General features: G+C 42.3%; 2 protein-coding genes across 3 annotated transcripts; one reads left to right on the top strand and one right to left on the bottom strand.

Annotated features, from left to right (window-relative positions):
* Positions 1 to 31,890: 31,890 nt before the first annotated feature.
* On the top strand, positions 31,891 to 62,250 carry ZNF157 (zinc finger protein 157). 2 transcript variants are annotated; one of them, XM_045538501.1, is made up of 5 exons: positions 31,961 to 32,127; positions 34,495 to 34,680; positions 59,402 to 59,528; positions 59,820 to 59,915; positions 60,792 to 62,250. In XM_045538501.1, exons 1-5 carry the CDS (start codon positions 32,098 to 32,100, stop codon positions 62,015 to 62,017), a joined length of 1,665 nt encoding a protein of 554 aa, XP_045394457.1. In that variant the 5' UTR covers positions 31,961 to 32,097; the 3' UTR covers positions 62,018 to 62,250. The 2 variants fall into 2 exon arrangements, 1 of the variants encoding a protein (XP_045394457.1); XR_006731713.1 differs by lacking the exons at positions 31,961 to 32,127; positions 59,402 to 59,528; positions 59,820 to 59,915; positions 60,792 to 62,250 and adding exons at positions 31,891 to 31,950; positions 44,272 to 44,469.
* A 508-nt stretch (positions 62,251 to 62,758) lies between these two features.
* LOC123628641 (aspartate aminotransferase, mitochondrial-like) lies at positions 62,759 to 65,117 on the bottom strand. Its single transcript, XM_045538500.1, is given in 1 exon segment — positions 62,759 to 65,117. A coding segment is annotated over 1 exon segment (1,350 nt). The 3' UTR covers positions 62,759 to 63,767.
* Between the last annotated feature and the right edge of the window lie 6,972 nt (positions 65,118 to 72,089).

Raw genomic sequence — 72,089 nt, 5'->3', positions numbered from 1 at the left:
GCCCAGGCAACAGATTGACACTCTGAGCTAGTATTACAGGCGTGAGCCACCGTGCCCGGCCGCATATTCTAATTCTTGTAGTTGTACATATCTGTAAATACTTCTGTATGTAACCATATGTACCGACATTGAGCTATGTCGATACTGATGTCTCCAACTCTGATCCCTTACTACATGGATCATTCTGGCTTCCTCCCCTTATCTGTAAACTCCCCCTCCAACAGGGAGAAACCCAGCTCCTGTTATCCACCACCCATTTATGTAATTGTTCCATTCCATCATACAGGTATAACAGTGACAGAGTTGCTTTTAGGATCCCTTTACATTTACAGAAATGAAAAAAAAAAACTGCCTTTGAGCTCCCAGTGGTTTCAGCAGGGCTGAGCAGGGAACGGATCTCCCACACCCCTCTGCCTGGCAGAAGCCGGCAGCGGTGCTGACTCCCCTGCAATGGTGTTCGCCAGATCAAAGTGGGGAGCTGGTCTGTTATGGCTGCCCCAAACAAGCAGCAGTGTTTTGGTTCCCCGGGGGTGGTGCTGGCAGGGCCTAGCGGGCAGCTGATGTGCGTCCCCTGCTCAGAGGAAGCAGGGGCTACTCCACTGCCACTTATGGGTAGCTGAGCCTCCAGCCCCGCTTGGCAGTGTGAGGTCAGCCTCACCTGCACGCCACTTACCCTGCTCCCACCCCATGTCAGTGGGGTCCAGTGGGGGGGGTGCTAGGCCTCCACACCCACTGAGCCTCGGTGAGGCAGAATGGGGAGGTGCGAGGCAGGGCTGGTGTCAGTGGGTCACAGGCCTCAGTGGGGCGGAGCAGGGAGCTCACCCTCCGCATACAGCTGGGAGTAAGGAGAGGGAACGAGGAGGTTCGAAGAGCAGCCGCAGGCAACTCTGCTTCCCCGCCAGTGTCAATGAGACAGAACAAGACAGCTGCAGGGCAGGTCTGGCAGGCAATCAGCTCTCCCAGCCCCTGAGACCAGCAAAGCCGAGAGGGAGGCTGAGCCTTTCAGCCCCGCCCCTCCGCGGTGCAGCGGGGGATGGCGCTGCAGGTCTGCTCTACTGCTCGCCTCCCTGGGGTCAGCGAGGCCCAGTGGGGGAGCTGAGCTTAAGCCCCAAACCAGCTACAGTGAAGCAATTCAAGTCGGTGCTCTGTTTTCACGGAATGTGTCAGTGGGCTCCAGAGGGGAGTTGAAGTTCTTCCTCAGCTGCCTGAAGTGAGGTACCGAGAGGCAGTCTTGCACTGTGGCCAGAGCGGTGGCAGCAGGGCCACGGGGAGCTGAACATCCACTCTCACTATATTTGAGCATTACACCTACATGGGGAAGGTATGCTAGAAAAAAACATTAAATACAATTCAGTGTATCACACATCTACTCAAATTGTCCAGGATACAGTAAAAAAAAATCACCCATCATACCAAGAACCAGGATAATTGCAACTTTAATGGGAAAAGACAATCAACAGATGCCAGCACTGGGATGACTCAGCTGCTGGAAATACCTGACAAGGATTTTAAAAGTGCCATCATAAAAATGCTTCCACGAACAATTACACTCTCAAAATAAATGTAAAAATTGAAGATCTCAGCACAGAAATTGTATGTATAAGAAGAAACAAAGGGAAATTACAGAATTGAAATATATAATAAAGAAAAACTTTAACAAACATTTCTTTTATATTTGATGATTATTATTATTTTTTTGAGACAGAGTCTTGCTCTGTTACCCAGGCTTGAGTGCAGCGGCGTCAGCGCAGCTCACTGCAACCTCAAACTCCTGGGCTCAAGTGATCCTACTGCCTCAGCCTCCCGAGTAGCTGGGCCCACAGGCGTGCACCAAGACACCTGGCTAAGGTTTCTATTTTTAGTAGAGATGGGGTCTTGCTCTTGCTCAGGCTGGAAACATTTCTTTTTTTAAATTAAATTAAAAAGCTCAGCTGGGCCAGGCGTGGTGGCTCAGGCCTGTAATCCTAGCACTCTGGGAGGCCGAGGTGGGAGGATCGCTTGAGGTCAGGAGTTCAAGACCAGCCTGAGCAAGAGGAAGACCCGATCTCTACTAAAAAATAGAAAGAAATTATCTGGACAACTAAAAATATATAGAAAAAAATAGCTGGGCATGGTGGTGCATGCCTGTAGTCCCAGCTACTCAGGAGGCTGAGGCAGTAGGATCGCTTAAGCCCAGGAGTTTGAGGTTGCTGTGAGCTAGGCTGATGCTAGGGCACTCTAACCCTGGCAACAGAGCAAGACTCTGTCTCAAAAAAAAAAAAAAAAAAAAGCTCAGCTTTTTAGAGAGAAAAGAAGAAAGAATTAGTGAACCTGAAGACATATCAATATAAATCACTGAATCTGAACAAAGACCGAGAGCATAGACAGAAATAAAATTAAATGAACAGAGAGCCTCAGGAATCTGTGGGATCATAAAAGATCTAACACTCACATTACTGGAGTCCCAGAAAGAAGGAGAAAGGAGTACGGGGCTGAAAAAGTATTAGGGGAAATAATAGTTGCTAAAAATTTAAAGTATAAATCTACAGATTTATACTTAAATCTAAAGATTTAAGTATAAATCTACAGATTCAAGAAGCAGAGCAAACCCCAAACAGGATAAACCCAAAGAAATCCATACTGAGGTGCATCATAATAAGATTTCTGTAAACTAAATACAAATGAAAAACCTTGAAAGAGGCTAGAGAGGTAAGACACATTACCCACAGAGGAATGACAATTTAAATGACAGAATAACAGAGTAGTCGCCCCTCATCCCATAGAGATGGAAGGGAAATATTGAGAGTGGGTAGTATGTAACAGAGGGAATGGCCTGGAAAACTTCCCCCACTCTTTTGGGAACTGCAGCCTGGCCTGCATCTCTGAGGCAGGTTAAGTCTTTTGTTAAAACTCCCAGGGAGTGCCAACCCCTCAGGTGGGTGACTGGCAGAGTTCACAGGCTTTGTTTTTGGCAGAGATAGGACGATTAGAATAGTTAACCACAGTAATAGCCCAAAGCCCAGAACCCTCCCTTTAAAGGCGCTGTATGTTCGAGAAATTTGGGATTTTTTTTTTTAATTCCCAGGGATGCTTCATGTCAGGCCACACAGCCTGGAACCTGGGAGCCTGCTCTCCTGTGAAGGCCCCAAGATAAGTCACATCCCTGAAAAATGCTGGCCAGGCAGCAGTGTCCAAGAATAGCTTGGTCAGGTGCAAGTATCATCTCTGTTGCAAGCAGTGTCGGCTCCTGGCTCCTGGCCAGGGCACGGGGCAGCGGGGCTCCCAGTGCCTCCCAGCATCTGTTGAGCGCTGGCCTCACAGGTGTGGGGAGGTGGACTGTTTAAAGATGGCCTCTCTCGTGGTGCAGGAAAGAACAAAAGAACCCTGGCTAGCCTCAGATGCCTAAATCCCTTTCACAAAGGAAAGAAGCCTTTCACCTGCAATCAGAGACCAAGATTAAACATCTCTGGGAAGGAATAAGGTGCTTTCTGGGAAGAGCATGGGACAGGGAGTCAGGACATGGCTGCTTCTGACCCCAGCCGTTCTGTGGCCCTGCCAGGATGCCCTTTAACAACCATTAACTCAAGTTCAGTCCAAATGTGACTGTTCACTAAGTTCTTTGTGCAGAGGCCCCACCCTGAGAAGAGCCCCCAGTGCGGCTGCAGAGCCCCCTCTGAAATGGCTGCAGGGCCTCCCTTCCCCTCCCCAGCTCCTCCTCCAGGCCCAAGCATGGGCCCTGCTCACCAAAGCAAGGGAGAAGGAGGTCCCCCAGGGAAGCCACAGGCACAGGGGACTTTAAATTACAGAGCAGCTTTTCTTAGCCCCTCTCAGAACGGCCTAGGCGCCCCAGCTAAATAATTCACCACCTCAGGAAGACCCAGTGGTTCCTGACACAGCTAAAGCAGGTCAGGCATGGGCTTGGTCCTCAAAATTTGGGATTTGGAGAAGAGAAGGTCTACTGTATTTCCTCCTTTGCTGGCAAAGTAGACTCTTTCCTTCCTCCTCAAACCACTTGTCCTCATTCTTCTGATTCAGCCTCAAGGACAAGTGGCCCAGTTTTCTATAACAACAGCAGATTTCTTGTGGTACAACATTTTTCTTTCTTTCTTTTTTTTTTTTGAGACAGAGTCTCGCTTGTCACCTGGGCTAGAGTGCCGTGGCGTCAGCCTACCTCACAGCAGCCTCAAACTCCTGGGCTCAAGCAATCCTCCTGCCTCAGCCTCCCGAGTAGCTGGGACTATAGGCATGCGCCACCATGCCCGGCTAATTTTTTCTGTATATTTTTAGCTGTCCAGATCATTTCCTTCTATTTTTAGTAGAGATGGGGTCTCGCTCTTGCTCAGGCTGGTCTCTAACTCCTGACCTCGAGCGATCCTCCTGCCTCGGCCTCCCAGAGTGCTAGGATTACAGGCATGAACCACCATGCCTGGCCACAACATTTTTCAAGTGCTGGGGGAAAAAAAAAAAGAAATGTCAACCCCAAATTTTATACCTAGAAAAAATATCCTTCAGGTATGACCGGGGAAATAAAAGCATTTGCAGATGAAGGAATATGAGGTGAATTTGTTACTAGCAGACTTATGCTTAAAGTATGTCTAAAGGAAGCTCCCTAAACAGAAAGAAATGATAACATAAAGAGGCTGGGACTTCAGAAAGGAAGAATAATGGAATGGGATAAAAAAGCAGTAAGTAGAATAGACTGTCCTTCTCCTTATACATTTTAAAATTATGTTTGACAGGTTAAACAATAATTACAAGGTCATCTGGTGCAATGCTCAGTGTATGTAAAGGAAATATTTTAAACATTTACATTTAAAAAGTGGGGAAGGTAAAGGAACTTTTTTTTTTTTTTTTTTGAGACAGAGTCTCACTTTGTTGCCCAGGATAGAGTGAGTGCCGTGGCGTCAGCCTAGCTCACAACAACCTCACACTCCTGGGCTTAAGTGATCCTACTGCCTCAGCCTCCTGAGTAGCTGGGACTACAGGCATGCGCCACCATGCCCGGCTAATTTTTTTTGCTATATATATTTTTAGTTGGCCAGATAATTTCTTTCTATTTTTAGTAGAGACGGGGTCTCACTCAGGCTGGTCTCGAACTCCTGACCTCGAGCGATCCACCCGCCTCGGCCTCCCAGAGTGCTAGGATTACAGGCGTGAGCCACCACGCCCGGCCAGGTAAAGGAACTTAAATGGAAGTAAGGTTTCTACACTTCACTCAAAGTGATAAAATTTTGATACCATGGATTTTGATATGTATATATATTGTCATACCTAGAACAGGCACTATAAAAGCTATAAAAAGAGACGTATTTGGCCAGGCGCGGTGGCTCACGCCTGTAATCCTAGCACTCTGGGAGGCCAAGGCCGGTGGATCGTTTGAGCTCAGGGAATTGGAGACCAGCCTCAGCAAGAGCGAGACCCCGTCTCTACTAGAAATAGAAAGAAATTAGCTGAACAATTAAAAATATATAGAAAAAATTAGCCGGGCATAGTGGCACATGCCTGTAATCCTAGCTACTCTGGAGGCTGAGGCAGGAGGATCGCTTGAGCCCAGGAGTTTGAGGTTGCTGTGAGCTAGGCTGACGCCACCGCACTCTAGCCTTGGGCAACCGAGTGAGACTCTGTCTCAAAAAAAAAAAAAAAAAAAAAGAAAGAAAAAAAAAGGGACATAATCAAAAACACTATAAATAAATCAAGATGGACTTATAATATATATTCTTTTCTTTATAAAATGTATTTATTTTTAAATTGGCAAATACATAAAAATTTTATATATATATTTGTGGTGTACAACATGATATTTTGAAATATATGTACACTGTATAGTGGCTAAATTGAACTAATTAATATATACATTATCTCACATACTTATTTTTGTGGTGAGAACACTTAAAATCTACTCTCTTAGTGATTTTCACATATAAAATACATTGTGGAGGTTTTTTGGGTTTTTTTTGTTTTTGTTTTTGTTTTTGAGACAGAGTCTTGCTCTGTTTCCTGGGCTAGAGTGCAGTGGCATCATCATAGCTCGCTGCAACCTGGAACTCCTGGGCTCAAGGGATCCTCCTGCTGTAACAGAAGTAAGGGTCTGAAAAAGGGCAAAAGGCTTTACTAGTTATCTCTTTAAACCCTCTCACCCTTTCTGAGGAATTAAAACCTGCATTCCTGGCTGAAGCCAGTAATGAGAGGGGCATTTTGTTCTTTGTTTTCTAGTATCTTAAACCACAGGAGATGGCGCAACAGAATTATCCGGACAGAGGTCACCAGATTGTCCTCTCCCTCACTGGAGATGTTATAGTTAAACACCCGTAGCCTGAAGCTGAAAACCCCCTTTAAAAACTCTGTATTTCTGCTTAAAGGGGGGATGATGGTTAAGACCAGAGTTTGCCATCCTTCTCATTTGCCAGCAAATTAAGTTTCTCTTTCCTTTTTCTCAAACCACTTATCCTTCATCCTTGGGGACAAGTACCGAACTTTTGGTAACGCTGCCTCAGCCTTTGGAGTAGCTGGGACTACAGGTGCCTCACTACCACGCCCAGCTTATTTTTTGTAGAGACAGGGTCTCACTATTTTGATGAGGCTGGTCTTGAACTCCTGGCCTCAAGTGATCCTCCAGCCTCAGTCTCCCAAAGTGCTAGGATTATAGGTGTGAGCCACCACGCCCAGCCTACAACACATAGTTATTAACCATAGTCACCATATTGCATCTATTTAATATAAATTTTCAAGTAATACACAGGAATGCAGGAAAAAGGAAACAGAGAAATGAAAAGCAGGGCTTAAGTCTACTAATATGGAGACTTAAGCTCTAAAATGTCAACAATTAATTTAAATGTAAATGGTCTAAATAAACTAAAGACAGAGCTTGACAGAGTGGATATAAAAACAGGAGCCAACTATATGGTATCTACAAGAAAAATCACCTCAAATATAATGCCTTAAGTAGGTTGAAGATAAAAGGATGGAAAAATATATATAATGTAAGCATTAATCAAAAAAATCAAAAGCGGCTATATTAATATCAGATAAAAGAGACTTCAGTGTAAAGAAAGTTACTAGAGACATTATATAATGATAAAAGGATCAATCCACCAAGAATACATAGCCATCCTAAAAGCAGTATCTATTTACTCTAACTGGGGGCTTCAACCCTTCCTCTCAGCAATTGATAGAACTACCGGACAGAAAAATTACCAAAGATTCACCAAGAAAAAAGAATAACAGCATCAACAACAGGATCTAATTGACATTTATAAACACTCCATCCAATAACAGCAGAAAACAGATTCTATTCAGTTGCTTATGGGACACTCACCAAGACAGATCATATTCAGGGTCATAAAACAAACCTTAATAAATTTAAATGAATTAAAATCATATAGAGTATTTTCTGTGACCAAAATGGAATCCAACTGGAAATCAATAACAGAATGGCAACAGGAAAACCACCAAACACTTACAAATTAACACATTTTAAAATAATCCATGGGTCAAAGAAGAGATGTCAAGGAAAATTTAAAAATACATAGAACTGGATGAAAATGAAAACACCACGTATCAACATATGTGTGCTCCAACTAAAGCAGAACTGAGGAGGAAAGTTTTAGCACTACATGCTTATGTTAGAAAATAAGAGAGTTCCCAAATCAATAACCTCAATTCCTAGCTAAAGAAACTAGAAATAGAAGAGCAAAATAAACCCAGGGCAAGCAGAAGGAAGGAAATAATAAAGAGCAGAGATCAATAAAATTGAAAACATAAAAACAACAGATAAATCAAACAAAAGCGTGTACTTCTAAAAAATCAATAAAATTGGTAAACTTTGGCAAGCAGACAAACATAAAAAGAGAAAAGATACAAATCACCCATATCAGGAAAGAAGCAGAGATGTCACTGTGGGTCCTATGGCCATTGAAAAATGGTAAGGGAGACTACTCTCAGTGGCTCATGCCTGTAATCCCAGCACTTTGGGAGGCTGAGGTGGGAGGAGCATCACTTGAGGCCAGGAGTTCAAGACCAGTCTGGGCAAAATAGGGAGACCCCTGTCTCAATAAAAAATTTAAAAATTAGATGGGCATGGGGGCATGCACCTGGAATTCCAGCTACTCAGGAGGCTGAGGCAGGAGGCTCCCTTGAGCCTAGGAGTTTGAGGTTGAAGTGAGCTATGATGACGCCACTGCACCCTACCTGGGGAAGCAGGATGAGATGCCGTCCTGTTAAAGCAAGTGTTACAGCGGGTGGTCCCGAGGACAAACCGAGTTGCACATGGAGAGTCAAAGAAACAAGGTTTATTTGTTGGCGGGCTCAGAGGGGTCTCGCCACCAAATTCTGAGCCCTGTGTACCCGATGTTTCCCACTTTTATTAAGTTGGGGTGGTCCGAGGGGTTGGGTCTCACGTGGCTAAGATAATAGGTTAGTTGATGTGTCAGGTAATAGGTTTAGTGTTATGCTGCTGCACCAGTTAATAGATTAGTTGATGGGCCAGGTAATAGGTTAGTATTATGCTGATGCGGGTCTTCCGTGAGGGGTGGGGGTCTCAGGTGGCTGATGCGCCAAGTAATAGATGGGTGTTTTCCTTATCAGTCTCAAAAAAAAAAGATAAGGGAATACTAGGAACTTTATTCTGGGAATACTATGAACTTTACATTCATAAATTTGATAACTTAGAAGAAACAAACCAATTTTTAAATAGTCACAAATTACAAGAACTCAACCAAAATGAAATAGATAATCTGAATAGCCCTATAACTGTTAAATTAAATTGACTTGATAATAAAAAAGATCCTTTAAAAAGAAATCTCTCTGTCCAGATGGTTTCACTGCAGAATTTTACTAACCATTTAAAGAAAAATTAACACCAATTTTATACAATCTTATCCAGAAAATAGAAGAGGGAACACTTTCCAACTCATTTTATGAGGCCAGTATTACTTTGATAGTAAAATCAGACAGAGACATTATAATTAAAGAAAACTAAGGATCAATATCTTTTATGAACTAAGATGCAAAAAATCCTCAATAAAATATTATTAGAATCAAGCAATGTATAAGAGGAATTGTATACCATGATCCAGTGGGATTTATTACAAATATACAAAGGTGGTTCAATATTCAAAAATCTATCAACATAATCCACTATATAAAAAGGCTAAAGAACAAAAAATATCAATGCAGAAAAACCATTTGACAAAATTCAACACCCATTCATGATCAAAGCTCTCAGCAAACTAGTGGAAAACTTCCACATCTTGGAAAAGATAAAAAAAAGAAAACCCTACAGCTAACATCATATTTACTGGTGAAAAAGACTAAATGATTTCTTCCTAAAATTTGGAATCAGATGTCTACTTTTACCACTCTAATTCATCATATTATTAGAAGTTCTAGCCAGCACAGTAATGCAATGAATAGAAGGTATATAGATTTGAATGGAAAAAATTTAACTGTCCCTATCTGCAGAGGACATAATTCTCTATGTAGAAAAAACCAAGGAATCTATAAAATAGCCAAAAAACCCCAAAACTCATAAAAATAATAACTGAGTACATCAAGTTCTCAGGATACATATGAACACAAACATGAACCATATTTCTGTACACTGAAAATGAGGATGTGGAAACTGAAATTAAAAACCCAATACCATTTACAGTCATTCAAAAGGAAATAAAATATCTAGGTATACACTTAATAAAATATATACAGGATCTTTATGATAAAAATTACAAAATACCAATGAAAGAAATCAAAGAAGACCTAAGTAAATGGAGGGATATACCGTCCATGGCTTAGGATGCTCAATATAGCAAAGATGTCAATCCTCCCAAACTGATCTACAGGTTTAATGCAATTAGTGTCAAAATCTCAGCAAGGTTTTTTTGTAGGCACAGCCAAGCTTATTCTAAAATTAACATGGAAATGCAAAAGAACTAGAATGGCTAAACAATTTGGAAAAGAATAACATGAGAAGGTGCACTCTGTTTGATGTTAAAACTTACTATACAGCTACAGTAATTTGGATGATGTGGTATTGCTGGAGGGATAAACATATAAATCAGTGGAACAGAGTAGAGAACCCAGGACTTCCCAATATAATTTTTATTGTCGCTGAATGTGAATCTATAATAATAATAATTATTATTATTTTAGACAGTCTCACTCTGTTGCCTGGGCTAGAGTGCCCTGGTGTCAGCCTAGCTCACAGCAACCTCAAACTCCTGGGCTCAAGCAATCCTTCTGCCTCAGCCTCCCGAGTAGCTGGGACTACAGGCACGTGCCACCATGCCCGGGTAATTTTTTGTATATATTTTTAGTTGTCCAGCTAATTTCTTTCTATATTTAGTAGAGATGGGGTCTCGTTCTTGCTGGTCTTGAACTGTTGACCTGGAGTAATCCGCCCACCTCGGCCTCCCAGAGGATTACAGGCATGAGCCACTGTGCCCAGCCTATAATTATTTTAAAACAAAAAGTTAAACAATAAATATGAAAACAAATAATGAAAGTAATGAAATATAACCTACTGAATAAAATAGGAAACCGTGAGTTCATGCGGACATGAATAAATGAATGAATAAATTGAAAGTCTGATGAAGAATGGGATATTTACATAAAATCAAAGTACCTCTACTATCTACTCATTAATTACAAACGGAAAAACAATACCTTTAAAGGAGAGAAAGCTGGCAGATACTATCTTAATCAAGGAATCAAAGTGAACACTGTCCGTATTAAAATCACGTGCCACTTGATAGGATAAAATGAGGACACAAACTCACCTCTACAATCTTCCTATCCAAGGTGAACCTGAACCTAGCCGTACAGAAACATCACACAAACCCAAACTGAGGGGAATTCTACGAATTAACTGGCTTCTTGTAATCTTTAAAAGTATCAAGGTCATGAAAGTCAATAATAAATGGCTGTGGAAATTTTTCCAGAATAAAGAGACAGGACGACTAAATGCAACAAGTGCTTCTGAATTGGGTCCTTTTGCTAGAAAGGGCATTAATGAGACAAGTGGTAAAACTCGAATGGGGTCTAAGAATTAGACGGTAGCAAGATTTTACATTATTTCCTGATTTTGCTTGCTGTGTTTTGTTACGTAGGAGACTTTAGTCTTGTTCCAGCTGGGAACTTGAAAAATATGTATAGGACGGAATGTGGTTAATGGAAAACTTTGGTTTGTAAAACAATAGTCACAGGAGTCTGGGGAGTCCCCGGAGGTTGTAAACCTAACAGACAGCTGCAGACGCTGGGCATTCCTATCCCCGCTTATAAGGGCGGAACTACCCCCCTCCCTGATCTCTGCGGGATGAGACAGACGCAGGGGTCCCAGAAATTAGTTAACAATTTTATTGCAGTGGCTGTTCTGGCCCAGGTACTCATCCCTCCTCCCACAAAGAAACCCTCTATAAAACCCAAGGCTTTCCCCTCCCTCAAGTGGATGCTTTTTTGGCCTCCACCCATTTGCACCCAGATGCTCAAATAAACGGCATTGCTTTCTGTGTCTCCGCCTCCGCTCGGGACCTAACATTCGGTGCCGAAACCCGAGAGGGCGCACCAGTGGACGCAACCTCCAGGACTCCAGCAGGCAAGGCTTGCAACTCGGGAACTCCTGAATCTCGCCTTTCCTTTGAGTCCCTGGGTCACTGGTTAAGAGGTTACCATAGATGTTTGACTAAACTGAGAGAGGCCAGTCTCCCCGGTAGATTGAGAGTCCCTGGGAGCAGAACGTCCCTTTTCTCTGACGAGGTGGCTGGGAGAAGTCCCGAGCCGTGCAGGGTTCTCTCTCTAACTTGCCTCTGATCCTGGAGTGTAGGCAGAGCGCTCCTGAACCACGCTGAGAGACACCGGACCCGGACTCGGAGCTTCTTTGCTGACCTCCAACATCTACACCCTGAGATAACCTGTTCCTGGTGAGTGGGAGCTCACAAGCTCGTTCTCCTTTCTCGATTCCTCTCATTCCCGTTTAGCTGGAGGCTGTTCCCCAACCTCTCTTGCTCTTGCTCTCACTCTCATTTCTCTACTCATCTGGCGGTAAGCCGTAGGACCCTCGGCCCCTGGGGCCCCCGTTGGACACAGGGACACCTGTTCCGACTTGTCGCTTGCTCTTGCTTGTCACTCCCTGCCATTCCCTCGTTCTAGGGATGCCTAGAATTGAGTGGAATCGGCCTCGTGTGACCCCTGCTCTTTCCAGGAACACGGGAAACCCAGTCTACTCCTCCTAAAACTATCCCTTTTGGAGTGCCTTCTCCAAAGCCTCAAAACACGAGGTCTCACTGATGAAATTCGGCCAAAACGACTTATCTTGTACTGTAATGCAACTTGGCCACAATATAAGTTAGATAATAACTCTCAGTGGCCTGAAAGTGGAACTTTTGACTTTAACATACTACAAGATGTGAATAATTTTTGTCACAGCATTAGCAAATGGTCCGAAACCCCTTATGTCCAAGCCTTCTTTACTCTCCGCTCACGACCCTCTCTCTCTGTCAGAATTGCAATCTGGCACAAATCTTTTACTACACGCCAACTTCCTCCCTCAGCCCCCGAACCACCAGAAACTGCAGATCCTGATCCTCGGATCTCAGCCCTCCCCTATAGAACAACTCCACCACTACCTGAACCCACTCCACGAGCCCTCCCCAGATCCCCCACTATGCGCTCTCGCTCTGCCCGAATCTCGGGGACTGCAGATTCTACCACGTGAGGCTTATACCCATTCACAGAAATGGCTGCAGCGGAAGGCATTGTGCGGGTACGTGTTCGCTTCTCCCTTTCCTAGCTCTCCCAGATAGAGAAAAGACTAGGTTCCTTCTCAACCGACCCTTATGCTTTATTTTATTTATTTATTTATTTATTTTTTTGAGACAGAGTCTCGCTCTGTTGCCCAGGCTAGAGTGAGTGCCGTGGCGTCAGCCTAGCTCACAGCAACCTCAAACTCCTGGGCTCAAGCGATCCTCCTGCCTCAGCCTCCCGAGTAGCTGGGACTACAGGCATGCGCCACCATGCCCGGATAATTTTTTTATATGTATTTTTAGTCGTCCAGCTAATTTCTTTCTATTTTTAGTAGAGACGGGGGGGGGGGGGGGGGGGCGGGGGGTGGTCTCGCTCTTGCTCAGGCTGGGCTCCAACTCCTGAGCTCAAACGATCCTCCCGCCTCGGCCTCCCAGAGTGCTACGATTACAGGCGTGAGCCACCGCGCCCGGCCGATCCTTATGCTTTATCAAAGAATTTGAATATCTAAGTCAATCGTATGATCTTAGCTGGCATGATCTCTACATATTTTTTCCTCTACTTTATCTCCTGAGGAAAAGGAGAGGGTTGGCTCAATGCTCAGGCACATGGCGACGAAATCTGTAGACCCACCCCAGCCCAACTAGTGGGGACAACTGCGATTCCCAGAACCGACACGTGGTGGGATTATCAAACAGGAATCCAAGAGGGGACAGAAAGACAGGCTAAGAGAGATCATACGATCATATGCCTGTTATCGGGCCTGAAAAAGGCTGCCCACAAGGCAGTCAATTATGAAAAACTAAAAGAAATCACAAATCCGGCTGTTTTCCTGTCCAGGCTCATGGAAGCCTTACAAAAATATACAACCCTAGACCCTACTACCCCCGAGGGAATTTTACGTCTCAATATGCATTTTATCTCCCAAGCTGCACCTGACATTAGACACAAACTTAAAAATTTAGAGGATGGTCCTCAAACCCCACGAAGAGATCTGTTACAAACCGCCTTTAAGGTTTTTAATAATAGAGATGAGGAGCAACAACTTCAAAAACAAAAGAAGGACCAGGCCAAATATCAGATGTTGGCAGCTGACATCAACAGACCCCTGGAACGTCCTCAGTGAAACTGGCGAAAGGGGCAAGCGACACCACCAGGCCAGTGTTTTTTTTTTTTTATAACAAAATGCATCTTAATATTTTCAATTATGATGTTGAGAAGTTATTTCTAAAGAACTCAGTAATCAAGTTTTTTTCATGTATGAAGTGATTTATTACCATACAAAAAGAATATATATACACATTGACAAAAGACTATTAGAAAAAATAATGAATTATTAATATTTTCTTTGTACCTCCTAATCTAGACATAGTTTATGCATATCACTATTTTTTATCTTCTTAATCCTGATACTTAATGAAGGCTGTGAATAAGAAAACTATTATCCATCAGAAAGAAATTCCATTCACATCTATGGAATAATCTATTTTAGTGAGCACATTATAATTAATTAAATATAACCAACAGAATTTCTTAAATTTTACCTTTGATTTTCAATTTAGAGATCATCAGGGAAATCACACAAGAAAATTTACATACTTATGCCAATTATTTATTTAAAATGTCATGTTGGAAGTAGAAACAATAAATAGCAATAGGAACATTTATGGATATCAGTGTCCAAAAAGCATCTGAAATCTCTCTCTCTTATATATATATATATATATATATATATATTGTTTTTTTTAATTTGAGACAGAGTCTCACTCTGTTGCCCAGGCTAGAGTGCCGGGGCATCAGCCTAGCTCACAGCAACCTCAGACTCCTGGGCTCAAGTGATCCTCCTGCCTCAGCCTCCCGAGTAGCTGGGACTACAGGCATGTGCCACCATGCCCGGCTAATTTTTCTACATATATTTTTAGTTGTTCATATAATTTCTTTCTATTTTTAGTAGAGATGGGGTCTCGCTCTTGCTCAGGCTAGTCTCGAACTCCTGAGCTCAAACAATCCGCCCGCCTGGCCTCCCAGAGTGCTAGGATTACAGGCGTGAGCCACCACGCCCGGCCAACTTTCTCTCTTGTATTTTAACAGAAGTGTCAGTGAGAATACCTTTAAAAAATTTGGTAGAAAAATCTTACTTATATGTTGGTTAGGCACATGTAAGTAGGAAGGAATCTTATGGTGAGAGAAGAGATAGAGGGTACAAATGTGTGAGCTATAGCCCATCTTCCCACTCAAGTTCATCCCTATTTTGCTCTTTACCTCCTTGACTTCTACTTTGGGTTTAGAACTCACCTCAGTTGTTGCCTTTTCAAGAAAGTCTTTTCCATTGAATCTTTAACTTGCTCAAGTACCTTTACACTGGGATAGAAATATTCACTTATTTAAAGCCTTTACTTAGTTATAATTTTACAGGCATTTTTATAAGTTTTCATAAATGTTTGTCTCATCTAGTACATAATAAACTTCAGGAAAATAGAGACATTGCAATTTTTTTATGGTTGATATTTTAATACATTCTAGCTCCAGGACAGTGCCTGGCACATAGTATGAATGAAATAAATGTCCAGGAAATGAATGAAAAGATCTACTTTCTTTCTTATACAAAAATGTAATTTTGAAATATTACTCTTTTCTAGGCAAAAATGATAAAAAATAACATTCTATGTTAATTGGGCAGAGATCTGGGATGGACTGAGGAGAGTAATAGAGAGGAATAAGAATTGAGACCAAAGATCTATTTGCTGTATATTAGGAATTCTATGTTTTGAATTTTCCTTTCCTTATTTTTATCAAATGTGTATAGGCAGCCATGGAACTAATCACCTTTTTCAACTTTGAATTCTCCAGTGATTCTTGTTTTTTTTTTTTTTTTTTTTTTTTTTTTGAGACAGAGTCTCGCTTTGTTGCCCAGGCTAGAGTGAGTGCCATGGCATCAGCCTAGCTCACAGCAACCTCAGACTCCTGGGCTCAAGTGATCCTCCTGCCTCAGCCTCCCGAGTAGCTGGGACTACAGGCATGTGCCACCATGCCCGGCTAATTTTTCTACATATATTTTTAGTTGTCCATATAATTTCTTTCTATTTTTAGTAGAGATGGGGTCTCGCTCTTGCTCAGGCTAGTCTCGAACTCCTGAGCTCAAACAATCCGCCCGCCTGGCCTCCCAGAGTGCTAGGATTACAGGCGTGAGCCACCACGCCCGGCCAACTTTCTCTCTTGTATTTTAACAGAAGTGTCAGTGAGAATACCTTTAAAAAATTTGGTAGAAAAATCTTACTTATATGTTGGTTAGGCACATGTAAAGTAGGAAGGAATCTTATGGTGAGAGAAGAGATAGAGGGTACAAATGTGTGAGCTATAGCCCATCTTCCCACTCAAGTTCATCCCTATTTTGCTCTTTACCTCCTTGACTTCTACTTTGGGTTTAGAACTCACCTCAGTTGTTGCCTTTTCAAGAAAGTCTTTTCCATTGAATCTTTAACTTGCTCAAGTACCTTTACACTGGGATAGAAATATTCACTTATTTAAAGCCTTTACTTAGTTATAATTTTACAGGCATTTTTATAAGTTTTCATAAATGTTTGTCTCATCTAGTACATAATAAACTTCAGGAAAATAGAGACATTGCAATTTTTTTATGGTTGATATTTTAATACATTCTAGCTCCAGGACAGTGCCTGGCACATAGTATGAATGAAATAAATGTCCAGGAAATGAATGAAAAGATCTACTTTCTTTCTTATACAAAAATGTAATTTTGAAATATTACTCTTTTCTAGGCAAAAATGATAAAAAATAACATTCTATGTTAATTGGGCAGAGATCTGGGATGGACTGAGGAGAGTAATAGAGAGGAATAAGAATTGAGACCAAAGATCTATTTGCTGTATATTAGGAATTCTATGTTTTGAATTTTCCTTTCCTTATTTTTATCAAATGTGTATAGGCAGCCATGGAACTAATCACCTTTTTCAACTTTGAATTCTCCAGTGATTCTTGTTTTTTTTTTTTTTTTTTTTTTGAGACAGAGTCTCGCTTTGTTGCCCAGGCTAGAGTGAGTGCCATGGCATCAGCCTAGCTCACAGCAACCTCAAACTCCTGTGCTCAAGAGATCCTCCTGCCTCAGCCTCCCGAGTAGCTGGGACTACAGGCATGCACCACCATGCCCAGCTGATTTTTTTTTCTATATATATTTTTAGTTGGCCATATAATTTCTTTCTATTTTTAGTAGAGACGGGGTCTTGCTCTTGCTCAGGCTGGTCTCGAACTCCTGACCTCGAGCAATCCACCCGCCTCGGCCTCCCAGAGTGCTAGGATTACAGGCGTGAGCCACCACGCCCGGCCTCTCCAGTGATTCTAAACACAAAAAAACCTAAACATTTTCAACAGTCCTAGTAGCATTTGGAAAAAGTAAGTTGTCATAAGAATTAGCCTTTAAACTTATGTTACTATGGGAAGTCGTGGTAGAATTAGTATTTTTTTTTATTATTATTTCAGCATATTGTGGGGGTACAAAAGTTTAGGTTACATATATTGCCCTTGCCCCCCCCCCCCCGAGTCAGAGCTTCAAATGTGTCCATCCCCTAGACGGTGCGTATCGCACTCATTATGTATATATACACCCATCCCCTCCCTCCCCCCACATCTGCCCGACACCTGATTAATGTTATTCCTAAATGTGCTCTTAGGTGATGATCAGTGAAACCAATTTGATGGTGAGTACATGTGGTGCTTATTTTTCCATTCTTCGGATACTTCACTTAGTAGAATCAGGCCAGTGTTTTAAATGTAAACAAACAGGCCACTGGGCGAGACAATGTCCTAATCCTCAACCAACCCCTGGACCTTGTCCCCTCTGTGGAATGAGGGACCACTGGAAAGTCAACTGCAGCTTAGCCCCTTGAGGCAGAGCCACATCCCTTCTTCCCAACAAATCGGACAGTCCTAATCTCACACTACCGAACCCCTTAGGCCTGTCCGCAGAAGACTGACTGAAGGTACCTGGGACTGACAGCCCCCAAGCCGAGCACCACATCAGATCCCTGGGTCACTCTGTTGGTGGCAGGTAAGCCTATTTTCTTTCTCATATCGACACGGGGGCAACCTTCTTGGCCCTGCCAGAATTCCACGGACATACACATCTCTCCTCACTCTCTCTTGTGGGAGTTGACTGCCTTGTCACCCATCCTTTATTAACCCTCCCTTTGACCTTCCATCTAGGCTCACACATCTTCACTCATTCATTTCTAGTTCTCTCTCGATGTTCAGACCCACTACTAGGAAGAGATATTCTCTCAAAATTACATGCTACTATTTATCTACCTGTTGATCATGAGCCACAGGCAAACACTGCCCTTCTTCTCCTCACAGACTCCCCTCCATCTCCTATACATTTTTCTGAATCTGAGGTCAATCCTAAAGTCTGGGACATTTCAACTGCCTCAATAGCCACTCACACTCCCCTGTCCAAATACATTTAGAAGATCCTTCCCAATTTCCTCACCAAGCCCAATACCCAATTCCTTTACAAGGTCTTCAGGGATTGAAAGCTATCATTACTCGTCTTTCCTCCCAAGGCTTACTTCGCCCTACTAACTCCCCATATGACACCCCTATTCTGCCAGTAAAAAAGCCAGATGGATCATACCACCTAGTCCAAGATCTAAGACTCATTAACCAGGCAGTGAGACCCATCCACCCAGTAGTCCCTAACCCTTACACTATCCTATCTCTTATCCCACCCTCCACCACCCACTATACAGTACTAGATTTAAAAGATGCCTTTTTCACAATCCCACTACATTCTAACTCCTAAGACATCTTTGCATTCACGTGGAGGACAGACCCAGACTCCAAACAGTCACAACAACTTACTTCGACAGAACTTCCCCAGGGATTTAGGGACAGCCCCCACCTCTTTGGACAGGCACTAGCCTCTGACCTAACCCAACTATATCTTTCCCCGTCTGTCCTCTTATAATACGTAGATGATTTATTATTATGCAGTTCCTCTGAGACTATTTCTCACCAACATACTGTACAATTCCTCAATTTCTTGGTGGAGAGAGGCTAAAGAGTATCTCCCAAAAAGGCACAAATTTCTTTACCTCAACTAACCTATCTAGGATTAGCCCTCTCACCTGGAAAGAGAGAAAGACAGTAGATAGAAAACATTACCTTCTTACCTCTTCCCGCCAATAAGAGAGACCACCTCTCTTTTCTGGAATTAGCTGGATATTTCCGTATTTTGGTCCTCGCCTCAACCTTTATACCAAGCAACCAAAGGGGATCTCAATGAGCCATTAGATCCTACATATATATATATATATATATTTTTTTTTTTATTTTTATTTTTTTTTGTTGTTGTTGAGACAGAGTCTCACTCTGTTGCCCGGGCTACAGTGAGTGCCGTGGCGTCAGCCTAGCTCACAGCAACCTCAAACTCCTGGGCTCAAGTGATCCTTCTGCCTCAGCCTCCCGAGTAGCTGGGACTATAGGCATGCGCCACTATGCCCGGCTAATTTTTTTCTGTATATATTTTTAGTTGTCCATATAATTTCTTTCTATTTTTAGTAGAGATGGGGTCTCGCTCTTGCTCAGGCTGGTCTGGAACTCCTGACCTCAAGTGATCCTCCCGCCTTGGCCTCCCCAGAGTGCTAGGATTACAGGCGTGAGCCACCGCGACCAGCCTAGATCCTACTTATAAATATTCGGCCCCTCTTTTTTTTAAATTTATTTATTTTTTTGAGACAGAGTCTCACTTTGTTGCCCAGACTAGAGTGCTGTGGCGTCAGCCTGGCTCACAGCAACCTCAAACTCCTGGGCTCAAGTGAGCCTTCTGCCTCAGCCTCCCGAGTAGCTGGGACTACAGGCATGCGCCACCGTGCCTGGCTAATTTTTTTCTGTATATATTTTTAGCTGTCCATATAATTTCTTTCTATTTTTAGTAGAGATGGGGTCTCACTCTTGCTCAGGCTGGTCTCGAACTCCTGACCTTGAGGGATCCACCAGCCTGTGCCTCCCAGAGTGCTAGGATTATAGGCGTGAGCCACCGCGCCCGTCGGCCCTCTTTTGAAGCCTTAAATGCCCTGACTTCTGCTCCGACACTTACACTTCCCAACCTTACCCAACCTTTCCAACTATATACGATGAAAGACAGGGTGTAGCAGTGGGAATTTTAACACAAAGTAATGGCCCAGACACACAGACAATAGCATATTTGTCCAAACAGCTGGATTTAACTATCAGGGGCTGGCCAGCTTGCCTGAGAGCCTTCTCTGCAGCTGCTCTTCTCACAAAGGAGAGTCAGAAACCCACTTTTGGACAGCCCATCACTGTCTACTCCTCTCATTCCTTTGCCGATCTTCTTTCACACCAGGCCCTACAGACTCTGACATCTTTTAGTGCTCAACAGTTTCATCTGCTTTTCACAGAAACTCCACATATATCCCTGGCCAAAAACCCTCCTTTAAACCTGGCCACTCTCTTACCTATCTCTCACGGTCATTCCATGCATTCTTGCACAGAAAAGCGGGATTATAAAATTCCCCACTTCTCCAACATTTCTCAACAGCCCATACCTCATTCCACTTGCACCTGGTTCATAGATGGCAGTTCCTATCTACATGAGAAACAGAGGAGAGCCGGGCATGCTATAGCATCCCGAGAAAACATTATTGAAAGCTGGCTACTGCCCATAAGGACATCTTCTCAAAAAGCTGAATTGGTGGCACTAATCAGGGCACTAACACTCTCAGAGAATGCCACAATTAACATTTATACAGACTCCAAATACGCCTTTCACATCCTACACTCACATGCCTCTATATGGGAGGAGTGAGGCTTTCTCACTACAAAGGGCTCCCCAATAGTCAAGGCGACTTCCATTCTTAAACTCTTACAAGTGGCTCGCCTACCAAAGGCGGCAGCGGTAATGCAGTGCAAAGGACACCAACAGGGCCATGGCCCCATTACAATTGGCAATAACTTAGCAGATCAAGAGGCAAAAAGAGCAGCCTTGTGAAATCCTCCCACTCCTGCCAACCAAATGATAGCTGTCTCTCATGACTCCATTAACTATTCCCCTGAAGAAAACATTCCCTACTAGAAGCTGGGGCCGCTCAATTTGGCCCCTGGCTACTAAGCCAAGGAAAATACATCCTCCCACAAGAACAAATATACACTATACTCAGAGATATTCATAATCTACTACATGTAGGATTTAAACCTCTACTCCAACTCCTAAAACCTCCCATCCACTGTCCAAACCTGTCTTCTCTTCTACAGGACATAACCCACAAATGCACTATATGTTACTTGGTCTCCCCTCAGGGAGTAGCTAGGCCGCCCTCTCTTCCTGCTCATCAGACACAGGGTTATGCTCCTGGCCAAGACTGGCAGAGCGACTTTACTCACATGCCCCCTGTCAAAAGAACCAGATATCTTCTCATCATAGTTGACACAGTTTCTGGATGGGTAGAGGCATTCTCTGCAACCTCAGAAAAGGCCTCAGAGGTCTCACATGCACTTTTAGAACATATCATTTCCCGATTTGGACTCCCCACCTCAATTCAGTCAGATAATGGGCTGGCCTTTATCTCCCAGGTCACACAACAGGTAATACAAACCCCAGGCATACGCTGGGTCTTTCACATCCCATATAGACCCCAGTCCTCGGGAAAGGTAGAAAAAAATGAATTCTATCCTCAAGGCTCACTTAACTAAACTCACCTCAGAAGCGAGGGATCTGTGGACTTCCCTGTTACCAATAGCCCTCATGGGAATCTGGGCAACGCCAAGGGCCCCCACTTTGCTCAGCCCCTTTGAACTCATGTATGGCCGCCCCTTTACATTAACTCTGTTCCCACACTCAGACCCTCCTGCCCTTGGAAACCATGTACCTACCCTGGGGTTGGTTAGACAGCTACTTAAGAGACTTTGCTAATAAAACTCTACCACAATCACAAAGCTCTACTTCACACAATCTGACCATATAGCCTGGAGATTGGGTTTTATTAAGAACCCCATATCCCAAACCACTCCAACCAAAATGGGGGGGGGCCCGCATCTTGTTCTGTTGACTACACCAACAGCAGCAAAACTCCAAGGCCTCCCAACCTGGATCAACATTTCCCGTCTTAAACCCTACAACAAGGGAGTTATTACCTCCACCTTCTTTTTACAGGTCTACTGTAACGGGACCCACATCCATCTGGCTCACCTGCATACCAGAAGAATCAGTCTCAGATCTCCACAGAGATGAGTAATTCCCCCCAAAATCTACAGCCCTTCCCTTCACTCCATACCCAAATAATAAGAGTTCTGTCCGAGACCCCCACCTCCTTCAAACATCTTCTCTTTCGATTTCTCTGGGATGCATACTTACAGGGGGATTTTGACTACCCTTGGGAGGAGATACATCATGCTCTAGACCCTGATCACCTAATTACTTTCCCCTTAGATTACACTCAACCCTACTACTTCTCTCCCGATGAAGCATAAGATGGCTATCTTAACTTCTATGACACTTTACTTATTCTTCTCTACTCTAATTTCGTCCACCAAAACCATGTGGTATAATAACACATTCTTTCTCACCTCCCAGGGAATAGGCCCAGGGAATATTATAGGCCTACAATTTCTTTTGCTGGGTTTGTTACCAACAACCCATCCTTTCTCGGGATGAACCCTATCTTCAGGCCACTCCAGCTCATATATCCATAGTGTCTCAAACAAAGCCATTTAGGGGAACCCCACAGTTTGTTCCATCCATACCTGGGACCCTTTCGTCTATCAATCCTGACAATTCCTTTTGCTTTTACCCCTCCAGCACCATCCTTCACACTAATCTGCTACCATCCATAATGGCAACAGGTGGCTCTATTCATTGCATGCCCCCTACCTACGTCATTGTCTTCTAGGATCCCGCTTCCCCAATTTACTCATGCCCCAACGGAGGAAAAGCTGTTTGCTACTTTCTTAATCACACATCATCCAAAGGAATATGTAATGCTTCAGATGTCTGCGCAGGCCCAAATGCCATAGACTGTACTATATCCCTTCCCCTGTCCTCTCCTAATCTGTACAATGTTTCCCTCCAAACATACATTTATCGCTGGTGGGACTCACTCATCCAAAATAGCACAGGGGAAGACATACACCACAGCTCCTACCCACGTTGCAACCCCATACACCCTTTAAAATCCCCATTTCGTGTCATGGCTAAATCATTCATCCCTCTTAAGGCACACTACTAAACCTGGCCTACTGTGTCTCCCACCAGGTCTGATGTTCTCGGGAGGGGGGGGCATAGGCAACAAAGGAATTGTTGTCTACACTGTATAAATCCCATAGAAACTAGAGGTATTTGGTCTATCAGGTATGTTTTACTGCCGGATAAAGATGTTTCCATCCTTCTCTCCAAATCAATAACATCTACAATCTCCCCTCTCCAACACCACCAGAAGAGAGCCGTAGGCCTCATACTGGTGGGAGTTATGACACTCTTGAGTCTAGCAGGATTGGCAGGAGGAATTACATACAATGCAAACACAGCCAAAAATATCACTGCCACTGTGGCTGCGGAGGCCCAAGTACAGGAGAGAACTTTAAACTCCTATCAGCTTCCCTTAATTCATTAGCTGCCATGGTGATAGGTAATAGAATAGCACTAGATTATCTGTTAGCCTCAGAAGGAGTAGTTTGTGTGATTGCAAACACCTCATGCTTTTCCTATGTAAACGCCACAGAAGAAAGCACCCAACAGATTCTGGAAAATGCACAGTAGCTAAAAAAGTTCTCTGAAAAGGACATAACAGACTTAATCTGGAACTCCCTCCAATCTGTCCTTCTGAAAATGAACTGGCTCTTACCCTTCTTAGGACCCCTAGTAATGCTTATACTAGCTCTCCTCTTCGATGCTTATCTGTTACAACTTTCTCTACGTTTTCTTTTCTTTTCTTTCTTTCTTTTTTTTTTGAGACAGAGTCTCACTTTGTTGCCCGGGCTAGAGTGAGTGCCGTGGCATCAGCCTAGCTCACAGCAACCTCAAACTCCTGGGCTCAAGCGATCTTTCTGCCTCAGCCGCCCAAGTTGCTGGGACTACAGGCATGCGCCACCATGCCCGGCTAATTTTTTCTCTATATTTTTAGTTGTCCAGCTAATTTTTTTCTATGTTTTTAGTAGAAACGGGGTCTCGCTTTTGGTCCGGCTGGTTTCAAACTCTGGAGCTCAAGGGATCCACCCGCCTCAGCCTTGCAGAGTGCTAGGATTACAGGCATGAGCCACCGCGCCCCGGCCTCTACGTTTCCTTAAGAACAGAATTCAAACCATCTCCCACAAATCAATTGGAGAGATCTTCATGATGGAACAAGCCCTTCTACACCTCCAAATCAATACCCAATCCTGACAACGTCCTTTACCAGCAGGAAGTAGCCAGAAAGACAACGACGCCCGCTTCCCAACCTTTTAATTTTTTACCCATACCTTATCCTTCCTTTTCTTATATGTATATAATAAAAAGGGTGGAATGTTAGCTTTGTTCCCGGTGGTAACTTGAAAAGTATGTATAGGACAGAATGTGGTTAATGGAAAACTTAGGTTTGTAAAACAATAGCCACAGGAGTCTGGAGAGTGGCTCCCCCCCACCGAGGTAGTAAAATGTAACAGACAGCTGCAGAGACTGGCATTCCTATCCCCCTCCCCCTCCTTAAGGACAGAACTACCCGCCTCCCTTATCTCTGCAGGATGAGACGACACAGGGGTCACAGAAATTGGGGTCCGAGAAATTGGTTGTTTAAAAATTTTATTGTAGCGGCTGATCTGGCCCAGGTACTCACCCCCACCCCAAAGAAACCCTCTATAAAACCCAAGGCTTTCTCCTCCCTCAGGGTGGATGCTTTTTTGCCCTCCATCCATTTGCACCCAGATGCTCAAATAAACAGCATTTTGCTACCACCTGAGGCTTTTTGTGCTTTCCTTTCTGCTCTGGACCTAATAGGAGAATGTATTCATTTGTAGGAAATACACATAAAAGTATCCAGGGGTGATCAGGTTAGCAATTTAATTTTGTTTTTCAACCCAGGTATGTGATCAAGCAACTTAATTTTAAATGGTTGAGAAAGAAAACTTCTGTATATGTAAGTTTGCGATTGTTTCAAAATAAAATGTTCTTAAAACATCAAGCAAGGTTATCTGCAGGCAATTCTCTTTCTCTCTCTCTTTAATAGAGACAGGATCTAGCTCTGTTACTCAGACTGGAGTGCAGAGGCATGATCATAGCTCACAGCAACCTCAAACTCCTGGGCTCAAGCGATCCTCCTGCCTCAGCCTCCCAAGCAGCTGGGACTACAGGCACATGCCATCACACTCAGCTAATTTTTCTATTTTGCTCAGGCTAAAAAGCGCTTTTCTTACTCTCTACTCTCACAGTCACTCAACACTTCTGACACCAGATGTGTGTGGGTTTTCCCCACACACCAAGCAAATATCCAGCATACACCAGCTGGGTGGCCTCTAATTCAATTTGATTCTGCCTGGAGGTAGGATCAGAAACCACAGGTTGAGGGCTCAATCCTACAAGATTCCCCCCCCCACCAGGTGCCAATGGCAAGCACAGGTTGTTACCTGTGCTTCTGGCAGACAGGCTATAAATTGGGGTTCCTAAGACTCCCTCCTTGGCTTCAATTAACTTGCTAGAGCAGCTCACAAAACTCAGGAAAACACTTTACTTACATTTACTGGTTTATTATAAAGGATACTACAAAGGATACAGATGAAAAGCTAGATGGAAGAGATGCAGAGGGCAAGGTATGCAGAGTTTTCAGAAACCTCCATGTGTGCAGCCATTTGGAAGCTCCCAGATCCCAGTCCTTTTGGGTTTTTATGGAGGCTCCATTATGTAGGCATGATTGATTAAATCATTGGTCCTTGGTGGTCAACTTAACTTTCAGCTCCTCTCACCACCCGCCAGGAGGCTGGAGGTGGGACTGAATGTTCCAAAGGCCTAATCAAGCCTTGGTCTTTAAGGTGACCAGCCCCCAACAGGAAACTATCTAGCCTCCAGCCACCAGTCATCTCATTAGCATACAAAAGACACTGTTCACACCAGAGATTCCAAGGGTTTTAGAGATGTTTGTCAGGAAATAGACCAAGTATATATTCTATATGATCACACAGCTGGACCACCATCAATGGCATGCTGTCTAGAATTGTGCCATCCGATAAGACAGACCTAGCCACATGGTTACATGAGACTGAGGAACTGAAAATATAAATTTATTCATTTTAATTAATTTAAAATTTAAAGTAGATAGCTCAATTACTGGAAAATTTTTAAAGCGTGTTTGTGTGATGAGACGCAGTAATCACTATAGCTCTGTGAGCCACAGTGAAGCCATCTTGTGTACAGGCTCACTGCTGCGTGATTCATGAGCCCATGGCCTATGAGCTGGGAAAATATACGTGAATAACAGGAAAAAATAAAGTGATTAACTTGTAATTGATTGTTTAAAATCACTAGGTGTGTATAGTTCAATTTTACTATGCTTGAAAAATGTTCCTTGACTTAACTGATGCTATCTGCTTCTGTAAACTCGCTTGCATATAGAATGCAATCAAAACAGGTGGTCTGAGGCAGGTCCCAGGCTCCCTGGTAATGGAATTTATTGCAAAACTGGCTCCACCTTGTGTACTCAGAGTCACATAAGACCCCGATATAAAATAGTATAAAAACCCTTCCACTTTTCCTGTTGAGCGCTACTCTCTGTGCCGCCGCCTTTGGCGGTGCAGAGGGTAGTCGCTGGCCAGCGAATAAAGGCTCCTAATTTGGCTCAATTCAGTCTTTAGGTGGTCATTTCTCACATCTCAGACCATAACAGTTTGAAACGACTTGTGAATGTCAATCTATGTTTTCAGTTGTAAATTTTATAAAATCTAAGTATAAATCAAGTATTCTGATAAAAATTTAGCTTTAAAATTGAGATGTGCTGTCAGTGTAAAATATACATCTGATTTCACGGTCTTATAACAAAGCGAATGCCAAATAGCTCATTAAAATTTTAAAAATTGCACGTCGAAATGATAATGTTTTGGATATATAGTTTAAGGAAAACATATTATTAGAGTTAATTCCACTTGTTTCTTTTTTTTTTATTGTGTCATTTGTCTGCAGCCTTTCATGTTAACTCTCTCCCTCCCTCTTCCGCCTGTATTAGCAATTGAAGGTGCTGTGTTCTGTGTCAGTGATTTAGATCCTCCAGGAGTAAGATGTTTCATTTTTACTGACGTAATTCGCAACAGCAAAATTATTTCTGCCTAGTGACAGAGATGTTCTCATCTCATTGGCTATGGAGACTAAAGCCTGCCTACCACACAGGGCCATTGGCCAACTGAGTTATCAATCTGTCCAAAGCAACCTCAGGCCTTGTCCCGACCCACCTTCATTTCCCTCACTCCCGGCTTCGCTAGCTGTGCCACCTATCTGCGCCCCCCTCAGGCTATGCCCTGCCCTTTCCCTGAATTGGACAATGGGGACTTCTGCTGATTTACAGACCAGGCAGCCTCATATTGACTGGGAAGACCAGAGCCTGATCCTTACACTCAGCCATTGGCTAACTGCGCCTCCTGTCGACAGCCTTTTAGGCTACACTTGGGCTGCCTTACTTCACATAGCAACGGGGGTCAGTTGCTACCTAGTAACAAATTACCTTTACCTACCATAGGCTGAATAGGCTAAAGCCCAACTTCTTGTGCAGTCATTGGTTAACCATTTCAGGTCCCTTCCATGCAGCACATAGCAACAGGGGCTTCACCCTAGTAACAGGCTGCTGCTTCATCTCATTGGCCACCAGAAACCAGATCCCACCTCCCATACACAGTCATTGGCCAGCTGTACCATCTATCTACAACTCCTCAGCCTTGGTCTAGACAAGAGAACTCTGATTCCACCACTGCTCATGTCGTTGGTCCTTGAATTTGGTTATCTGTTACCTAATCCACCATCAATAACTCCCTTGTCAAAATCTAAAATCTAGGCCCCTGTTAACATTTTCACCATCTCTGGACCAACTTCTAACCCCATCGGTATTACTGTAGTCTGACTTCAAATCTAGCACTCCGATAACTCTTCCACCATCAATGGCTATATGGTATAGCTTAGCATTCAGAATTCAGCCTTCGATTAACTAACTAATCCCCCAGCAATGTCCCTCTGATGTGGAACCTGAACCAGTCCTTTTCATTTTTCTGCCATCAATGCATACTAGGACTGATCCCAAACTCGGCCTCTGTGAACTCTTGCAACATTAATGACCTTGATAAAGACCACCAGGGTCACACCCATAGTCCTACAGAAATGAGTTTATTAACCTACTGCAGCAAGGGAGACCACACCCCATACAAATTGTAGTGATGTCACCTAGGGTGTTCAACTTGTTCCAGTCTGCCTGGGACTTTCCTGGCTTTTGCACTGAATGCCCCTTGTCCCAGTCAACCCCTCAGTCAACAGGATCGTTGATCATTGTAGTGTCACCAAAAAAAGGAAAAACTGGGATTACTGTAAGATTTAGGTATGGATTACTATAGGATACAGGACTGGAGTTTAGGTAAAGTTTAAATGAAGCAGTGGGCTTTTTTGGTTTTATTTTTATTTATTTATTCTTTTTAGAGACAGTGTCTCTCTCTGTTGCCCAGGCTGGAGTGCAGTGCTGTAATAGCTCAGTGCAGCCTCAAACTCCTGGGCTCAGGCGATCCTCCCACCTCAGCCTCTGGAGTAGCTAGGACTACAGGCGTGTACCACCATGCCTGGCTAGTTTTTTGTACAGGCAGGGTCTCACTATGTTGCCCAGGCTGGTCTTGAATTCCTGGGCTCAAGCACCTTGAACTCCCTTCCAAATAGCTGGGATTACAGGTGTGACCACCAGGCCCAGCCTGAAGTAGTGTTTTGATAAGCCCAAAGCAAAGCAGCTTGGTATGTGAAAGGATCAACATCAGGTCCAGACTGTGCAGTGGACCCAGGGTCCTTTTTCTTTAGAAACACGAAAGTGAATATAGATGTGAAGTGTTGGCTCCAGACACCTTTTGTCTGAAGCTCTGTATCTTGTTTGGAAATCAAGGACTTTTCTCTGCGTCAAAATGACTTAGATCCTCCAGGCAAGAGTGGGATGTCTTATTTTTACTGATATCATTTCAAACAGGATCCAGATAGTCTATGATTTCAGAGAACAAGTTTTCTCAGCAGGACTAGGACCAGGGTGAAGTGAGTGAGGCATTCACCTCAAGTACAAAATTTAAGGGGGCACTAAAAAACTCAGTAATCAAGATCAATAACATTTTAAAGCAACATTTTCAAAAGTAAAAATTAATGCAAAACATCCATGATGAACAAAATAACAAAACTTTAAATAGATGTCTGTATTAGTTATCTATTGCTGCATAACAAATTATCCCCAAACATGGAAGCTTAAAACATTTATTATCACATAATTTTTGTGGGATCAAAAATTTGGGAGTGGTTCTGTCTCAGTTCTGGGTGGTTCTGTGTCAAGGTCTCTCATAATGTTGTAGTCAAGTTGTTTACTGGGGCTGTAGTCAGCTGAGGCTGGAGATTTCACTTCCAAGATGGTTCATTCAAGTAAGTATAGTCTAGAAGCCTCAGTTCCTCTATTGGCAGGCGTGCTTGGCACTAAAAAGTGCATGAGTGTCATAGTGTTATTATGACACAGCAGTTGGCTTCTCCCAGAGTGTGGGGGGAGAGGGGGAGAGAGAGAGAGAGAGAGAGAGAGAGGAGAAAACACCCCAGTCTTTTATAACCTAATCTCTCAAGTGACATACTGTCACTTCTGAGATTGAACCCTGGGGCCTCCATCAACTATTCCATGTCTATATCCCAAGAAAATATTAACTTTTCCATCATCAGTCTCCCTGATTTAATGTAAAAACCTCTGTTAATGATTGTGCCAGAAATTATCATCTTGTTTTACAGACAACAGGCCCAGGCCTGTAAGCAGTCTTCTACCATGAGCGAGGTTCTACCTTCATGGCTCTCTCGTCCAGTTCTTGAGCCTGGGCTTTACAAACATTATTGCCTCTCTGGTTTGAACTTGAACCCAGGAATCTGATAAAAGAGGTCTGTTTGGATATTTAATCAAAGGGACTTTGATGGTAGAAAAGTTAACTGTTGCCCTATAGTTGAGATCTAGAAAAGAGAGGCACTGATAGTGGAAAATTAACAGATGGCCAGTCTCTCAAGCTATAAAAGAAGGGAACATATGGTAAAAGAGTTGGCAGTAGTTTGTATTCAGGGTCAAAATGCAGGGACATTGATGATGGAATCACTAATAGAGGCCATGAATCCAGATCAAAAGAGTGCGACACAGGTGTTGGTAGAGTTAAGAAAGGCCCATGGCTGGGCACAGTGGCTCATGCCTGTAATCCTAGCACTCTGGGAAGCCGAGGCAGGAGGATTGCTCGAGGTCAGGAGTTCGAGACCAGCCTGAGCAAGAGCAAGATCCCCATCTCTACTAAAAATAGAAAGAAATGATCTGGACAGCTAAAAATATATGTAGAAAAAAATTAGCCGGGCATGGTGGCACATGCCTATAGTCCCAGCTACTCGGGAGGCTGAGGCAGAAGGATTGCTTAAGCCCAGGAGTTTGAGGTTGCTGTGAGCTAGGCTGATGCCATGGTACTCTAGCCAGGGCAACAGAGCAAGACTCTGTCTCAAAAAAAAAAAAAAAGAGATCAGCCCAGAGAGGCATCGATCGTGGAAGAGTTAGCAGAGTCCAGGATTTGAGATGTTGACCAGAAGTCACAACAATAATAAGTTTTGGAAATGTTTGTAGTGTTTGTTTTATAGCAATGTTCTCACAACTGCTATTCTGTCTTCTATTCAATTCACAAATACTGTAGGGGAGACAAAGAAAATGGGATCATCTGAGAGGCTGATCCTCTAACTCTCCAGACTCTTGAGCTGAGGATTTGAATGTCCTTAGGGTACCCAGCAATCCACACCCAAGCTAAACTAGGGTCTACCTGCTGGATCTGAAACACCTCCATCAGGGAAAAGAACCCTCTTCCTCTTGTCAGAGAAGGCTTCCTGGAGGTGGGTACAGGTAGACTAGGTTTTTTTTTTTTTTTAACACATTGACTGCCACACTAGAAAAAATTTTTTTCCTTGGGGCGACGGTGTTTTATTATGAAAATAGAATAAAAACTTCGAAAACAAAATGATTCTTTCTAATTTAATGAACAGTTTCTTATTTTTATTGTTTTCTCTGCGTGAGTTACATGCAATTAAATTGTCAATATTAATTGTAACAATAAGAAGGCCCCCAAGGTAAAGCCACGTGTGAGAGTTAAATATGCTTCACCAAGCCCGGGGCTCAAAACTAGCGTGAGTTAAATACAACTCACATGGCAGTTAATGTGTTAACGTGTAAGAGTTCACAGGTAAAGAACATTCATAATTCTCTCTTTTCTCCCAAGAGTCACTAGCAACTCCTGAATTTCCATATAAGAGAGACTAAGGGGCTGCAACCTGGTTGGCAGCTGAAGTCGGAGACGTGTCTTCGGGCATTTTCATCAAAAGTATGCTTAAAACTTTTTCTAAACATTTTTCTATTGACAATTCCATGAAAAACATTGGTTGTCCATATCAAAGGCTATTATTATTATTATTCCTAGCTACTATCATAGTAGTAGAGTAATTAGGGAGATGGAGATGAAGGGGGGGATTCAAGTCCCCTCCATAGCAATTGCAGCACATCCACAGGAAACTCTGTCACCCTGATTCCTCCCCACCTTTCTCCAGTGGTATCGCCCAGGAGGGGAACCTGTGTTAACCTGACTTCTCCCCTTCTTCCCCAGTGGTATCGCCAAGAAGGGGATTGTACCACCTTGACTCCTTCCCCGTCTTGCGCAGCAATGTCTCCCCTTGAACATCAGGACACATCACCCTCCTCTCCGGACGGGGAGGCGCACCTCTGCTTCTCTGAGCTTTGCACAGACCTATAGAACCCAGTTACAAAGACCAGCTCCTCCCGAAAGCTTGCTTGCCCTCAGAAGATTTCTACCCTTAAAAGTCCCCCTCGCCCCGACCTTCTGTGGAACAGTCCATTGTACGGAACAGGTGCTAAGATGGCGGCCCGCATGGAGCATCTCCTCAGCGCAGCCATGTTTCTCGCTTGACAACGCCACTCATGGACAAAGTCTCTGCCGATTCGTAACACCGCCTTGCTCAGTGTGAGTAGACTACAACCTTTCAGCCCTAATGATCGCGTCCAAAATCACCAGCCTTAGAAGGTGCAGTGTCAGGGGTGAGGACAGGAAACGGAAGTGGTCCTCAGAGGCTGTTTAAGTGGTGTTGGCGCGCGGCGCTAAAGCGAGTGCATGAGGTTTTATGGCGTCATAGTGGCTCAGGTGATTTTGGGGTGACGGCTTTGTTGGCTTTGTGGAATGACAGATTGACAGTTTATAGTGTCAGTTGGTGGGGAGTTAAAGGATATAGTGAATGGGAATCTGTGGGGGTCAGGGATGAGGGCGTCTGGGGTAGTCAGGTTTTAGATTCCTTGCTGGGTCTTGTTGTCAAGTCTTAATAGTGTATGTTTCAGATTTTTCCTTGATCAGTAATCCCATAGGTTTGCAAATTTCATTAGTTTTTCCAAAGAACCAACTTTTGACCTTGTTGATCCTCTCTGATGTGCCTTCGTTTTCTATTTCTTTGATTTCTGCTCTTACCTGCGCTATTTCCCTTTTTCTAACTTCTTAAATTGTATGTTCATTCATTAACATTCAGCCTTTCTTTGTTAAAAAAAATTTAGGAACATCGTAAGTTTTCCTTTAAGAATTTCTTTGGCTGTATTCAACATTATTTTGTATACACCATCATATTATTATTGAGTTTTGTGTTTAATTTTTCCTTTTATTTATTTATTCCTTACATTAATATAATACCTTTGGGAGGGTTGACATTTTCATTAAGTCTTCTTTTCCTGGGATATGGTATGTCTGTGTGACTATTTATATTTTCAATTTTTTTCTTTTTTAATTTTATAGATCCAGCTCTTTAAAAAGTTTTTTCTTACTTATTTTATATATTTTTTGCTATCATTATTAATGTGGTTTTTTTTTTTTTTTTTTTTGAGACAGAGTCTCGCTTTGTTGCCCGGGCTAGAGTGAGTGCGTGGCGTCAGCCTAGCTCACAGCAACCTCAAACTCCTGGGCTTAAGCGATCCTACTGCCTCAGCCTCCCGAGTAGCTGGGACTACAGGCATGCGCCACCATGCCTGGCTAATTTTTTCTATATATATATTTTTTTAGTTGGCCAGATAATTTCTTTCTATTTTTAGTAGAGACAGGGGTCTCACTCTTGCTCAGGCTGGTCTCGAACTCCTGACCTCGAGCGATCCACCCGCCTCGGCCTCCCAGAGTGTTAGGATTACAGGCGTGAGCCACCGCGCCCGGCCTATTAATGGTTTTTTTTCTGTTTACATCTGCTCATTGATATTGCAGAGAGAAACTGTGTGCTTTTTTAATTTTATCTTATATCCAGCCCCTCATGAAATTATCCTATGAATTCTAGTAGTCTCTTAGCAGAGTCTGGTACGTTTTCTATGTATAAAATCACATCACTGGCAAGAAAGCTACATTTCATTTCTTCCCAATATTTACTCTAATTTCATCTTCTATTGTGTGAGCTACAGCCTGCAAAACAATTTTCAGTAATAGCAGATATTACTCATTTTTATGGCAATAGCTTCATCATTTTACCTTTTAGCATGGTATTTCAGTGTTATGTTTCATAATTGATTTTTGTCATATTTAAGTGATTTACTTCTTCCCTAATTTTAGTTTGAGCTTTTTTTTTTTTTTTTTTTTTTTGAGACAGAGTCTCGCTCTGTTGCCCAGGCTAGAGTGAGTGCTGTGGCGTCAGCCTAGCTCACAGCAACCTCAAACTCCTGGGCTTAAGTGATCCTCCTGCCTCAGCCTCCTGAGTAGCTGGGACTACAGGCATGCGCCACCATGCCCGGCTAATTTTTTCTATATAGATTTTTAGTTGGCCATATAATTTCTTTCTATTTTTAGTAGAGACGGGGTCTCGCTCTTGCTCAGGCTGGTCTTGAACTCCTGACCTCGAGCAATCCACCCGCCTCAGCCTCCCAGAGTGCTAGGATTACAGGCGTGAGGCACCGCACCCAGCCTAGTTTGAGCTTTTATTAGGAATGGTTGCTGAATTGTGTTAGATGCTTTTTGGGTGTAAGTTAATAGCAGCATGTTCCTCCCTGCTCCCAGTTTGTTGATGTAATAAATAATATTATTAATGTTGAACCTTCTGGAAAGAAGAGGCTAAAAGCTTCCCTGTAGAAGAATTTAACTGGTATTTTCACCTTAAGATGGAAAAATAAAAAATGGCAGAAGAGATGACCCATTTCCTTTCATTCAGATTATCAGGTTTCCAGGTTTCCTGTCTTCACAGTCACCCACCAGGTCCACATGGACAAGCCCCTCCTCTACCTACCCCATGGGCCTTAAGCACTATTCACTGCCCCAAGTCTACCCTCTCCCTAAACCCAGATTTGCCTAGAACCAGAACAGAGGTACAGGCTGGCTGGGTGGTGTATGAAGCACCCTGTAGAGCCACTCAAGAATAAAAACTTATTAATTTGACCCCAAATATCATGTGATCATTTCCATAATCCACCTTGACTAATACTTAGAGTGGAGGTTGCTGAAACTTCGCGGGGTGAATGTGGAATGACACTGATGATGTGGATACTGTCCTTTTAGGATTTCTTGGTGTCTCTGGAGCCATTGAGTCTTACCCCTTACTGGAGGCTGCAGGATCCTCTGCATACAGGCACCCCTCCAGCTTTGGAAGGTGGGCTGAGGCCCAGGGTGAACATGCCAGCTAATGGGAAATCACCCCAGAGATTCCCTGCCCTGATGCCAGGAGATCCTGGCAGACCATTTGAGGTAAGGAGGAGGAGCCTATTTTTTTCTATTTGTTTTTAACATTTTTTTAGTCAAATTTTTAGCTTGAGATAATTGTAAGATTCAAATGCAATGTATGGTTTACCTAGTTTTTCCCAATGATAACATCTTCAAAAACCTTGATACAAGATCACAACCAGGATATTGACATACAGAACATTTCTGTCACCACAAGGATCCCTCATGTTGTCCTTTAATAGGCACAACCACTTCCCTCTCTCCTCTACTCCCTCCTTAACCCCAGGTAACCACTAATCTGTTCTTCAATACTATAATTTTGTCATTTCAAAAATGTTGTATAAACGGAATCATAAAGACCTTTTGGGACTGGCTTTTTTCATTCATCATAATTCTCAGGAGATATCAATAGTTAACAGTGTATCAGAAGTTCATTCCTTTTTTTTGCTGAGTAGTATTCCATGTATGGATGCACCACAGTTTAACCATTCACTAATTGAAGGACATATTGTTTTTTTCTAGATTTTGGCTATTATAAATAAAGATGCTATGATTTGTGTAAGGTTTTTGTGCAGGTGTGATATTTTGAAATAATAATATTTGGTCTTCTCTGTTTCTTGGCACACAACTCCTAAAATCCTTAGAATCTCAAAAGTGCAGTCATAAATGTCTTTTTGTATGTGAATGAGTTGACTGATGGCTGGCAGCCTAGATAGCTTGAGGATGAGGCTGGTGACCTGAAAGGGAGGCATGATTAGAGGGTTGGGACTTTTAGCCCATCCCTCAACCTCAGGGGAAGGGAGAGGGAGCTGAAAGTTAAGTTGATCACCAATGGCCAAAGATTTAGTCAATCATGTTTACACAATGAAGCCTCCATAAAAACCCAAAAGTCCAGAGCTCAGAGAGCTTCCGGGTAGCTGAACAGTGGAGATTCCTGAAGGGTGGCACACCCGGAGAGGGCATGGAAGCTCCGTGCCCCTTCCTGCATGCTTTGACCTATGTATTTCTTCATCTGGTTGTTTATTTGTATTCTTTAAAAATACCCCCCATTTTTTTTTTGAGACAGAGCCTCACTCTGTTGCCTGGGCTAGAGTGCTGTGGCGTCAGCCTAGCTCACAGCAACCTCAAACTCCTGGGCTCAAGCGATCCTCCTGCCTCAGCCTCCCGAGTAGCTGGGACTACAGGCATGCACCACCATGGGTGGCTAATTTTTTCTATATATATTTTTAGTTGTCCAGATAATTTTTTTTTTTTTTGAGACAGAGTCTCGCTTTGTTGCCCAGGCTAGAATGAGTGCTGTGGCATCAGCCTAGCTCACAGCAACCTCAAACTCCTGGGCTTAAGCAATCCTACTGCCTCAGCCTCCCGAGTAGCTGGGACTACAGACATGCGCCACCATGCCTGGCTAATTCTTTCTATATAGATTTTTAGTTGGCCAGATAATTTCTTTCTATTTTTACTAGAGACGGGGTCTCGCTCTTGCTCAGGCTGGTCTCGAACTCCTGACCTCGAGCGATCCACCCGCCTCGGCCTCCCAGAGTGCTAGGATTACAGGCGTGAGCCACCGGGCCTGGCCTAAAAATACCCTTTATAATAAACTGGTAAACATAAGTCAGTGTTTGTTTTCTTGAGTTCTGTGAGCCACTCTAGCAAATTAATCAGACTCAGGAGGGGTTTGTGGGAACCCTTGTTTATGCCTGGTCCATCAGAAATTCCTGAGGCCTGGAACTTGCGTCTAAAGTGGGGACAGTCTTGGGGACTGAGCCCTCAACTTGTGGGACCTGATGCTATCTCCAGGTAGATAGTGTCAGAATGGAATTGAATTAAAGGACACCATCTGTTGTCTGCTGCAGAATTGAGTGTGGGGAAATCCCTCACACATCTGTTGTCCCAAGTGTGTTCTGAGAGTGCAATAGGAGAAACTGAGTTTGTTTTTCTACTCATACGTGGGGGGATAAATGCATGTGGGTACAATTGCTGGATTGTATGCTAAGTGCATTTAGAACAGAATTAATAGACTTAATTTTTTTAGTACAGTTTTAGATTTACAGAAAAATGGAGAAGACACTACATATAGTTCCATATACTGTCTGCCCCTCTCCCCCTATGCCTGGCACAGTTTCCGCTATTAACATCTTGCATTAGTGTGGTACAATTAATGAACCAATAGTGATACATTGTTAATTATAGTCTACAGTTTGCAGTAAGGTCAACTCGTTTGCATTACGCATTCTATGGGTTTTGACAAATGGATAATGACAAGTATCCACCATTACGGTTTCCTACAGAACAGTTGCACCTGAACTTCAGCTGTTCCTCCTTTCTTTCCCACCACCTGAACCTCTGGCAACCACTGACTTTTTACTGTTTTTATAGTTTTGCCTTTTCTAAAATATCATGTAATTGGAAACATGTAGTGTGTAGCCTTTTCAGACTGGCTTCTTTCATTTCTTTTGCGTTTAAGGTTCTTCCATGTCTTTTCGTGGCTTGATAGTTTGTTTCTTTTTATCAGGGTGTGATACTGCATGATCTGATGTACCAGTTTGCTTATCCATTCACCTATTGAAGGGCATTTGGATTGTTTCCAGGTTTGGGCAATTATGAATAAAGCTGCTATGAACATTCATGTGCAGAACATTCATTTTTGTGTGAACCTAAGTTTTCAACTCAGTTGGGTTAACAGGAGCACAATTGCTGGGTCATATGATAAGACTATGTTTAGCTTTGTAATAAACTGCCCAACTGTCTTGCAAAGTTTTTCACCATTTGCATTCTTATCAGCAATGAATGAGAGTTACTGCTGCTTCGCATCCTCACCAGCATTTGGTATTGTCCCTTGTTTTGATTTCAAACATTCTAATAGGTGTGTGGTTGTATCTCATTGTTTTAATTTGAAAATTCCCTAATGACATGATGTTGAGCACCTTTTTACATGCTTATTTGTCATCTGAACGTCTTCTTTGGTTGAGGTATCTGTTCAGATCTTTTTCCCATTTTCTTTTTTTTTAATTTCAACATATTATGGGGGTACAAAAGTTTAGGTTACATATATTGCCCTTGCCCCCCCAATCAGAGCTTCAAGCTTGTCCATCCCCTAGACGGTGCGCATCACTCTCATTATGTATGTATACACTCATCCCGTCCCCCACCCACATCTGCCTGATACCCAATTAATGTTATTCTTAAATGTGCTCTTAGGTGATGATCAGTGAAACCAATTTGATGGTGAGTACATGTGGTGCTTATTTTTCCATTCTTGGGATACTTCACTTAGTAGAATGGGTTCCAGTTCTATCCAGGAAAATACAAGAGGTGCTATATCACCATTGTTTCTTATAGCTGAGTAGTACTCCATGGTATACATATACCACATTTTATTAATCCACTCATGTATTGATGGGCACTTGGATTGTTTCCACATCTTTGCAATTGTGAATTGTGCTGCTATAAACATTCAAGTGCAGATGTCTTTTTTATAGAATGTCTTTTGTTCTTTTGGGTAGATGCCCAACAATGGGATTGCTGGATCAAATAGTAGGTCTACTTGTATCTGTTTAAGGTATGTCCATATTGCTTTCCACAGAGGCTGCACTAGTTTGCAGTCCCACCAGCAGTGTATGAGTGTTCCTGTCTCTCCGCATCCATGCCAACATTTATTGTTTTGGGACTTTTTTTTTTTTTGAGACAGAGTCTCACTCTGTTGCCTGGGCTAGAGTGCCGTGCTGTCAGCCTAGCTCACAGCAACCTCAAACACATGGGCTCAAGCAATCTTCCTGCCTCAGCCTCCCAAGTAGCTAGGATGACAGGCATGCGCCACCATGTCCCGCTAATTTTTTCTTTTCTTTTTTTTGAGACAGAGTCTTGCTGTGTTGCCTGGGATAGAGTGAGTGCCGTGGCGTCAGCCTAGCTCACAGCAACCTCAAACTCCTGGGCTTAAGCGATCCTACTGCCTCAGCCTCCTGAGTAGCTGGGACTACAGGCATGCGCCACCATTCCAGGCTAATTTTTTCTATATATATATATTTTAGTTGGCCAGATAATTTCTTTCTATTTTTAGTAGAGACGGGGTCTCGCTCTTGCTGAGGCTGGTCTCGAACTCCTGACCTCGAGCAATCCACCTGCCTCGGCCTCCCAGAGTGCTAGGATTACAGGCGTGAGCCACCATGCCCGGCCTTAATTTTTTCTATATATATTTTTAGTTGCCCATATAATTTCTTTCTATTTTTAGTAGAGACGGGTCTTGCTCTTGCTCGGGCTGGTCTCGAACTCCTGAGCTCAAACAATCCGCCAACCTCAACCTCCCCAGAGTGCTAGGATTACAGGTGTGAGCCACCATGCCTGGCCCCTTGGCATGCTTTTTAAAAGATAGAGTTACAGTTTCTTGTTTAGGGGTACATCTCTGCTTCCCGCACTGGTAATTGTAGACCTAGTCCTGGGACCAGTGCAACAAGCAGGAAGAAAGAAGGTTGAGGCGATATGGGGAAGAATTGTATGGTTGCATCAACATTCCCCCCACATTGTCTTTTCATCTCATCACTAGAAAAGTGAGGAATCTAGGAATCTTTCTAGTGTGAATGCTCTGTTGGTTCTTCTCATGTTAAGTGTGAGCACACACTTGGGGAGGAGCTCTTCATGCCTATATCTCCTCTCATTTTTGACAAGTATTTCAATTGCCCATTCTAATTCTCTCTCTCTCTTTCTCTCTTTTGTTTTAGAGATAGGGTCTTGCTGTTTTTTAGAGCCCAGGGTCTTGAACTCCCGGGCTCAAGTGATCCTCCCACCTTGGCCTCCCAAGGTGCTGGGATTACAGGCATGAGCCACCATGCCCGGCCCCATTCTAATTCTCTATCAAACCACCACTCTGAGGATGACATGCACCGCAATATGTTCATTTGGTGTGTTATCTTTTTGCCCATTGGTGGATACCATGGGCTATAGAATGTGTTCCTTGGTTTGAAGAAATGTATTAAATAACTTGGCTGTCGAAATTAGTATAGTATCTTCTGCTCCATTTCCTTTGTAGTATATGAACATTCACATCTACCATGAGATCTGCAAAGTCCCATCCAGAGTGTCTATTTCTGTCAGGACCTATTTATAGCCTCCTTGGAATACCGGCAGTAGTCCGGTGTAGTCTCCTCCCCGAGTCCCCAGGCAATTTGCCCCATAGCTATCTGCAGTCTCTGACTTTCTTGCTGGCAGACAGGACAGTTCTTGTTGGCATTTTTTGCCTCAGATGGTGCAGGAGGAACATGTCAACTATTAGCTCATCTCTGTATTGCTGCAGCTCCCCCATGTCCACTCTTTTAATGGACCCGGGTGGCCAGCTCAAGTGAGCATAGCAGGCTATGCACTTGCTGGTTCCAATCACCTTTTGATCTGGGAAGCAGTTTCTTTTGATGGGCATCAATATATCCTACTTTAATGCTCCCCTTGAATTTCTATAGTGCTTTCCATAGAGCCATGCCCCATATGGGCATTCTTTTAATAGGCCAGTTTTCCATTAGCTAGGCCATTGGTCACTGACCATGTTTTGGTAAACACCCAAACATAGAGTCTCTTATTGGTCATGGAAACTACTACTACTTCTACTATGACTACTACTACTTCTTCTTCTTCCTTCCTTTCCTTTTTTTTTTTTTGGTGAGACAGTGTCTCGCTCTCTTGCCCAGGCTGGAGTGCAGTGGCATGATCATAGCTCACTGCAACCTTAAACTTCTGGGCTCAAGTGATCCTCCCTCCCCAGCCTCTTGAGTATCTGGGACTACCAGCATGCACCACCATGCACGGCTAATTTTTTAAAAAATTTTTTGTCAAGATGGGGTCTCACTATGTTGCCCAGCTTGGTCTCAAACTCCTGGGCTCAACTGATCCTCCTGCCTTGGCCTCCCAAAGTGCGGGGATTACAGGCATCAACCACCATGCCCATCCCCAAGAAGCTTTTTGTTGGTCAGTCGAGAGCTGTTCATAGGGTGCTGTCCATGTGGCAATAGGATCTGTCAGTTCTTCTGGTGGTTCCAAAGTTGGCTCTAGAGAAAAAAAGCCTACCTGCTTGTGAATGTGATGAGTACTACCTTACTGTCCTCCGGTAGCATGTTCATGTATAAACTCTTTCCATTATATTATGGAACTCTTCTGGGCACTTCCTTTTTTATTAGAGTATTTCTCTGACATCACCCAAGACATTATGGGTATTTCAGGTATCAAGATTATTTTATGTCTTTCAGTCACAAATGACACATACAGTACCACCATATCAGGAAATTCTCTGGTCCAAAATGGCCATCGCTATTGGGTGGCACTCCTGGGCTTTTGCCCTGAGCTATGGTCTCCGGAAGTATGAGTTGTAGACCTTTCAAAATCATGTCTGAGTGTGGATCATAAGGGCCTGGAGGTATGAAGAAAGCTACATGCTTTTTGCGATTCAGACACAGCGTGCTTTTTCTTAGGCCCTTATATAAATATGGCCTTCTCTTGGGTTGTTCAACGGAGAGAAGCTAGCAGTATTCTCAGATATGGCACATGCATCCTGCAAATTCCAAGTACCTGATCATGTTCTGTGTTTCTTGCTTAGTGCCAGGGGTAGGCAATGATGGCAGTTCATTTTTTGTTACCTGTGTAATGTCAGGGGTAGATCCTGCCAAGGTTTTTCCCAAGAATTTTGCCATTTGAGTGGCCCTTGGATTTTTGTTGGATTTATTAACTAGCCTCCGTTGGTCATGTGTGTCACTATTATATTTAAGTCTGTCCTAGCTTGATATTCAGTTTCTGCTGTTATTATGATACCATCGATGTAGTGGATTATTATACTTGGGACCTGCATCAAGTCCAAATCTCTTCTAACCAAATTATGACAGTAAGATGGTGATTTCAAATAACACTGTGGCAATATAATAAATGTAAATTGGGATTCTTTCCATGTGAAAGCAAACTGCAATTGAGTTTTTCCTTTCTTTCTTTCTTTCTTTTTTTTTTTTTGAGACAGAGTCTCGCTGTGTTGCCCGGCTAGAGTGAGTGCCGTGGCATCAGCCTAGCTCACAGCAACCTCAAACTCCTGGGCTTAAGCGATCCTCCTGCCTCAGCCTCCCGAGTAGCTGGGACTACAGGCATGCGCCACCATGCCCGGCTAATTTTTTCTATATATATTTTTAGTTGTCCAGATAATTTCTTTCTATTTTTAGTAGAGATGGGGTCTCGCTCTTGCTCAGACTGGTCTCGAACTCCTGACCTTGAGCAATCCACCTGCCTCAGCCTCCCAGAGTGCTAGGATTACAGGCGTGAGCCACCGCGCCCGGCCGAGTTTTTTCTGATATCGAGATAGAGAAAAATATAATTGCAGGGTCAGTCACTGAGCACCAGTCTCCTTTAGCTTCCTGTATTTTTTCACTGCTGAAACCATATCAGGAACTTGTGATGCTGTAGGCAATACTACTTCATTTAAGCCTTCCTAGTCTGCCATCAGTCTCTCTGAGCCACCTTTGTCACAGGCCACACAGGGATATTCTAAGAAAATTTGTTGGACCAGCACCTCTGCTTCTAACATGTCATTAAAGTGGAAGTCTCTTTTTGTCCACCACATATTCTATACTGCTTCAAATGAACAACTTGTATGGGCTCAAGCAATTCTAAAGATTCTCACTTATCATGTGCAAAATCAATATTGGCCAAGTGGGGAACTCACATGCCTTCTGTTTTACAATACTAGGTAGGGGAAGTCTTCCCCAGTCAGACATGATATGCATCTCAATGATACATAAAGGAGATGTAGCCACTTTACATTAAGTCCACTCAAACATTCCCATTTTCATCCACTCTCATCTTAACTCTATCCACTGTTGCATCCCTATATCCTCCCAATCTGATTGTGGCTTCTGTTAGAACTTCAGCATCAGATTTTAGAATCGCAGTTCATTACATGGTACTTCCATGTCAAGGAATCCCAGAAAAGTTTCTTTACCTCCTGGCTGTTTTACTCACACGTGTGCATATGGCCTTGGGGCTCCATCCAAGATGAATCATGAGACCCTCCTGGCAATAAATGAACGAATGAAAAAGGGAAAGATCTTCCATGTAGTTGAATGCCAATTAATGTGAAAGGTATGATGGAGTTATAAAAATAACCATTTTGCAACTCAGTAGAAAAAACAAATTGTTTATTCTCCCCCTATATTCTCACAACACAGAATGCTTCTGTGACCAAATGCATGTAGAGTTTTCCCCACACACCAAGCAAGCAATCACTTCCTCAGCAACACCAGCTGGGTGTCCTGTAATTCAATTCCATTCTGACACTGTCTACCTGGAGGTAATGTCAGATCCCATAGGTTGATGGCTCAGTCCTACAAGACTGCTCTCCCATTTCGCATGCCAGTCACAAGTCCAGGCTTCCAAGAACTTCTGACTGACCCACTATAAATTGGGGTTCCCACGACCTCTCCGTGGGTTCAGTTAATTTGCCAGAGTAGCTCACAGAACTCAGAGAAGTACTTATGTTTATGGGTTTCTTATAAAGGATATTACCAAGGCTATAGAGGAAGAGATGCATAGGGCAAGGTATGTGGGAAGGGGTGTGGAGCTTCCATGTCCCCTCCAAGTGCACCACCCTCTGGGGACCTCCACATATTCAGCTATCCAGAAGTTCTGCAGAGATTTTAGGGACTGTATGTCAGGAAACGTGATGAAGACCAAATCCATATTTCACAGTATCACAATCCACCATCCACCCCTCCCACATCCCTACCCCTGCCGTGGTCTTTGAACACGGATTCCTTACTTCAAAATGGTCATAGAAGTTGAAGGATACTGGCACATTACCAGAATCCTATGCAGTCATTGATAATTAGTTCACTCTATCATCATGTCAGATGAAAATATCTCTCAGGGCAAGGCCAAGTTGGCAGGCTTCCATTCATCTTGTCTGCTTCCAGAAGCAGGAGTGGTCTCGACAAATGCATAGCTTTGTCCTTGCAGGCAGCTGGTATAATTGAGCTAAGAGACAATATAATCCCTTGCTCTGAGCTTCTTTTGAGGTATTAATACAGTATTGGATTTCCCTTATTACATAACTTATTTATTCATTCTTTTACCCTCGCCTATTCCTCTTTCTCTCCTTTTAAACCCAAACTTTTTCACCTTTGGGAGGAGCACTGTGCCTTCTAGACTGCAGGCAGCAATGCTGGATAGCAGCTGCCTCCCCCGCAGTCCACTCCCACTCACACAGGGTAAGGTTACGTAGCTGCCAAACTAGCGGGCTGCTTTCACCACAAGGCAATACAGCTGCATCCACCCTTAGCCCCAGTTTTGCCAGATGAGGTAAAGGCACAACCCACCCCCATCAGACCCTTAGGAATTTGGACATAAGGTTTAAAAACACAATTGCAGTTTCTTTCTTAGGAATCATACCTGCTTTCAGCACTTGTCATTGCAGCCTTGGTCCTAGGACCACTGCAGCAGGTAGGGGAAAGGAAAAAAAAGTTGAGATGATGTGGGAAAGAAAAAGAAGTATAATTGTTCTACCAGTGGTAGAGGCTAGTGGCCAAAGCTCAGACTGACTGAAATCTGAGCTTGGTCTAGCATCAAGTTCTGACTCAGGACTCTCCTTCAATTTCATTTTAGTTACAGATATGAAAGTTGATTATACAAAATGGAGTCATTTGTGTCATACCCAACTCAAATAGAGTCAAGAGGCAAGGCAGAGACACACAGAGAAAAAGGCCATGTGACACAGGCAGAAGACGGCTGTCTGCAAGCCAAGGAGAGAGGCCACAGGAGGAACCAACCCTGCCAACACCTTGATCTTGGACTTCCTGCCTCCATAACTGTGACACAATAAATTTCTGTTGTTTAAGTAAAAAAAAAACAACCATCGTAGTAATAATAATAATTGAGTCAAGCAAGAATCCTTGATAGTTGCCAAAGCTATTGGGTGAAAGCTTAATGAGAAACAGAATATTTACATAGTCTCAAGGTATGTCCCCACGGAAACCTGAGGGGTACCTCCTTAACCAAATGATCAGAAATATAAAAATTTTATTTTGAAAATTTCTCATACTCTCACCTTCTGGAGATAACTAGTCTTTTTTTATTTCCAAGATAGAGTCTCACTCTGTTATCTGAGCTAGAGTGCAGTGGTGTCATCGCAGCTCACTGCAACCTCAAACTCCTGGGCTCAAGTGATCCTCCTGCCTCAGCCTCCCGAGTAGCTGGGACTACAGTGCACACCACCATGCCTGGCTAATTTTTTTCTGTTTTTTGTAGAGACTGGGTCTTGCTCTTGCTCAGGCTGGTCTGGAACTCCTGAGCTCAAGCAATCCTCTTGACTTGGTATCCCAGAATGCTAGGATTACGGGCGTGAGCCACCTCACCCAGCCTACTCTTAACAGTTCAGTAAATATCTTTCCGGAACTCTGAAGTTTTTTAATATGGCAATGCAGTTGTTCTATTGTGATTTGTTGAAAAGAGTATCCGTTCCTCATTGGATCTCCTTGACACTTTTGTCAGAGATCAGTTGACCATATATGTATGGGTCTATTTCTAGACTGTATTTTGTTCTGTATATATCTTTACGAAAGTACCACACTGTCTTGAGAACTGTAACTTTATAATAAGTCTTGAAATTAGGCAGTGTAAATCTTCTTTTTTCTTCCTTTTCAAAATTGGTTTGGCTATTCTAGATCATTTTAATTTCCATATGAATTTTAGAAGTGGCTTGTTAATTTTAATTATTGAATTTCTTGTTTTATTGATTGTGATCATTGTTGTTTATAATGCATCTATTTTAAGGAACCTACTGAGATTATTTTCTTTGTGCCTTAGTATATGATCAATTGTTGTGAATAGTCTATGTGCACTTGAGAAAAAGTATATTCTTTATGGTCATGGTATAGTGTTCAATATATATACATCCAAAAGATCCACCTTACTGGTTATGTAGTTTAGGTATTTTATGTCATTATGTTAAAGCCCAACCAGGTTCATTGCCTGCTGCTCAAGAGGAAGCCGATACACTGAGACAGCATAATAGGACCGATTTATTTGCAAGAATAAACTTTAGTATCATTATACTTGGCCTGATTATTTTCATAAAGTGCAGTAAGAATAATTATTGGCCATATAGGCTTTCTTTTTTAATTGGCTTTGCTGGAAATTTTTCATAAGGAATCTTGGGTTAGCCTAGAAAGCCTCTCAAGTCAAGCCAAGGATTTATCTGTGCTTTTATTTTATTTATTTTTTTGAGATAGAGTCTCACTGTGTTGCCCCAACTAGAGTACAGTGGTGTCATCATAGTTCACTGCAACCTCAAACTCCTGGGCTCACATGATCCTCCTGCCTCAGCCTCCCAAGTAGCTGGGACAAGAGGCGCACACCACCACGCCTGGCTAATTTTTTCTATTTTTAGTAGAGATGGGGACTCACTCTTGCTCAGGCTGATCTGGAACTCCTGACCTCAAGCAATCTTCCCCCCTCAGCCTCCCAGAGTGCTAGGATTAGAGGCGTGAGCCACTGTACCCAGCCTTATCTGTGCTTTAAAATACCTGTATGAATTGGGTCTATTTCTCTTTTCTCAAGGTCCCAAAGTAACTTTGGGTTCCTGGACCTGTCAGAAAGTGACATTCTTTATGTACCACAGATCTGTAAATGTTATAGATGAGGTACAAGGCCAGTTTTTCGGAGGGGTTTTTATTGACCTTATAATGTTAACCTTAAATTTTTAATGCAGTCTGGGCACCTCTGACAATATGCCATTCCAGTCAAAGCCTTGGTAAAATATCAGTTGTCTTTTATTGTGTCCTGTTATAGAAGAAAACAGATTTTTTATTGAACTTATGCAAATAGCTATATTGCCATAAATTAAGAATACTCACAAATAGTTTTCAAATTCTGGATAAATCAAGTAGAGAGAAAAATAAATGCTTCATATTTTGCTTATAAATACATACTTTGTTTAAGCTATAAATAGCTTGAAAGAAGGAAAAAAGTTTTTTCGACTTCTGGAAAACAAAACACAAAAAGAATCAGCAATGTTTCAAGCAAAAATTCATAAAAAATGTTGGTCCCATGTAATTAATTTCTGTTCTGTCTGAAGTTGAATTAGCAATAGTCATGGATGCATCAGCTTTTTAATTAAAGTCCTGGGTTTGTTTTGTTTTAGTCCAGTGGTATATAATTTCCAAAGTTATTAGAAACCTGTATTCAAGAGAACTTGTCAGTCCTTTCTATGACTTTTCTTGAAGAAGCAAACTTTGGACTGTAGCCAGTTAAAAATCCACTTTTTTGAGAAGAATCAAAGTAAAATAATAACTGTTTATGAATGACAAATGTCTTAGAATAGCTGTGGTTAAAGAGACAATTGACAAAGAAAGTTCGTTATTTTTGTGGTGTACAACAATTTAAGATAATAACCATAATTATTACTGATAATATACACCAAGACATATCAGTATTCTGGGAATCTCATACAATGTTGGAACATATATTAATGATGTTTATGTAAATATAACCCAAAGAAAGGTAAATATCATTTCATATTTTACAATGCTTCCTGTACGATTTTAACATTCCAAATAAGCCTGATATGTCTCTCTTAGACATTCAGTGGCCCGAATATTTAAAAAGCTAGTTTTAGGTCAAAAGACTGAATTTAGAATTTTGATTTTGGAAAGTTTCAAATATCAAAGGTTTAAAACACTTACTGTCATAAAACACCTGTTGTCATAGAGCAGGATCACAGGGTACTATAAAATTGTAGACATTCATTTAGCCAAAGTGATAATTTAAAAATTTTAAAAAGCAAAAACCTTACTCTTTGATAAAGAGGAGACTCAGTTTCCCAAACAATCATAAAACCGAGTAGAGACAAACAAAAAGACAGGCTAAAAAGAGATAAACTGAATCTCTCTCTCCGCCTCTTTTTTTTGCAGTTTATTTAAAAGGTGAGCAAAAATCTTTTGTTATTATTATAGTATATGAAAATCTTGTTCAAAAGAGAATACCAAATTTTACCTTTGCATTAGTGTATTATTAATGATAAAGTTAATTTTAATAAAAAACTTATAAACAGATCTAATTTTAAATAATTTGATAAGTTGATATTTTTATAAACCTTTTATAACCTTAATCATATAAAAACTTTTATATCTATTTAGTTTTTTTTTTTTTTTTTTTTTTTTTTTGAGACAGAGTCTCACTTTGTTGCCCAGGCTAGAGTGAGTGCTGTGGCATCAACCTAGCTCACAGCAACCTCAGACTCCTGGGCTTAAGCGACCCTACTGCTTCAGCCTCCCGAGTAGCTGGGACTACAGGCATGCGCCACCATGCCCGGCTAATTTTTTTGTATATATATTTTTAGTTGGCCAGATAATTTCTTTTCTATTTTTAGTAGAGACGGGGTCTCACTCTTGCTCAGGCTGGTCTCGAACTCCTGACCTCGAGCGATCCACCCGCCTCGGCCTCCCAGAGCTAGGATTACAGGCGTGAGCCACCGCGCCCGGCCTCTATTTAGTTTTAATTATTAATTTATTTAATTTAAAACAATTTAAAAAATCTGTAAATTGGACAAAATTACCTTTTCTAAAAAAACTATATTTTTATGTCTTCTTACAACCCTTTTTATTTAAACAATCTTATTTTTCTTATATATTTTACATATAGAATTGTTTTTCTTATATCTAGTAGTTTTCATTACATGTATTAATTATAATGCCAAGTCTTAGAAAAATCTGGGAAGTTATAGTAACTTTGAACTGTTGTCAGTCCCCAATTTTTATTAGCACATCTACATATAGTTTTCTATATAGTATAAAAATAAGATGTTGAAGTATAATAATTAATGTTTTATCATTTCATCTTATAAATAACTCATATATTTTATGATTATTCTCTTTAACTTAACGTAATATGGCTTTAAGATTTTAAATTACTGAAGAGAAACTACAACACATATACCATCCCTAATGTCTTCACCAGTCCTCTTAGGTCTCAAGTAGCTATGTGGCAGCCAAGATGACTATGAAGGACAAGGCTTGTCTGTGTCATCAATTTGTATCCCAGGTGCAGAGTTCAAGGTAGAAGATGGGATGCCTGGAGGATGTAACCTCTCCCTCATAGCCAGGAGGTGAAGCTGGGGCAGGGAAGAAGGGGCCACATTAGGGTAGACTGTGCCTTGTAGCTGCTGGACTGGGCACCGAGAACATGTCCCCAGGCCTCACCATGGCCACCTGTCCAGACTCCAGAATCCAGAGGCTCAAAACCAAAACTATAAACTTACAGTCAAGTCCAGCAAGTATTAAAAATATTACAGAAGCAGCAGTTTTATGACCTTAAAACATTTAGACTTTAATAACAATTTTAAAACTAGTTTTATTTGCCAAGGATTATTAAAGTCACATGAACTAAAAGGCATTTGAGTTAGTTTTTATTTTCCTGATAACATATTTGATTTAAGTGCTTATTTTTTTTGAGACAGAGTCTCACTCTGTTGCCTGGGCTAGAGTGCCCTGGTGTCAGCCTAGCTCACAGCAACCTCAAACTCCTGGGCTCAAGCAATCCTCCTGCCTCAGCCTCCTGAGTAGCTGGGACTACAGGCATGTGCCACCATGCCCAGCTAATTTTTTCTATATATTTTTAGTTGTCCAGCTAATTTCTTTCTATTTTTAGTAGAGCTGGGGTCTCCCTCTTGCTCTGGCTGGTCTCGGACTCCTGAGCTCACAGGATCCTCCCGCCTCGGCCTCCCAGAGTGCTGGTATTACAGGCGTGAGCCACCGCGCCCGGCCTAAGTGCTTATTTTTTAAGCCAATTAATTTATAGTTCTTTTATATATTTTGGTGGTAAAATATCATATACACCTGACATATATAGACACATAGACATACAGACAGAAGCAGATCTTACAGCTTTTATAAGGAATTTTTATTTGCTGGCTTTTAAATATATGTATACATATTTTTACTCAGACTATTAATCTTTTAATTACCTATTTTATTGCTGTAAGCAAATGTTAGCTAGGCAACAATTTGCCTTTTAAAATGATGACTCTTAGGTGAAACAGGCAGAAAATTTATATCTCAAAAGCACAGAGCTAAGACTTTAGGCCTGAATGTTGTACCATCATTTGCTCATACCAAGGAAGAAAAAGGTTGTATGTAAAGTCCCAGCTAAGACAAGGTGGCCAGGAAAAGTACCCTAAACGAAGGTAAGAATTGTCATATAAATTTGGAACAATGGTAAGAGTTTCTAGTGACTCAGTTCCCTCCCTCAGATACTCTTATAAATGGAAATTTCCTTTATAGATATAAATTTCTTCTTTTATTTTTATATTTTATTTTATTTTTTGAGACAAAGTTTTGCTCCATTGCCCAAGGCTAGAGTGCTGTGGCGTCAGCCTAACTCACAGCAACCTCCAACTCCTGGGCTCAAGCGATCCTCCTGCCTCAGCCTCCCGAGTAGCAGGGACTAGAGGTGTATACCACCACTCCTGGCAAGACTCTGTCTCAAAAAAATAAAAAATAAAGAAATTTGCTCAAACAAACTCAGAGGCCTCAAAACACAAACCCGTGGAGCTTCGGAATCCGAGAAAGAACTTATCCATGATCCCCAGTTGCTGCAAGAGAGCAATGGACACAGTGGGCCCGGTGAGTACTCGTGTGGTCACTCAGTGCTCCTGGGGGTCTCTGGGAGCTCTGTTTCAGAACCCACTGCTGACATCATCTGTTAAAAGAAAAATCTTTACATTTAACAGATTAAATTAAATTTAACAGAGTTTAATTAAGCAAAGAATGATTCATGAATTGGGCAGCCCCTGAACCACAACAGGTTCAGAGAGACTCAGCACTGCCGTGTGTGGAAAAGGATTCATGGACAGAAAAGGGAAAGTGAGGTACAGAAACAGCTGGATTGGTTACAGCTCAGTGTTTGTCTTATTTAAACACAATTGGAACAGTTGGCCACCTATGATTGGCCAAAACGCAGTGATCAGCAAAGAGGAAGGAGTAGGGAGGCATGAAGGTAACTGCAGCAGACTCTAGCTTGGGACAAGCAACTGACATTTTTGCTTTGGAACTTTTTAGCTAAAGTACCCTTTTGAGTGAAACTGATAAGCCTTAACCAAGGTTATAATTTAATCAAGGAAGCAAGAGGTGTCTCCAAAGGGGTGGAAAATAGTTTTCACGAGATCCACAAAAGTTACAAAAACAGATCAACGAAAGGAAAGTCTCACTAGCCATAAACTGGGTGTGACTCACATTTTTGTCCAGCCATATTTTCTAAGGTCTCAGCTTCTCAGCTAACTATTTATCTATAAATGTCTAAAAGGCCCACATGCCTCTACAGAATATAGGAAATCAAACGCTGTGCACAGAAGGGCAATAAATGGCAAAAGTTACACAAATACCAAACCAGAATAGGCTCATTTCCTGCCTGGGAGTCAAACACTGGCTGCTGAGGGGAAAGCAGGGGACTTTAATCAGTAGGCTGCCAGGTAAATTGGCCTTGCTGTCATTTCCACAGGGGCAGCATACAAGGATTTTTATCTTTGTTTTAGATCAGATATTTGCTCTTCAGTTTTGTCAAGAGAATTTTTAAGGCTAGCCATGAAATTGTTATCTGTTTTCCTTTTAGTTTTATCTTTTCATAAATACAAATAAGGCAATTGTTGGAATAAGAGATCTCTAATATATATATATATATATATATATATTTTAATGAAGTCATATTTGGGAGAAAGTAAAAAATTAAAAAAAATAAAATATATATATTTTTAAAAATTGTGGAGTCTTTTTAAAGGATCCATGTTCGGCCATGAAATGTCTTTTGGTAATTAGGAAGGTTTGTAGTTTTATACTAGTGGTTACCTGTGGTTAAAACTTTTTATAGTGCCCCTAGTCAACCTTTTTTTCCCTTCATCTTTTACCATTTGATTTATTTCTCACCTGTTACTTGTCCAGCAGTCAATGATCTTATTCAGTTTTTCCCTTTTTCTCTCCTCACATTTGCAGTTGCATTTTTTTCTACCTTGTCACAACATTTCCTGCAACGCATGCCCCCAGCCTTTTTTAGCTTTAGTTTTACAATTAAATATATGGAATGCTCACTGTCAGTACTTCTGCCAAAATTTTCCGAGTCATTGTTTTTGGTTGGATGAAGCCAATCCTTTAGTATACTTCTGCCCAGCAGAACTTCTTGCAGTGCTGGGAATGTTCTCTATCTATGCTATCCAGTACTGTCACTGGCCACATGTGGAAACTGAACACTGGAAATGTGCCTGGTATGACAGAGGAACTGAATTTTTTTTTTTTTTTGAGACAGAGTCTTGCTTTGTTGCCCAGGCTAGAGTGAGTGCCGTGGCATCAGCCTAGCTCACAGCAACCTCAAACTTCTGGGCTTAAGCGATCCTCCTGCCTCAGCCTCCCGAGTAGCTGGGACTACAGGCATGCGCCACCATGCCCGGCTAATTTTTTCTATATAGATTTTTAGTTGGCCGTATAATTTCTTTCTATTTTTAGTAGAGACGGAGTCTCGCTCTTTCTGAGGCTGGTCTCGAACTCCTGACCTCGAGCGATCCACCCACCTCGACCTCCCAGAGTGCTAGGATTACAGGCGTGAGCCATGAATTTTTTAAAAATTTTTTAAGGGGAGCAGCGAGGAAGGAGGTTCCATTTCGTTTTTTTTTTTTTTTTTTTTTTTTGGGACAGAGTCTCACTCTATCACCCTGGGTGGAGTGCAATGGTGTCATCATAGCTCACTGTAACCTCAGACTCCTGGGCTTAAGGGATCCTCCTGCCTCAACCTTCCAAGTAGCTGGGACTACTGGTATGTGCCACCATGCCTGGCTAATTTTTCTATTTTTAGTAGAGATGGGGTCTTACTGTTGTTCAGGCTGGTCTTGAACTCCTGACCTCAAGTGATCCTCCCACCTTAGTCTCCCAGAGTGCTAGGATTACAGGAGTGAGCCACCATGCCCGGTTGGAACTAAATTTTTTATTTTATTCTATTTTAATCCAAGTTTAAATTTAAATTGCCACATGTGGCTAGTGGCTATCATATTGGACAGTATAGCTCTAGTGAATTCCTTAGGAGGGGCACAAGGGTTCTGGCACATTCAAAACTTTTTCTGTGTCCTTGAAAATTGAAAGGTGTCTTGGCTGAATATAATTTCTGTCTTTCTTAAGTTTCTTGAAAATGTTGTTCTATTATTGCCTTGATTTGTGTGTTTTTTGTTTTTTGAGAAATCTGATGCCAATCTAATTCTCTTGCCTTTTATGTTATTTCATTGTTGTTTTGCCTGGAGGCCCTAAGGGATTTTCTTTCTTTCTTTTTAAAGTCTAATAGTTTTATTAGGATCTCAGAGTTGATAACTTCAAGTCAGTTTTCCTTGGTACCCAGGGGGCCCTTTGATTGTGTAGACTCAAAACTTCTTTTATTTCTGCAGAGTTTTCTTAGGTTAAAGTTTCAAATATCAGTTATATTCCATTGTTTTGATTTTCATCTTCAGGGTCAGCAACCATATGTGTGTTTGGCCTCCTTTGCCTGTCTTCATTTCACCCACTTTCTCTCTATTTTTAGTTTATCATATTTTGTTTCTCTTTGTTGTTTCCTTGCTTTTCTTCAATGACCCTTATTAAGTTTTTATTTGAATCTCTTCTCCTTTGGGCAACATGTCATTTTGTATTTCTTTCTGATATGATTTGATTGTTTTATTTCTTTTCTGAGTTCAGTTGATTCTCATTTCTTCCTCTTTTTGTCCATTTCTGTTCTTAGTTTTTATATTTCTGAGTCAAGCTATTTTTCTGATTCTCAGATGCTTATGTGAGGATATTTAATTTGGTTTTCTTCATCTTCTTGGTTGGTTTTTTCAGAAAAATTCCCATCAACAGAAAAGTTTTTATTTGCATTTTCTGATATTTTCAGTTTTTCATTTTTAGAGATGGGTTCTCACTCTGTTGCCCAGGCTGGAGTGCAGTGTTATGATCTCAGCTCACTGCAGCCTCAAATTTTTGGGCTCAGGCGATCTTCCTGTCTCAGCTTCCTGAGAGCTGGGACTACAGCACATGCCACCACACTTGGCTAGTGTTTTCTATTTTTTTGTAGAGATGGGATCTCACTATGTTGCCCAGGCTGGTCTTCAACTCCTGGCCTCAAGCACTCTTCTTGCCTTGGCCTCCCAGAGTGCTGGGATTACAGGCATGAGCCACTGCACTTGGCCTAGTTTTTCATTCTATGAATATCTATGTGTTTTTAGATTGATACCTAAGTATTTAATTTTTGTAAATGGTATGTTTTTTTTAAATCAATATCCAATTGTAGATTGCTTGTGTCTAGAAATATGATTGACTTTTATATGTTGACTTTGTATTCTGGCATCTTGCTTGGGGTTTCTTTGTAGATTTCTTGGGATTTTCTACATATATAATCATGTAGTGTGAGAATAGGGACAGTTTCACTTCTTCTTTTCCAATCTGTTGTATGCATTTTATTTCCTTTTCTTGCCTGATTTCACCAAGTAGGACTTCCAGCATGATTTTGAATAGGATTGGTAAAAATGGACATCCCTTGCCTTGTTTCTTATCTTATAGGTAAAGCATTTAGTCTTTTTCATTAAATATAATGTTACAGCTGGGCAGGCACTACTCAGGAGGTAGGTGGGAGAATCACTTCAGCCCAGGCATTTGAGAGAGAGCGCGAGTGCCGAATCCTAACCACTAGACCACCAGGGAGCGACACAGGCCAGGCATTTGAAACCAGACTGCTCAACATAGCAAGAATCCATCTTTTAAAAAAGTATTAAAAAAATTAGCCAAGCATGGTGGTGGGCGCCTGTAGTCCCAGCTACTTGGGAGGCTGAGGCAGGAGGATCACTTGAGCCCAATAGCTCGAGATTACAGTGAGCTATGATCACCTCACTGCACTCCAGCCTGGGTGACAGAGTGAGATTTCATCTCTTTAAAAAAATGTTAGATATAGGTTTTTGGTAGATGCTCTGTATCAGATCAAGAGGTAAAAGAAGTTCCCTTCTATTCCTAGTTTGATGCAAGTTTTTGTTAGGAATGGATGTTAAATTTTGCCAAATACCCTTTCTATATCAATTGATAAGATCATATGGTTTTTCTTTAGTTCCTTAATATGATGAATTATACTGATTTTTTAAAATGTTGAGCCAGACTTGCATTCACTGGGTAAACCTCAGCTGACAGTGCTGTGTGTTTTTATATGTTGTTCAACTTGGTTTGCTGTATTTGTTGAGGCTTTTAAATTCTATGTTTATGAGGGATATTGGACTGCAGTTTTCTTTTTTGTTGTCATGTCTTTGTCTGGTTTGGTATCAGCATAATGGTGTCCTCATAAAAAGAGTTAAGAAGTAGTCTCATCTAGAAAATAGGTGGAGGGATTATGTAGAATTGATATGTTCCTTATATATTTGGTAGAATTTACCAGTGAAACCATCTAGGCCTGGGAACTTCTTTTTTGGAAGGTTTTAAACTATGAATCCAGTTTCTTTCTTTTTTTTTTTTTTTTTGTGAGACAGAGTCTCGCTCTGTTGCCCAGCTAGAGTGAGTGCCGTGGCATCAGCCTAGCTCACAGCAACCTCAAACTCCTGGGCTCAAGTGACCCTACTGCCTCAGCCTCCCGAGTAGCTGGGACTACAGGCATGCGCCACCATGCCCGACTAATTTTTTCTATATATATTTTTAGTTGGCCAGATAATTTCTTTCTATTTTTAGTAGAGACAGGGTCTTGCTCTTGCTCAGGCTGGTCTCGAACTCCTGACCTCGAGCGATCCACCCGCCTCGGCCTCCCAGGGTGCTAGGATTACAGGTGTGAGCCACCACGCCAGGCCCCCGTTTCTTTAATAGATATTCCTTTAATTTATCTATTTCTTTTTGGGTGAGTTTTGGTATTTTGTGTATTTGATGGAATTGGTCTTTTTCATCTAAGTTGTTGAATTTATGTTCATGGTGGTCTCTTATTCTCATTTTAATGTCTATGGTATACATAGTGATATCTCCTCTTCTACTTCTGATATTGATAATTTGTGTCTATTTTTTCCTTGGGTGGTTTGGCTAGAAGTTTATCAATTTTGTCAATCAGTTTCAAAAAATTAACTCTTGGTGTCATTGATTTATCTCTATTATTTTTCCTATTTTCAGTTTACTGGTCTTTTATATCTATTTTTTGATTTGAGACAGAGTCTTGCTCTTTTGCCTGGGCTAGAGTGCTGTGGCATCATCATAGCTCGCTGTAACCTCCAACTTCTGGGCTTAAGTGAACCTCTTGCCTCAGCCTCCCAAGTAGCTGAGAATACAGGCACACATCACCATACCTGCTTGAGTTTTTCATAGAGATGGGGTCTTTCTATGTTGCCCAGGCTGGTCTTAAATTCCTGGGCTCAAGCAATCCTCCCACCTCAGCCTCCCAAAGTGCTGAGATTACAGGTGTGAGCCACCGTGCCTGGGCCATCTCTTGTCTGTATTATTTCCTTTCTTCTGCTTGGTTTGAGTTTATTTTACTCCCTTCTCTAGTTTTGTAAAGAATAAGCTTAGATTGGGCCTGGCGTGGTGGCTCACGCCTGTAATCCTAGCACTCTGGGAGGCCAAGGTGGGAGGATCGCTCGAGGTCAGGAGGTCAAGACCAGCCTGAGCAAGATCGAGACCCCGTCTCTACCAAAAATAGAAAGAAATGATCTGGACAGCTAAAAATATATAGAAAAAATTAGCTTGGCATGGTGGTACATGCCTGTAGTCCCAGCTACTCAGGAGGCTGAGGCAGGAGGATCGCTTAAGCCCAGGAGTTTGAGGTTGCTGTGAGCTAGGCTGATGCCATGGCACTCACTCTAGCCTGGGCAACAAAGCGAGACTCTGTTCCCCCCCCCCAAAAAAAAGAATAAGCTTAGATTTCAGTTGATTTCAGAGCTTTTTTTTCTCTTTTTTACTGTAAGCATTTGTTGCTATAAATTTCCATCTCAGTACTACTTTAACTGTATCTCACAAATATTCATGTGTTGTATTTTTATTTTCTTTTAGTTCAAAATATTCCTAATTTACCTTGAGACTTCCTTTTAGGACCTTGCATTATTTAGAAATGTATTTTTTAGTTTCCAAATATTCAGGGATTTTCCAGCCATCTTTCTATTATTGATTTCTAGTTTAATTCCATTATGATCAAAGAACATTCTTTGTTTCAGTTCTTTAAATTTGTTGAGGTTTGTTTTGTGATCCATGATATGGGCTAGCTTGGTGATAGCCCATGTGTACTTGAAGAAACTATCTATTCTGTCTGGGTTTTTTTTTTCTTTTTTTTTTTTGAGACAGAGTCTCACTCTGTTGCCCAGGCTAGAGTGCCATGGCGTCACCCTAGATCACAGCAACCTCAAACTCCTGGGCTCAAGCAATCCTCCTGCCTCAGCCTCCCAAGTAGCTGGGACTACAGGCATGCGCCACCATGCCCGGCTAATTTTTTCTATATATATTTTTTAGTTGGCCAGATAATTTCTTTCTATTTTTAGTAGAGACGGGGTCTCACTCTTCCTCAGGCTGGTCTCGAACTCCTGACCTGGAGCGATCCACCGGCCTTGGCCTCCCAGAGTGCTAGGATTACATGTGTGAGCCACCGTGCCCGGCCTCTGTCTGGTTTTGAGTGGGGTATTTTGCAAAGTCAATTGGTTGACTGGTGGTGTTCAGTTTTTCTGTATCTTGGCTGATTTTTTGCATACTAGTTCCTCTTATTACTGAGAGAGATCTTGAAGTCTCTAGCCATAATTGTGGATTTGTCCAATTCTTCCAGTTCTCTTAGTTTTTCTTCATGTATTTGTATTTATTTATTTATTTTTGAGACAGAGTCTCACTTTGTTGCCCAGGCTAGAGTGAGTGCCGTGGCGTCAGCCTAGCTCATAGCAACCTCAAACTCCTGGGCTTAAGCGATCCTCCTGCCTCAGCCTCCCGAGTAGCTGGGACTACAGGCATGCGCCAGCATGCCTGGCTAATTTTTTTCTATATATATTTTTAGTTGGCCAGATAATTTCTTTCTACTTTTAGTAGAGACGGGGTCTTGCTCTTGCTCAGGCTGATCTCGAACTCCTGACCTCGAGCGATCCACCCGCCTCGACCTCCCAGAGTGCTAGGATTACAGGCGTGAGCCACCGTGCCTGGCCTTTCTTCATGTATTTTGAAGCTCTGTTATTAGGTGCCATCTCTCCCAAACTGCAGCCCCTGGGGGCTCCCTGCTCCTATGCTCTGGCTGGAGAGTTGGGGCTTTATTCTCTTCACTTGGGTACTCACAGTTTCCCAACTAGGTCTTCCCTTGGTGCCAACCAGGCAAGATTAAAAAAAAAAAAGCAATGGGGGGCGGTCTTTCCCACATTCTTCTGACCATTAATCCTCTGGTCAAAGAAAAGGACTCCTTTCCCTTTGAGTCTGAGGAGCCTGCTACTGCAAGGTTGCAGCTTAGGGACTGGGACTTCCCTGGGGGTAGGACTACAGGCGAAAAAGAAAAAGACAGAGGATTTCTCCTGTTCTCTCCATCCCAAAGCAGGGCTCCTTCTCTTTCCTGAGACCAGAAACAGAGATCTTCTCTTAGCTTTTCAAGATAAGGGAGGTAAGTGATTGTGCTCTTATCTTCTACTTTACATTGGAAATGTCACTCTTACTTGAAACTGTCTCCTCTCTTCCTTTCCAAGACTCTGTTCTGGTTTTAGTCCTACCATTCAAAAATTTGCTTTGCAATTTTCATGGCATATTGATGTCCCCTCAGACTCTGTACTTGGTGCTTTTCTCAAACTATCCAATTTTCTCTTTTAGCTATCCAAGTTATTCTCGTGGTTTCTGCTGGTACTGAAATAATCTTGCCTCCAAAACCCTGGTCTCTCCTAACCTTCTCTCCTGAGCTTCAGCTGGACATGTTCCATAAACACTCCAAGATCTAACTCAGTTTTTCCTCTGTCAACCCATTGTCTCTCCTGTTTTGCTAATCTCCAGCCTTAACCCAGCTGCTCCTGAAGTTACCTGGGGAGCAATAGTCTGTCCCTTTCTCCCACTTGACAGTATTTCTGTATTGTTTATAAATATAAATATATTGTGGATGGTCAGAAAATAGTCCGGTGGTGTACGGAATCAAGTATTTTGGAGACTGATGATCTATAGGGAAGAAAAAGTTGAGAATCCCTCTACTGTCAGGCCCCCGAATGTCTCTATAGTCCTTTATCTCATTACAGCCTGCAGCACAATTTTCTTTTCATACTGTGCCATATGTAGTTCTGTGAAATCGCCGTGTGTGTTTTGTGTCTTCCTGTGTTTCCTCACGCTATCACTCCATATTCATGAAGGAAATGACGTTTTTGTAGAAGGATTCAAAGCTTTGCCTCCTTACGTGAAGTGCAGTCTGATGACACCAAGTGAGATTCAGTTCCATTTTGTGTGAAATTCGGTCCCAGTGCTCTGTCCCATGCCCAGTGTCTCTCCTGTGCATGAGCTCTCCGAGAGCAGGCCCCGTGGCATCTTCATTTTTATTTCCCCAGCAACTTGCACAGGTCCAGGCACATAATGTTGACTCAGTATTCTAGTAGTTTTTTCTTCATGAATTAATAAATTAACATAATAGTAGGGTCCCCCCCAGAAAGCATAATATCAAGCAAGACACAGAGTCAGGTACCCAGTGTAGCTCTTTCTAGTCTACCCTTAACAGGGCACCACTGAGAGGATTAGTTCCCACACACTTTTTCTATGCAACCCATTCTGATCTTTGCAGATTGTTTTTACAGGGATCCGTGTCATTTGAGGACGTGGCTGTGGATTTCACCCGACAGGAGTGGCACAGACTGGACCCTGCTCAAAGAACCATGCATAAGGATGTGATGCTGGAGACCTACAGCAACCTGGCATCTGTGGGTGAGGATGACTGTCCATGTAACTCCTGGGAGCATGTGTTTCCTTTCTTGGTTGCTGTAATATGTGCAGCCTCTGTAGAGTTTAATGATATTTTAGTTTCAGATTCAAGGGTCACAGATGACTGATCAGTTTAGAGCACCAGGAAGAATGTGTGTGTTCTCACCTCCCCAATGAAAGGTTTAAATGGGCCCCCTTCCTTGTGCAGCTCATGAAGATGCACCTTCCTCTTCCATCAGAGGCCCTAAAGCTCAGACAACTTGGCCCACGTCCTGTGCCATTTCCCATTAACAGGCCTCTGCGTGGCCAAACCAGAGATGATCTTCAAGTTGGAGCGAGGAGAAGAGCTATGGATATTAGAGGAGGAATCCTCTAGCCATGGTTACTCAGGTGAGTGAGCAAGATCAGACATAAGGAAAATAGGAGAAATAAGATCCCATTAAATCAGGTCAAATGTTATCCTCATGCAACATTTTCCAGGAATCTCTTTTTAGAGGTCCTAGCTCTTTGAAAATAAGGACAGAAGGTGTACATGTTTCAGATACCAAAATCACACATATTAATATTACACTCAAACTTCAGTGCTCTCTCCCATTTTATCTTGAGTTTTATAAAGTTATTTACTGCTCCTGTTTATCTCTGCCTCATCTTACACATTTACTCTTCCTTTCCTCCATTGCTTTGGATGCCTTCTGTTATCAGGCATGCATTCATTCATTTAATCATCTGCAAAACTTTAAATGAGTATCACTGTATGCTGGTCACATTCCAGGTGTGGGGATCCAGCAGTGAATAAAGTGCTATCTCTATTCTCTTAGAGCTTGCAATATAGTAAGGGAAAGTGAACAGAAACAAACAAATACATAATATGTTTGGTGGTGAAAAGAAAATGTAAGGTAAGAAGGATAGACTAGACTGTGATGTGTACTTTTAGGTAATGTGGTCAGGGAAGGCTTTTTAGTGAGGTTAGCAATAGTGCACAAATTTCAGTACAGTAAGAGAGTCAGAGCCATGTAGATTTTGAGTATTCTGGGCAGAAGGAACTGTAAGTACCAAGCCTAGTCTGAGTGATATGTCCTAGGACTGGCAAAGAGGCCAGGGTGAGAGAGGGTGAGAGTGTTGAGAGGTGATATCAGAGAGTTAGCAAGGGGCCAAATTATGTAGGGTTTTAAAGTTGTGTTCAGGAGTTTAATTTTATACTGTGACAAGGGAAACTCTTTTGGGGTTTTATGTGAAAGAGTGATATGCTCTGATTTGTTTTTAAAGGATCTCTCTCACTGCTGTGTGGCAATAGTTCTGTTGGGGATAATGTCCTCAGGCATGATAACAACCTTCTTCAGCATCAGAAAATTCCAACTTTGGATCAAAATGTTGAATATAATGGATTTGGGAAAGGCTTCCATGAGAAAACAGGCTTCGTTAGATATAAAAGAACACATATAGGAGATAAAAACTTTGAATGTCATGAATGTGGGAAAGCTTATTGCAGGAAATCAAACCTCATTGAACATCTGAGAATACACACAGGGGAGAGACCCTATGAATGTGGTGAATGTGCAAAAACCTTCAGTGCAAGATCATACCTCATTGCTCATCAGAAAACTCACACAGGGGAGAAACCCTTTGAATGTAATGAATGTGGGAAATCTTTTGGCAGGAAGTCACAACTCATTCTACATCGGAGAACACACACAGGAGAGAGACCCTATGAATGTACTGAATGTGGGAAAACCTTTTCTGAGAAGGCAACCCTCACGATTCATCAGAGAACTCACACAGGGGAGAAACCCTATGAATGTGGTGAATGTGGGAAAACATTTCGTGTAAAGATATCCCTTACTCAACACCACAGAACTCACACAGGGGAAAAACCCTATGAATGTGGGGAATGTGGGAAAAATTTCCGTGCAAAGAAGTCCCTAAATCAACATCAAAGAATTCACACAGGTGAGAAACCCTATGAGTGTGGTGAATGTGGGAAATTCTTCCGAATGAAGATGACTCTCAATAATCATCAAAGAACTCACACCGGTGAAAAGCCCTATCAGTGTAATGAATGTGGGAAGTCTTTCAGGGTCCACTCATCTCTTGGGATCCATCAGAGAATTCACACAGGAGAGAAACCTTATGAATGTAATGAGTGTGGCAATGCCTTCTATGTGAAAGCACGCCTCATTGAACATCAGAGAATGCATTCAGGAGAGAAACCCTATGAATGTAGTGAATGTGGAAAAATCTTCAGTATGAAGAAATCCCTCTGTCAACACCAAAGGACTCACACAGGAGAGAAACCTTATGAATGTAGTGAATGTGGAAATGCTTTCTATGTGAAAGTACGCCTCATTGAACATCAGCGAATTCACACAGGAGAGAGACCCTTTGAATGTCAAGAATGTGGGAAAGCTTTCTGCCGGAAAGCACACCTCACAGAACATCAAAGAACTCACATGGGCCGGCCCTTGCCTTGCACCATGGAGAAAACCTCTCCCTGAAGACTCCCCTAGCCACTGGATCAAGCTTCTTGGGGCATCTGATCACCAGGGCACACAAAGTGTGCCTATAACAATTTGACACCTACATTTGTGCCAGAATATGTCCTGATCCCCTTAGGGGATAGCTCATTGTTGTTTTCATTTGGATTTCCCTAGTTAGTGATGAGATTGAACATCTTATCTGTTGATCAGCCATTGGGTTTTTTCTTCTGTGCACTGACTGTTCATATCCTTTGCTCATTGTTTTCTAATGGGCTGTTCATCTTTTACTCTTGGTTTAAATGTTGTTTACTTAATGTATTAGAATATAAAAATCCTTTTTTCCAGTCTTATGTGTTACAAATATCTTCTCTTGGACTGTGGGTAGTTCTTTAATTTTGTCATCTCTTTTCTCCTGCTGATGTTTTATGTTTTAGTATTAATCAGTTTCAAGGTGATAATATTCTCCTACACTTTCCTCTAAAGTTAAGATTTTCCTTTTAACATTTAGAATTTTAATCTCCCATGAAATTTTTTTTGTATAGTATGAAGTTTGTAATATATAATACTATTTTTTCTTTTTAAAACTTTATGTAAATGGGATCACACTCTATTTAAAATTCTGCAGCTTGCCTTTTTCATGTAATGTTACCTTTCCAAGATCTATCCATGTTGATAAACATAGATCTGGTTTATGCATTTATCCCTCCCACTCCCCTAGTGTAAGACATTTGTATTGTTTCTGTGTTTAGTGTCTAAACCTTTTTTTTTTTTTGGGTCTACAGTAATTTTGTTGTAACAGAGAAACCAGGCTGCAGTAAGTCTACATGATTAGAGCAGATGGTGGTTATCTTTCCAAAGGGTGAAGCCTGAGCCCAGCTGGTAGCACCCAAAGCCCAGAATATCCTCTTTCCTGGTACTGCCCTGCACTGCCTGACTCATGATGTGAGATGAGTCACTGCACAACCACACTCAAGCAAGGGAGAAGGTCCACCTGGGCAGAGGCAACACCCTGACAGGAGACAATTACACAATCATTGAAGAGGATGCCGAGATAAAGTGCAGTCACCTACTTTCCACTATTCTTTGCCCAGAAAGGGGAGGCTATGGCATGAGCAGAAAATTATGTTCTTCATTCTTAAATAAATCTGATAGGATGGGGTTGTCAGTCAGTCAAGCAGTAGAATGGGATAAAAATCTAGGCTAGTTAAAAATCTTTGTGCCTAAGGAAAAGAACAGCAATGATAAGGAAGAAGAGCGAGTCTTCTCTTTTTCTCAAATAAGAAATAGCATCTTTTATCTTCCTTGCTACAGTGGCAGCAGACTCATTGTAAAACACAATCTCTGCAATATGGTCTATTGATAAGTTTGCTCCATTACAGGAGGACAAACATGAGGCTGACTGTTAATGACAGAACTAGGTCTTCTCTCAAAGCTGCTAATATGTGCTATTTCTCACGAGGAACCCCTTACACCATAATATACTTCAATTAAAGCTTCTGAAATATTGCAATGGCATGATTGACAGGTTTTTTTTGGTGCTATGACTTTCTTGCACATGTAAACTCTTTCAGAAAAGTTGGAAATAAAAGGATAGGAGAGAGTTTGGTTTAGAGCCACAAAGTTCCATATGCCAGCCACAGGTGCCTCTGCCCTATGTCACTGCATGTTCTTTTCTGAGAAACACATCTGATCGCCGAGTGTTATGCGCTGTGGTTGAAGAGATGATCCACACACCACCATCTACCCTCCCTCATGCTCCGTGTGAAGCTCACAACAGCAGAGGCTGGAGACAGAAAGGTTGTCTCTGTTCCTTCGCACCAGGGAATTGCTTGGTGACCTGGTGAATGGCGTGGGCAAGGTAGCCCACGAAGCTGGAGGTAACCCCTGCCACAGAGATGCGGCCATCCTTTGTCATGTAGATGGAGAACTCCTTGGTCAGCCACCCCACCTGTTCAGGTTTTAGCCCTGTGAAACAAAACATGCCAATCTGGTCAGTGATGTGTTGCCAGTTGTGGGAGGAACCCTCCTTCTTGAGCTTAGAGACCAGCTGAGTTCGCATGCCAATGATGCGGTCAGCCATGCCTTTCACTTCTTGCAACCATTGTTTTCGCAAATCCGGGGTGGTCAGAATGGTAGAGGCAATGCAGGCCCCATTGAGAGAAGGGTTGGAATACATGGGACGGATCAAGATCTTCAACTGTGACTCCACCCTTTTGGCTTCATCCACGTCTTTGCAGATCATAGTGAAGGCTCCCGCACGCTCACCATATAAGCCCGTGTTCTTGGCATATGATTGGCAGAGACAAACATTAATGCCCTGTTCAATGAAGTGGCGCATAGCCCAGGCATCCTTGTCACCATCACCGCTGGCAAAGCCTTGGTAGGCCATGTCAAAGAATGCAAAGAGATTCTTTTTCTTCACCACTGCTGCTATTTCCTTCCACTGCTCTGGATGAGGGTCCACTCCTGTGGGATTATGGGCACAGGCATGGAGAAGAACAACACTTTGCTCTGGTATTTTTGAAATGTCCTCCACAGCGCCCTCAAAATCAAAGCCGCAAGTCTTGGGGTCATAGTATCGATAACCTTGTAGTTGCATGCCAGCATCCCTGAAGATGGGTGTGTGATTTCCCCAGGATGGTTTAGGCAGAAAGACATCTCTGCTGAACTTAAAAAATCTTTGCAGAAAACTGGCTCCGATCCTTAAGGCCCCAGTTCCAGAAATGGTCTGCACGGTGACAAACCGGCCACTTTTCAACACTTCGCTCTTCTCACCCAGGGCCAGTTCTGCAGATGCATTGCAAAATTCAGCCAGTCCCCCGATGGGCAGGTATTCCTTATCCAGATTCTTTGCAGCAATCTGGGCCTCTGCCTTGCGGACGCTAGGGAGCACGTATGGCTTTCCGTTATCATCCCAATAGGCACCAACTCCCAGATTCATCTTTTTGCTATTGGTGTCTCTCTTAAAGGCTTGGGTGACTCCCAGGATGGGATCTGGGGGTCCCATTTCCACATGGGCCCACCAGGAGCTGGCTCAGGCAGAGGCTGCGGCGCCGAGGCCTGGGTGGAAGGCATTGGCCATCCTGGAGAGGACGCGGCCGGAGTGCAGCAGGGCCATCGTGGGCGGCAAGAGGGCAGTGGGTGGCTGCGGGACAGACTAGTGTCTAAACCTTTAAGTGGAACTGATGGGTCATAGGGTTTAGGCAATGTGCCAGCTATTAAGCTATTGTGTCCCAGCTCCAAACCCACCTTTCTTGACTATGCTTTTGTGACTCTAAAAACCACCTTTCTGGATTTCCACCTGCTCCTTGTTGAACCTTGCCAATAAGAGATACCAGGGATATGAACTTTGGAGCTGGAGAAGGAAGAAGGAACTTGCTCCTTTTTTTTTCTTTCCTGTTAGCTTTCTATTCATCAAAGTGTCTGCCCAGCATTGTTTCTTCACTTGGGAAGCAGCAGTTCCTTGTCGTAGCAGCCATTTGATCCAGTTTACCATTTTCCAGCACTCGTAGAACCAGCCTTATGGTAACCTGTGCACTCTGAGACACAAGCATCAGCTGGTTGGTGCCACCTCTTTAGAGATGAGTCCCAGCCACATGATATCCCCTTCTCCACCCTTCTAAGTTTTAAGAATTCCATCTTCTCTTTTTTTTTTTTTTTTGAGACAAAGTCTCACTCTGTTGCCTGGGCTAGAGTGCCGTGGCATCAGCTTCGCTCACAACAGCAACCTCAACCTCCTGGGCTCGAGCAATCCTACTGCCTCAGCCTCCCGAGTAGCTGGGACTACAGGCATGTGCCACCATGCCCGGCTAATATATATATATATATTTAGTTGTCCAGCTAATTTCTTTCTATTTTTTTTTTTAGTAGAGACGGGGTCTCACTCTTGCTCAGGCTGGTCTCGAACTCCTGAGCTCAAATGATCCGCCCGCCTTGGCCTCCCAGAGTGCTAGGATTACAATGCGTGAGCCATTGCGCCTGGCCTTCCCTCTGTTACTTTAGCCCAGCTGTTGTCTGCAGTTGCTATTTCCCTGATAACGTGAATATTCTTTTTGTCTCTTCAGTTATGTGGTTAACTTCATAACTAGTTAAAATTTATTTATAATAAGTTCTCTCTCTCTCTTTTTCAGTCTTACTCTGTTGCCCGGGCTAGAGTGAGTGCCATGGCGTCAGCCTTGCTCACAGCAACCTCAGACTCCTGGGCTCAGGCAATGCTCCTGCCTCAGCCTCCCGAGTAGCTGGGACTACAGGCATGCGCCACCATGCCCGGCTAATTTTTTTTTCTATATATATTTTAGCTGTCTGTATAATTTCTTTCTATGTTTAGTAGAGACTTAAGGGTCTTGCTCTTGCTCAGGCTGGTCACGAACTATTTATAATAAGTTCTCTCTTTTAAAGTAACTGGATGTGGTTTCTTTCTCCTGGCTGGGTCCTGATTGATAACAGAAGTTTTTCAACTTTATTAAGTATTGACTTTTTCCCCTTCAAATTGTCTTAATTTATACTCTTATGAATAATTTGGGAAAGTTTCCATTTTTCGTCACCAGCACTTATTGCTAGTCCTTTAAGTTGTTGCCAATCTGAAAGATGTGAAATGGCTTTAAGCCTTTGCTTGCATGAATGTGGTTTGTCTTTTTACTTTTTAACTCATCTTTTCTTACCTTCAACAATATATTATGGTTTTCTCAAAGAAATTGTCTTTGAAAGTTAATTTTTAATAGCAATTTTGCTTATGTACATACATATGTATTTCAAAATATAATGATGTTATGGGATTTATATATATACATAAATATATTTATATGTCATATGTGTGTGTATGTCAGACACACATCTCTGCACAGAACATTTTTGTTTTATGTGGGCAATATTCGTTTCATTTCACCCACACATTCACCACCTTGATGGTTCTTCATAACTCTCTGCATTCTACCAGGGATCATTTTCTTCTTTGCCTGAAAAATACCTGGTAGAGTTTCCTTTAGTAGGAGTCTGTTAATGGTGAACTTCTCAGCTTTGTCAGAAAATGTTTTTATTGTACCTTTTTTGGTAAGCAAATGTGAATCCTTTACGTTTAGTATTTGGTAGCACTATGCCACAGTAAATTGATGCTAAATTAAGTACTTTTTGCTTTTTCCTGAGTGTCCCATAATAATAATGATGATCTAGGGTATTTGAATTAATCACCAACTACTCTACAGTACAGCATATACTTGAATATACATATTACACCTTCTGTATTTTCTATATAGCATGTCCTCACTCTTGTTTACTAAGTATTAGTTAAATATATCAAGATACAGTCTCATCAATTCTTCCAATCTTTAGCTCATTCATTTAAGAAATTGAATTTGATGTTCTAAAATTTTATTATGGAGTATGTCAAACAAAAATAAAAGTAATCTATAGTGACAGAAGACAAATCGGTGTTTACCTCTGGAGTGGGAATTAACTCTTAAGGGGTAGAAGGGAACTTCCTGATGAAAATATTCCATATCTTGATTGGAATGTGTTAATGGGTATATACAGTAGTCATCAAATGGGTGAACTTAAGATTTTTGCATTTTATTGTATGTAAATTACATCTCAATTTAAATTTGGAAACAAACCAATAGAAAGTTACCTGTTTGTACACCAAGAATCTGACCTTGGCTGCCTGGGAGGAAACCAGGAATTCTGACCACTGGAGCAAATGGAAGACTCTGGTAGTGGGCAACTCAGCCCTCCCAAAGATTTAGAAATTGTCTTTCCTCTTGAAAATGACCTTTTCTGAGGCTCCACTCTGGAGTGTGCTGACCCTTCATTAGCTACCATCACTATCTGTGGTGCTCCCCCACTGGCCAACACTATAATGGAGATTTGACTTCCAATAACCTAAGTACAGTCTCTGCAGATCCACCACCATAGTGGTTTTTACCCCCATGACATGGCAGCTCAGTGTCTACCGACCTCCCATTAGCTTTCACAGCAGTTTTTGACACCCATTTAGGCCAGAGCATGATGTCTGCTGACCTACCATTATAAGTGTCACCCCTTCACTCCCAGCTTAATGTCTAATGATCCTCCACTAAGTCAGTCATGTCTTGTTGCCCTGCTTTACAGTCAGCATTGTGACAGCTGCCTCCTATTAGCTCACGGTCCTGTGTCTCATCATCTTCCTTTCTACCTAATGTAGTGTCTGTTGACCCCATGTTAGCCCTCACCATTTTTTCTTCTGATTCCCTGTTGGCTACTAGTATAATGTACTTAACCCAATGAGGTCTCATCGTGGTGTCTGCACACCCTACATCAAATCCCATCACCATGTCTGCTGAGTTTTGTTAGTCACTGGTACAATGTCTTTGCCCCCATGAACCCACAGCATAGTGGGTTCAGCACAGCACAATTGTACCAATCTGTGTGTTGTTCCCAAATTAGCCACCAGTATGGTAACTTTGAACTTCCTGAGCCCTAGCACAATGTCTGCAGAACTCACATGACTGTGTTGCTATCTTCTGATACCCCATTTACCAGGTTGCAGGTTTTTTGACCTTGAGGACCCAGTGGTGTCTGCTTTCCCTAAAATAGCCCTCATCACCGTGTCTTCTGACCATACATTACAGCCCATCAGTGTTCATCTGCTGACCACACAGTAATGTCTTCTCATTTATTTGCCACCAGCACAGAGTGTGCCCATGTTTTTTCCTTACCTTTCTAGAGGCTCTTCTAGAGTCTCTGCCTGTCCCCTAGCTACAGGGACTGTTCTCTGGCCTCTCTGGCTGTTTTGAGAATCCAGTCATTGGGTCTGCTGAATCCCCCCCACTAACCACTAGTATTGTGTCAGCCCATTGAGGCCTCAGTAGAGTCTGCTGACCCCACAGTAGCACCCATCACTGCATCTGTTGATTTTCCATTAGGCAATAGTACAGTTTCTTCAATGCCCATGAAGACCCAGCAATGTATTTGCTGACCCTACCTTAGCTACTGTCACTCTGTCTGCTGATCCCCAAGCAGTCACTAGAGCAGAGACTGTAAGCTTCATGAGCTCCCAGCACAATATCTGCTGATTCCACATTAGTCTCACCTTGCTGGTCACCTATTAGCCACGAGTAGTGTCTTTGGCCCTCATAAGACCCAACCACGGTGTTTTCTGACCCTGCATTCACCCTCATCACTGTGCCTGTTGATCCCCCATTAGCCACGAATACAGTGTCTTTGAATGCAGTGACACCCTGGCACAGTGCATGTGACCCTGCATTGGATCCTGTCATGATGTGTGCTAACCTCATATTAGCCTCAACACTGCGACTGCTGATGACTAGCCACTGCTATGGAGTCTTTGCTTCATGTTTCTGAACCACAGTATCTGCCCGCCCTATATTAGTATCATCACTATGTCTGCTAATCTTGGTCACAAGTACAGTGTCTTTGATCTTCATAAAAAACCAGCCTGTGTGCTCACCCCGCTTTAGCCCTTAATCCGTCTTTGTTGATTAGTCATTAGCCACCACTGAAGTGGTCTTGTCTCTATCACAGTATCAGCTCATTCACTGTCCCTGTCCCTGTTATGTGCATGCCTCATTGTCTCCTAGTACACTGTACTGACCTCATGAGCCGGAGCATAATGCCTGGGGTTCAGTAGAGCCTACCCTTCATGAAAGCCCCTCATGGTTTCAGATGATCCTGTATTAGCCAACGGTACAGTGTCTTTGACCCCGTGAGATCCCATAGCCATGTCCGCTGATGCTGTATTAGCTCCCAACACTGTGTCTGTTGAATCCTCATTAGTCATCAGTATGGTGGCTTTGATCTCTGATGACACTGCACAGTTTCTGATGACCCTATATTGGGACCAGTCATTGTTCCCTGATCTCTGTATGCTGGTTTGTTGGTTCTTTCAGTCCCTGCAATGGTTCCTTCAACTATGCTGGTTCTCCAGTCCTTCAGGCTGTTTTCTTATTTTTCTGACAGTTCACTGAGCTTCAGAGACTATTCCTTAGTCTTTTTGGGTGTGGAGTCTAGTACCCTTTTCCTTGACTGTCTTCCAAATACAAGAACTGTTTGTAGTCTCTCCAGATATTTGAAAGTTTCACTGTTCCTCAAGTCCAGACACTGTTCCCTTGTGCCTCCAGCTGTTTCCTTGTTTCTCTGGCTATTCCCTCAGCCCTAGAGATTGTTCCCCTATCTCTCTGGCTGTTGCCTAGGTATTTCTCACTGTTGCATGACATTTGGGGATGATTTCCTCTTCCATTTGGCTCTTCTGGAGTCTTTGCCTGTCCCCTAGCTACAGGGACTGTTCTCTAGCTTCTCTGGCTGTTTTGAGAGTTAACTGCAACACTGTTACCTGTTAGTCCCTATGGTGGTTTTCTAGTGTCCTGGGATGTTTCCTCAGCCCTATGCTATTGCCTGGAATCACAGACTGTTCCTGCTTCTGGTGGCCCCCCAATCCCTGGAATAGGTTACCTCACCCTCCCAGTTGTTACCTCAATCCTGGCTATGTCCAGATTTCCTCCTGCCTATTTTCTGGCCTCTCCAACTGTTTCTCAACCCCAAAAACTGCTGTATACCTTAGTTGTGGGCATTAAACAGCAAGTGGGAACTGCAGACTGCAGAGGAAGCACCTTCCTTCCAGGTAGATCTGTGGCTGCCATGGGGAAGCAATCCCTGCAGAGAAGTTGCCTGCTTCAGAGCCCTGGTGTGGCATCCTGGCAGGATGTGTGTAGCCCTGGAGTTGCTATATTTGCTCCCATCACCCTTCTAGAAAATTCATTAAAGTGAACACTCTCAGCATTCAGTTTGTCTGTGTATGAATCTCTGGGAGAGACTGTGACAGCTGAGAGGAAGCACATGGGGGTCACAGCCACGTGAGGTGTGCAGCATGGGGCCCAGCTCAGTGGGTAACCTGGGGACTGGCCTTTCCATCACCTGAACCTCAGTCATTCTCCCTAAAAATGGGCATCACACTCCCTATCCAGAATTCTCCAGAGGTCTTTGCTTGGGTTGGAGAGTGATTATGGGATATCTTTGCCCTTTGAATATTTTTCAGGTCAAAACACAACACCCCCATGATAATAAATTAATGTGCAATATGACTAACAGTGATTTAATTTCTAGACAGGCAGTGTAGTGTAATGGTTAAGACCATGAATGCTGGAGTCAGATCTGTATTCAAATCCTACCCCTTAATGGTTTCATGGATACAACACCAAAAGCACACATAAAAACTCTTACACTTCAATAAGAAAACATAAATGACCCAACTAAAAAATGGGCAAAGGGTCTCAATAGACATTTCTCTAAAGATATACAAATACCCAATAAGCACATGAAAAGCTGCTCAACACCATTAACCATCAGGGAAATGGAAACATCAAAACCACAAGATACCTACCACTTCACACTCATTAGGATGGCTAGAATCCAAAAGACAAGACAATAAGAAGTGTTGGAGAGGATGTGGACAAATTGGAACCCTCTTGCTGGTGGGGTTTAAAATGGCACAGCCATTTTGGAAAACAGTTTGGTAGTTTCTCAAAATGTTAATCACCATGTGATTCAATTCTTGGGTATCTACCTGAGACAAATGACAACATAACGTCCACACAAAAACTTGTACACAGATGTTCACAACAGTATTATTTATAGTTGCCACAAAGTGGAAACAACCTAAATGTCCATCAACTGATGAATGGATAAACAAAATGTAGTATATCTGTAAAATGAAATATTAATCAGTAATAAAAAGGAATGATGTACTTATACATGCTGCAACGTGGATGAACTTTGAAAACATGTTAAATGAAAGAAGCCAGTCAGAAAAGACCACATATAGTATTATTCCATTTATATGAAATGTCCAGAATAGGCAAAAGTGTGGAGACAAAAGGTAAATTAGTGGTTGTCTAGGACTGGGGTGGAGGGAGGTGGTAGAAATGGAGAATGACTGCTAACAAGTATGGGCTTTCTTTGGGGCGTGATGAAAATATTCTAAAATTCTATTGTGATGGTTGCACAACTCTGTGACTGTACTAAAGCTAATTTAATTGTTATGTTAAATGGGTGAATTTTGTTGTATGTATGTGAATTACATCTCAATAAAGTTATTTAAAAA

Source organism: Lemur catta, chromosome X (genome assembly GCF_020740605.2).
Source record: "Lemur catta isolate mLemCat1 chromosome X, mLemCat1.pri, whole genome shotgun sequence".
NCBI classification, from domain to species: Eukaryota; Metazoa; Chordata; class Mammalia; order Primates; family Lemuridae; genus Lemur; species Lemur catta.
The sequence above is the reverse complement of the archived record's forward strand: the minus strand, read 5'-3'. Positions and strand labels throughout refer to the sequence as shown.

What these genes read in the sequence shown, in the direction of transcription:
- ZNF157 (XM_045538501.1), top strand. Translation starts at nt 32,098, where the DNA reads ATGAGGTTTTATGGCGTCATAGTGGCTCAG. An exon ending in CAGCAACCTGGCATCTGTGG is followed by an intron (nt 59,529 to 59,819) that starts GTGAGGATGACT and finishes TCCCATTAACAG; the next exon opens with GCCTCTGCGTGGCCAAACCA. An exon ending in CTCTAGCCATGGTTACTCAG is followed by an intron (nt 59,916 to 60,791) that starts GTGAGTGAGCAA and finishes TTGTTTTTAAAG; the next exon opens with GATCTCTCTCACTGCTGTGT.